Here is a 72,089-nt window from a genome sequence, read left to right on the forward strand (position 1 = left end):
ATGTGTATAGTTTTCAATTAAAAGAATGAAAGGTCATTCCAGGCATTAAGAACTTACCTAATAAAAGAGCAAGATGGATAGATAAGCTTCCTGTGGGGGCCCTATGACTCATAATAATAGGATAAAATGTAAGTGATCAAATGTGGCAGCTATTTTAAATAGATTTCTACTGCATATACTCACAGAAATCCAAAACTTACCCCAAAGCGTTTATTAAGTAAGTTGCTTTTTTATATTTGAAGAATTGGGAGGCAAACAGAAGCTTTAAGTAAATGGGTATAAATGGATAGGCAGAGAGATCATTTTACCTCCTGTTACAGTATTCCTGATATAGTTTGGTTGGCTTGAGTGAACCTAGAGGTGCATGAGCTGGAGATTTGGCCCTAACATGGTTTTGTTGGGAATCCATGAAACTTTTAAAGGATGGGCCTAATGAGAGGTAATTGGGTCACTATACATGTCCTTCTCAGAAGAGAATAATGTGGTTCTTGCAAGACCAGGCTAGTTGCTGTAAATAGAGTTTACTACTTAAAAAAATGCATCTAACCCCACCCCCCTGGTCTCTGGCTTCCTATGACCTCTTGTGATTATGCTACCATCTGAAAGAAAGTCTGAGCCAAGAAAATGCCAGCACCTTGTTCTCAACCCTCTTGTGATTTCAATAAAACTCTTGTCTGTATGAAGAACTCAGCTTCAGATATAAACAATATGATCCCTTTGTATGAAAGAGAGAAAGAGAGACAGAGAAGAGAAAAGACAAAAAGAGAATGAGAGAGAAAAAGGTTACCTTTTAAACCTGCCAGTCAAGGTATAAAAGCTGTCCTACATAACTTGACGGTAGAGATGAGAAGGAGAAAATGGAGGACAACAATGCAAAGGGTGACACTACCGAACTGCACCATACTCACAACCTGACTTGTGGAGTTGTAATCTCTTTGAACAACTTCTTAAATAAATAAACAAATAATGTGTCCCCTTAGGTCCCTGGTATTCTGTAGCATCAAACCTCGTCAACACAAGACACACTGCCTCATATGCTGATCCCCTCCCCATGCTGGGCATCCAGTAACATGATCAGGCCCCTTTCTTCCCATCCTTATGGTCCAGAATTGAGTGCTAACTCATCCATGGAGCCAAACAAGAACTTCATCAATGGATCCCCTTGTGGTTTAGCACAGTCAAGTGGAAAAGTCAGTTTTCTTCTCCTTGGCCTTTCCTTCCTAGAGAGTCAATGAGGTGCATGCTTAACACAAGTCTTAGTGGAACACAAGGGTCATGACAAGTGGCCTCCGACTCGGCCATGAGAATGGAGGTCGTTTGAAGATGGGTTCTCTGGAGCACCAGCAAGAAGGGCAGCTTCCCAGGTGCAAGGCCTAAGCACAGTCCTCACCTTCTCTGATGGGAAGGAGGGCTCGCCGCTCACACCAGAAGCTGTGAGACAGGAGACATAAGCTTTGGAATTAAAGAAAAGACCCAGAGTCCAAAGAGCTCTCAAGGGAAGAGAAAGAACAGGGAGCCCTAGGAGGACAAGCTTTTTCTGCCTCTGAGGCTTTTCAGAAAGCTGACCCAAGGCACAAAAACTAGAGAAGAAACTCTGCATGCCTCAACCTGTGTTCTCTGTGTGAGCTTAGTCTTTTCAGCCAGCCTTTTCAGGTCATGGATCGAGATATGTGATTTGGTTTCTAATGTAACATGTTGGTACTGTTTCTGTTCTGTGCAGGGTCTATACTGTCTCATCACCAGCGTCTCAGGAGCCACCATGGAGAGAAACACATTTTTCCCTGTTGTGCTGCTGCCACCTGCTGGACACTGGGAAACACACATGTGAAGACTGAAACATGGTGCTGGGGTGTTTATATCCACATGCTTTGTCAATGTGCTGAACCTAGTAAGATACCTACCAAAATCAGAACCATATTTGAGGATGATGGGACTATGAATGATATTAATAATGCATATCATCATTAATAAAATGATACTATTTAAACGATGTTTTCTAGTTGTTAATGTTTCCAAATATCAATTTAGAAATTAGCCTTTTCTAAGTGCAGGTGCCATGACATTCTAATCTTTCTTTCAGGTGGCATGGTCCCTCTTTCTAGATCCATAAAGTATCTCAAGCCTCTGCAATCACTCCTTGAACCATATGAATCACAGACAACGCAATAGCTTTGAGCCATCTTGCTCAAAGAGGTAGGTAGCTTCAGAGAAAGTCTTGCTCTGGGGAAATAAGAGACATAGCCATGGTTTGGATTTTTTCCAACTTGCTGGGTGATCTTGGATGGATCCTTTTACCTTTTTGTGACTCATAAAATGGGAATTCAAGTGTCCATCTTATGTGCCTACATGAGTGAGGCAATATCAGTGAGGGAAATGAGCCAGGCATTGGACACAGAGGAATGGTGTGCACTGTGGAGAACTGAGATTCCCCTGGCTTTGTAAAGCGAGTCGCCACTACTCAGTTCATACAGGTTGTGCACAGCAGAAGGGTAACCATTCAGAGAAAATCTCCTTTCCATCAGAGGACAGTCGTTTGTCAGTAACAGCTGGGACACCTTCTAATATGCACCAGTGTGGTATACGACTGTCTTTCAGAAGTCCTGCTTATCATATGTGGTGGTTGTGACTCTATTGTTTCCACATTTTCTGTTTTTTCTGGAAATGTGGTTTGTAATATGCATGACTATTTTGAGAAACCCTTAACATTGTGTGAACTACACAAAGCACTTCCAGGGGTCAGATTCATGCTATGAGGTGGAGATCTCTGAGCTGGATAAATTTGAAGCTACTTACATCTCAGAAACCATCCAATTCTATGTGTGTCACGATGACAAAATGGGTGAATTATATGGATATAATATGGATCATATGGATATAAAATGTAAGAATACGTTCTTTGAATGATGGTGCCTAAATATCCCCAACAACTTTCATGTGACTAACTTTTAATTATTTAATTTGCTCTCTCTCTTTCTCTCTCCCTCCCCCCTCTCTCTTGCTCTGTGTGTGTGTGTGTGTGTGTGTGTGTGTGTGTGTGTGTGTGTGTGTGGTAGTACAGGGGCTTGAACTCAAGGACTTGGCACTGTGTCTGACCTTTAAAGCTTAAAGCTGGTGCTCTGCCACTTGAGCCAGCTCCACTTCTAGCTTTTTGATGATTAATTAGAGATAAGAGTCTCAGACTTTTTCTGCCTGGGCTAGCTTGGAACTGCAATGCTCAGCTCTCATCCTCCTGATCAGCTAGGTGTGAGCCATTCATACCTGGCTCACTTTTTCTTACTATAAATATTGTATCTCCAGAAAAAGACCCTTATGTGTTCTATCTAGATGTGATTCCCTCTCTTATGCTTTCTTACAACACCTTGCTCTTCCTGAGTGACACCTAACATTTGTCTAATGCCTGTTCGCTAACTCACTCATTGGATGTCTGGGACATGAGACACTCAATGTCTGTTCACTGTGACCCTACCAGACAAGCATCTTTTCTTCTTCATATCCACAACTGAACCCGTGCTTCCTGATTTTCAACTTCTAGGCCTTTTATCTTGTATCATCTTTACTGAGAAGGATGCTCTCTGAAATGGTTCCCTCCCCAAGATTACTCTGCAAACCAGAAGAGATTCAGTTCAAACTCAAAGATGTTTAGGTTCCCATATTGAAATCTAAATATTCACATTCTAGGTAATATATACCTGGTCTAACAGAAAAGTCCACTTCATCTTGAATGACAAGGACCAGAGATTTACCAGTGCAGCAGTAAATTTAATTCCTTGTGTATACTTTGCACACTGATTTTATTTCATATGAGAAAATATAATCATGAAGATGACAGTCAATGAGTCAACCCTCCCTCCAGACTTACTGAGGATATCATTTTGCCTTCCAAGATAAATTGCATTTATTGATGTTGAAAAGAAATTCTCTAAGTCCATAAAACATCAGCTAAAGCAGCTTATCCCACAAAGATCCCCATAGGAAGCAGCTCAATGAGAATGAAGCTAATGACTGAAAGCGATGCTTAGAAGGAGAAAAACCACAACCACACAAAGATGACTTCTCAGAAGCCAAGGAGAAAGAAGGGCAAGGTTAAAGAAAAGAAGATTAAAGAGGAAGGAGGAGTGAGTAGAGTTTCTGAAGCTGACATGATATAGGGGAGGGTATCGACCCAAAACTCCACTCTCTCCTCTTTCAGTTCCTGTCCCACGCCCATCTTCAAATCCAGCATCATGTACTGCTCCACGTCATCATAGGCTGGCCAGAGGGGCAAATCGGGGCCGTTAGGATTCCTGGAAGTGAGTGCAGACAGCATGAGATGGTTACCTTTAAACATTTGGTGTGGAAGAGGTCTGCAGGTTCACTTACCCACTCCGAGCAAAGTTAGCCCAGTAGCTCATCATCTGCCTGCTCAGCAACTTTTCTTCCTCGGTGGCTCCATCTGCAGGGACCAAACACAAATCAGTCCACTCACAAGGACTTACTCTTTTGATTAATCTCATTCATACACCCATCTTACAGGATCCTTTCAGGCTTACCAAGCCATATGCAGACACTGAGTGTCCAAGTAACAGCGGTTACTTGGTGGAGGCTGAACACATACGCTCCCTGGTATCTGCTGCCCTTCCAAGCATTCTCATGAGACTGAAGTGTCATTAGAGATACAGATATCCCTTCTTTCTGTGCTTGTCTCTGTCTGTATGTCTCTCCCCATTGTCGAGACTAGTGAAAATTAGCCATTGTATGGAGTTACTGTTATCACTTTTTTCTATTAACAACTTCAATCTAATTGGTTTGTTACTTTAGGCACTAAGCCTGTCACAACCTCATTTGGATCCAGATAGGTAGAGTTAGAATTAATTTTTTGCAGTAGGACTTTGAAAGCCCTGAATGTACCCTCAAGAAATTTCTAGGAAGGACAGGGAGTGAGACCTGTGGTCAGACTAGGAAGAAAATGGTTCTGAGGATTTTCAAAACACTAAATGGCTTAAGTATCCCAAAGTGCCCACTTTCATAGGCTTTAGTAAACAGTAAAGCACTCATTGAGCAGATGTTGGTTGCTGTTTTTTTTTATCAGACCTGGGGCATATTCCAAAGAAAAATTGTATCTGCCTCAAGCACAGAGGTGATTCAATATCAACTTGATAGTCCTGTGCTTTTGCACAGGACTTTTGTAGATGAGCAGGGAATGTTATGATATCAGTTAGTAGTCAATTCTCCCCACCACACCCCACATCCTATGTTCCTGCAAAACCAGGAGCCCATGATCACTTTTCCTTACCAAACATGACAATGTCACCCTTCAGGAAGGCACCACCAAAGACAAAGCGGATTTCATCAGTGTGGTCAGCTTTGACAAAGTCTGGCCTTGAATCTTCAAAGCACTGGGGCCGATGCTGAAACTCATAGAAGTAGACAGGTGCACCGGAATCTGATTTTTAAAAAAGTCAGGAAAATTCAGATATGCAGGAAGCAGATCAGGGGGGCTTGTCTTGCATTGCTACATACAAAGTCTTGGATTTATAGAACCATAAATAGGATAGTGCTGAGACAGGAGACCACCTAAATAAGTCTACCTTCTCTTTTCTAGATTTTTTTGTCAGTCATGGGGCTTGAACTCTGGGCCTGGGCACTGTCCCTCAGCTCTTCAGCTCAAGGCTAGAGCTCTACCACTTGAGCCACAGTGCCACTTCTGGCTTTTTCTGCTTATGTGGTGTTGAGGAATCGAACCCAGGGCCTCGTGCATACAAGGCAAGCACTCTACCACTGAGACACCTTCCCAGCCCCATCTTTACTAGATTTGAGATTGGAATTTCTTGCCATGGCAGTCCTCATAGTCCTAGTGACAAAGATCATAACCGCCCCCTCCCCAGTGTACCCTGGAAAGGCAATAGTTCAGCTCCTCAAAAGAAATTCTTAGTGGAACAAGATTTATCCTTTGTAACCTCCTCTCATTTACCATGGTTCCACTGTCTGAAGATAAACAGAAGGAAGAGGAATCCCCTTCTTCCAAGATAACCCATCCATGTGCACCCTGAATTCCTTTTCTTCTCTTCTAACAAAATCTTCTCTGCTTTTTAATTTTCAGCAAACAAGGGTATACACGCATGCATGCATGGACACATCTGGGTGAGCTTGCTCACATGAACACACACCAACACATACAGCCTTGGTCTCAATTTCTTCTCCAGTTACTGCCTCATTTCTCTGCATCTCTTCCAGCAAGACCCCACAACAGTGTTAATTTCTGCTTTTTATCTCCATTTTCTCTCCTCTTCTACCAAATGGAGGACCCTTCAGAGCACAAAGCCCCATCTCTTAATTCAAATATCATATTTGGACAATAAAAGCATAGGACTTTGATGAATTCTGAAATAAACGTGTTACCAGCACCTGTCAGAACATAGAACTTTCCACCATCTCAGAAGAGTCCATTCTAGTCACTTTCCCCAAAGACAGTGTTCTTATTCCTAGAACCATAGATCAATCACAGATTATGTTCATCTGTTCTTCAACTCTGAATAACTAAAGTAATACAGTATATTCTCTATTGTGTACTCTATACTTTCTTTTGTTTGGCACAAAGGTTTTGAGATTTCATGCAAGTCATGTATGTATCAGTAACTGATTCCTTTCTATCACTAATCACGATGCTATTGTATGAATATACCACAATTTGCTTATGCATTTATCTAGTGAGGGGCACTTGTGTTGTCTCCATTTTCTGGTTACTAGGATTAAAGCAGCTATGAATGTGCATGTAAAAGTGTCTTGTATGGACATAGGCTTTCATCTGTCTGCAGTGAATATGAAGAAACAGAATGTCTGAATCATAGAGTAGGTGTGTTTAACTTTGAGAGAAATTGGTTTTTCAGAATGGCTTTATTTTTTTTTCACCACAATTGTCTGAGAGTTCTAAACATTTCACATCGTTACCTGTTTGTGATCTCAAAGATGCAAATGGTTACTTCATTTGGGGGTTTCTTTTACCATCAGCCTTTAAGGACGACGTCCTTAAAGAATATTCCAGAGACTCACCTCTGTGAAAGCGAGCTGTGACCAATGCAGGAACCACAAAGAACACATCTCCAAACAAGTCCAGTAAAGCATCTCGGATCTCAGCCAAGGAGTTCTTATCCTGGAAGTATTCATTAGCTACAACATGCAAAAACTGAGTGGGGATGTTCTGTAAAACAAATCAATAATAATCATAGGAGTAGAAGACCCAACACAACAATGGCCACCATAGTAACCTTTCATCTGTGCAAGTAAAATTCTTAATGTTTTCTGTTCATTACCTCATTTGATCTACACCATAGTCCTATGATGTAGGTATTTTTTAAAACAAAATAGCTCCATTTCATAGATAGATAAATTGAGACTCCAGGGGATTGAGTGATTGGCCTAAACTTGTTAAAAAAAATAACACGAAGTCTAAAGGCATCCAAACCCCATGTTCCAAACCTCAGTACACTTTCCACTCTGTCATGTGTTAGAATCATTCCAAGGAAGAACTGGCTGCCTCCTTTATGAAATTCAGAGCAAAGTAAAGATGAGGCCCCCCCTTTTTTTGTCGGTCATTAGGCTTGAACTCTGGGCCTGGGCACTGTCCCTCAGCTCTTCAGCTCAAGGCGAGTGCTCTAACACTTGAGTTACAGCGCCACTTCCGGTTTTCTGGTGGTTTATTGGAGATAGGAGTCTCATGGTCTCTCCTGCCCGGGCTGGCTTTGAACCGCGATCCTCAGATCTCAGCATCCTGAGTAGCTAGGATTACAGGCATGAGCCACCAGCGCCCGGCGTATGAGGCCCCCTTTGTTCAAAGGTCATGAAGACTTTTCAGATAGTGACAGTGGAGCACTAAACCAAAGGAAGGACCCTTCAGAGCACAAAGCCTTCTGTGAGTACATGGGCCATATATTATCTGCTCCAGGGGCTAGCACTGCCTTCAAACCTTTGCTAATAACCTAGTTGGTATCTTAAAGCTTCATTCCATTTCTCTACCACAAATGGATTGTTCGAAGCATTCTGTGTGTCAGCATGCTGACTGGCACAGAGCAGGTTTCAGTTCTTCGGCTACTCTGAGACCCATGGTTGAATGCCTTAATATAGGATTCATTGTCCTCTCTGACTCAGCAATATCTTACCTACTGGGCTTCCCTCCTCTTCTTGCCCCAAGAACCAATAGCAAAGGGCAAGAGGTAAACTCCCTGAAAATTCAAGGAATTTGGAATACAGACTCCTTATACCACTTCAAGCCCAAAACAAAGAAGGCGTCTACAGCAGGTGCAAGGTCTGGCCCCTGGAACTATATGGGCAGCAGACGTCATGGTGCTGGAGCTGTCCAAACTATGTAGAACGCTCTATGTAGAACGCCTCTGGCACACCACCAGAAGACAGCCATAAGAGTGAGACCTGGGGTTCTAGAGCCACGTGACGCTTTCTGCATTAGAGAACTACTTCCTATTTGCAAAGTCGTTCCTGACCTGGTACCAGGTATCAAGAAGACCCAGGCTTTTCCCCTCTCACTTTCCCCACCAACCACTTCCATCCCTGGGATTTGGCTCAAAACAACTTTTCCAACTGCTGCATCTGAAATGTCTTTTGCCCCAATGGTCCTCTTTTGCAAGACCTGATCAGTGACCATCTCCTCCACAAGGCAATCCCAATCTAGTCAATAGAGTTTCTACTGTTCAACTTCTCATTTAAGTGTTCCTCAAGCCATAACCTCAATCTCCATTATCAGACAACCAAGACTCAGCAAACATGCTTTCACGAAGCCTTAGGGGCTAAGAGATTACCTGGCCCTGTTGGGCCTACTCTACAGTAATGGCTTGGGAAACTGAATTCTTTCATTCTTCCCAGCCCTTGCGATGAAGCCTACAGTGCTTCTTCTGTAGCTTGCAACAGCGACAGGAGCCTACCTGTTGCAACCTAGTTCCTCAGTTGATCTCCTCACATCTCTCTACTCCAAGTTGGTCCCTGTGCTCCCTTCCAAGCACCCCTCAACTCTACTCCTCTCCCCAGGGAGTTGCCTGCCCCTTCCTGTGGAGATCACAAGACTTCCCTCTATGGCAGCTTTCCAGTACATGCTGCATCCTAGTGCCTAGGGAGTGTGGGACCATGTAGATCTCAACAAACATTTGTCCAAGAAGTCAACAGGGGAAATGAACTTGGCATGCATACAGAATATGTATTTGTGGAGAAGAGGAACAGGGCAGGAAGGAGAGCCAAAATGAAGGAGAGAAATCCATCTCTGAATCCTAGGGTCTAGAGTAAGATCTGCTGCTGCTGTGTTTGTGTACTGACTATGTACTGAATAAATGAATGCGCAACTGGTACTGTTGTAACTTAGTATAGTGTTTGGCTTCTCTTTAATCAACACAAGCCTCTACTTCTATCTGTTTCAGAGTTCAGAAGTTTTCAAATCATAGGTAGATAAGTCAGTACATCTATGCTGCATTATGCAATATGCTTGGGCCAGCAGAACCCAAATTCTAAAAGAAACATGATAGTGAGTACATAAAGTGAATGAATGTGTTGGAACAAAGATGTCTAGTGACCACATATCAGTCTAGATAAGGTTTGTTAAAAATGAAAGGGTTACCCTCCCCCACAGTATAACTCCTGCTTTCACTGTATTTGATGTTGGTATAATTTGTGGAGGGGAAGGGAAAAAATAAATTGTTTAAATAGAGATACAGGTGGACCCATTGCAACAATGAGATGTACAAGATGTTATGTCGAAAAATGAACTTTACAACTTTGGTGGGGGGGGAGGCTTGGGTAGGGGGGCTAGGGGGGGAGATGGGAAGGGATGGGAAGGGGAAACAAAGGAGGAAGCAAAGATGCTTGATAAGAAATGTACTCATTACTTTGCCCATGTAATTATAACCCCTTTGTATGGTATTTTCACAATTAAAAAATAAATAAACTATAAAAGAAAGAGATGGGAAAAAAATGAAAGGGTTAAAAACAAAAACCTTGGGAATTTGGGGAGCTCTTTAGAGTTAAAGATTGTGAATGTAGCATTGTGGGTCTTTACTTTGTAAATGTCTGTTGAATTCATTCATGAGCAATAGCTATACCCCAACATCTAACCCTGAGTGTGGACCAGGCATGTCTATTTAGTGAATGAGAAAAAACCATGACCCAAGCTCACTTACCAGGAACGTATGCAGCAAGCTAAGGGCAACAGACATGTTGGCACCAAGGAGGATCTCGGGATTTGCTTCCTATGAAGACAAAACAGGTTGTCTCTGTGAGTACTCTGGTCATCAGAAAAATAAGCCAGTCCCGCAGGTCCCTGGCAACAGCCTTTCTTAGAGGAGGGTGGAAGGAGCAGGAACTCTCTCAACCCCGGGTGGGCATATGTAATAGCAGCCTATGTAAGTTATCAATGAAGTCTCACATTGGATAAAGGCAGACATTTCCTATCATACCTGTGGCTTTGTGAGTCCCAAATAGCCACTCTGTGAGGGGCGGGGGGGACACTTACTGGCTGAATTGTGCCCTTCTCCCATAATTCCAAATTAAAGTAATAACCACTAGTTCCTAAGAACATGGCCTCTCCACCAATTTGATTGGAAATCTTATCAGAGAAGAAAGTCACACATGCTAGGAATTTGAGCATACATAAGAAATGACAAAAGCTGGGGACTGGTGGCTATAATCCTAGCTACTCAGGAGGCTGAGATCTGAGGATCGAGGTTCAAAGCCAGCCTGGGCAAGGAAAATCCATGAGATTCTTATCTCCAATAAGCCACTAGAAAACCAGAAGTGGTACTGTGGCTCAAGTGGTAGAGCACTAGCCTTGAGCTGAAGAACTCAGAGCCCAGGTCGAGAGTTCAAGCCCCACAATCATAAAAAAAAAGAACAGAAAAAAAGAAATGTCAGGAGGTCACAGAAGAAGATAGCCATTGTAAGACAGAGAGGCTTCAGAAGAAAACATGTGTGTCAACAACTTAATCTTAGACTTCCAGCCTGCAAAACCATGAGATATATTTCTGTTGCTTAAGCCACCAAGTCTATGATTTAATTTGTTGTAGTGGTCTGAGCTGACTCATATGGGCTATAAGTTTGCTTTAACATCACTTTCAAAGAGAAGCTAGAAAATGTCAAAATTGGTGGTTCCTTGTTATTCTTAACAGCACTGTAATCAGGGCCTCTGAGAAGCCAGCAGAGAGAGGATGGTGGCTGAGAACACAGCTATAAGCTATAAGCAGCCAGGCAGCTTAGATTTGAATCCCTGCCCTGCCACTCACCTGTGAAATTGGAAAGTGACTTAATTCATTAAACCTCAAAGTTCTCAGATCTAACATAGAGACCCAACATGGTTGGGATGCTAATGGAAAGTTGATAGTTATAAAGTACTCACAATAATGCTTTGTCCACAGCAAAAGCTTCATTATTATTGGTTATATGACCATTTGCTGGTTGCTTACAACTTAAAATACATATGAGTAGAAATACTATTCACTGGTCTAATGAGTTTTTCTTTTATATATTTTCTGCTGAAGATTAATATTCTGTGTCCCAGAATATTAAGGAAGCTCCTGAATCATTTAAGTTACAAGGGCACTGAAATATAGAGGCATTTTAAGGAATCAATCTGGCTTTGGAGGGTTTTCTGTATTTTTCTATACTCAGGGAGGGAATGGGCTGCGATCAGGTCCCATTTAGTCCACTGAGTTCTGCAGATCTAGATACTGATTTTTATTCCATCTCTGGAGTAATTCCAAGAGGTAGCACTTACAGACCACTTACTCTATGTCTATTTGATGTATAGACCTTTGAGGTGGGTCCTAAAATTAGCCTTATTCCATACACATAGAAGCAAAAGTTCAGACAAGTTAGGAAACTCACCTAACATCACAAAGCAGGTAAGCAGAGAACTCAACATTTAATGGCAGAGACTAAACATATAAAAATTACATATCACTTTCTCCTTACTAACTAGAAAGCTAGTCTTGCCTCTCTGAGCTTTGGTTTGCTTTGCTCTAAAATAAGGCTAATGGTATTTGTGAGTTCTTGCACAGATGGTGTGCTTGGGGAGCAGTCACCGAGGCCGTGGTGTGGCTGTCAGTGGTGGCACCTGCCCTCTCCTTTCAAGCCCGCAGCCAACAAGCAATGAAGGGCCTTACTTGAGCCTAAGCCATTACTCTGTTGTCTCATTTATGGCAGGAGGACAAAAAATCCCCTACTTACCCCAAAACTTCGCTCAGGAGATCAAATTAATAATGGCAGAACATGCTTTAACAACTCAGTGAGCTCAAGATTCTGGTTGTAGACAGCCCCCAAGACCTTTGAAATTTGATAAATCACTATTTCTTAGCCACATTTCCTCCAGTGAGGGTTGATCGATGAAAGCAACCTTTGCAGTATTACAAATTTGATCTCTCCAGTCTTCTAAAGACAGATGAAATCCTCCCAGTGAAGGGATTATTTTTAAACCACAGAATCCAAAAATTATGGCTCTATCTCTACACCAAGCCTTAGATACATGGCCACATCTTAGATGACTTTTTCTGACTGTCTTGCCCTTCGGTCTACTTGTGTTCTTTATAGATCTTATCTTGTTAAAAATTTCCTTAACTAGTACTACAAAGGGGTTTTAATTCAACACATAAAATGCTGAGTACAATACATCTTAATCGTCACCCCTTTTATCATTCTCCCCCATCGCTCCCAACCCTATCCATCCCCTCAATTATCATCTTTTCAACCATGAATTTCCTACGTTTGCTCCTGAGAACATGAATTCACAGAAAGCAAGACCACTGTGACTTGCTTACTACTAAAGACTCAATTTCTGTAACAATACAGTAAATGTTCAATATCTACTTGCCAAATAAATAAAATTGTTCCATAACTGTTCAACTTATATAACCTTAGAGATAGAAATCAAATGCCAGGACCAAGTCTGGATATAAAAAGTTTAAAAAACTGAAAATTTTTAAGCTAATTGTGAAGTAGAAATGGTATTTATTTGAAACGATTGTGTGTAATGATAGATCAAATGGCTTCAACCCTGTCTTTTCCCTTGATATAACTGCCTTGTTTGCTGTACGTCTAGATGAGCAGTAAGGCAAAATGCCTGCTGCAAATTTTCCAGATCCTTGGGTTTGGATATGTCTTGCAAAGGGACCGAATTTTTGGTTCCCAGTAAAGCCATGTTGCAAGGTAATAAGGTGCCTAGTGAAAAGTGACTAAGTCATAAATGCCCTGCTCTCAGAAGAGACTAAAGTAGTTCACAAAGGATGCAGTTAATTCTAAAGAGAGAGAGTTATAAAGCAAGGCTACCCTATATACTCACCTCCTTCTGCCTATGGCTCTTTTCCTTTCTTCTTCTTTACCGTGTTGTAACACAGCCAGGAAAGCTCTAGCACAATTCTGGCACCAGAATCATGAGCCAAATAAACCTCTCTTAATTATATTATCCAGCACCTGGTATTATGTTATAACAACACAAAACAGACTAAGACACATGCTTTCAGACACAGAAACATCAATCATTGATAAGCTCCAGACATAGTCACACAGGTGTCAGGTATGGAAGCCAACAGCTGCATCACAGTTGGGGGGAGTGGTAGATATCACAGCTAGAATTCCTACCATGGGCAACATGAAGCCACACTCCTGGTTATTGACTCCGATGAGAGAAGGCACTACTTCAAGTGTCTTCTGAGACAATAGTTTTAAAGGCTCATCAGGAAAGAAATCTCCATCTATTGCTCGAGTGAAAGATTTTGTGATCTGCAATAGAAGAAAAAGGCAGCAGCCATCAATAGTCATAAATCTCTTGTCCTTAAATTCTGTCAATCTACGTCAATCTAGTTCAACAGTAAGCAGATGTATCCAAAACTAAAGGATAAAGGAAAAATAAAAATAAACCACTACAGGCCCAGCACAAAGCATCAGTCCTTGGCCCTGGCCAGGCCTGCCACTTACTTGGACAAGAAAGTTAAACTTTTTGTGTATTGTTTACTCTCCTGCTGAGTGGAAATATCAATAGTATCTACCTAAGAAAAATGGAGACTTAAGCATAGTAGTTCTCAAAATGTGGTTCTCAGACCAACAACATCTCTTGTGTACTGCTTAGAAGCACACATTCCCCCAAGTACCACTCCATGTCTTCCAAATAAAAAAAATCTCTAGAGGCACAGTTGTAATCTTGAATCTTTCAAGTTTTAGCAAAGATTCTCAAGGCTAGAAGGGACATAAACTATCGCCCAGTGCAATTAGTCACCCAATGATAGAAAGCTGCCAGTGATCAACCAGACCTCACTTGAATACCTGCCAAGTAAGCAGTATTTTAAAAGAGCCCAGCTCTTTGCAGACATGTGTGTTTTTGAAATTTATCAGTTGTTCCAAGCTGAAATGGCTTTATATTAAAATATCCAACTGTTGATCTTGACTTCAGCCTCTAAGGGCATGTGGAATAAGTATGGTCCTTCTTCCCAGGGAGATGCCTAAGGCATCTTACCATCAATCCTTGTATTTTTCTGGATTTTTGCCAGGCTAACTGGCACCCTTATCACATTTTATGGGTGATTACATGTCTATTTACAGCTCTGCCCATCAATCCCCAACCCCTTTCTTTTCTAAGTTCCAAACCATAATAAATAACAGAGGAGTTGGATTGTTCACTATTCCAATTTGGGAACAACCCTGATCCCCAAATTCTCCCCTTCCTCCTTACCTGGTTGAGGCTCAGCAGCTCCTCAGAAGATTTATCCCTTAAGCACGTCAACAGAGCCTCAGAGTCTGTTTCATTGCAACCACAGATTTGTGCAATCATCTGCAACTATTTGCAAGAAGGATCAAGTCAGGACAGTATGGAAAGCATTCAGAGAAATGAAAGCTGGAAAGCACCCTCTGACAAGCCATGGGCTGGTCCTTAGATGTGAAGCCCAGCTACACTTCTCAGTCTCATGCACTTATGTGCAATGTACCCCTTGAGGATAGCTTTGCACACATTATCCTAATCTCTCACCTGTCCTTTCTGTCCTATTTAGAAAATACCAGTGCAGAGGATAAAGATTTGTCTGACTGTTCTGGAATCAAGATTCCTGCACCAAGAAAACACAAATCCTATGTTCTTAGCTTCCTTCACACCATGCCCACAACCTCAGGGTGTCAAATGGAGCTAGGAGCACATAGAATAAGAGGTGATTCTGGAAAGCTCCTTAATCATCCATCAAAGCATCTGCATTTATTGTTCCATTTGTCCTCTCCTCTCAAGGCCTAGTTCCATACCCTGCCCCCAAATCCCTGAAGATCTTTATCTATCTCTACACCATATCAACTTTTTATCTTTCATAATTATAATTTTTATTTGTCTCTATTTATGCTTTGTCTCACTTTAAGCCCCAAGTCCTACCTCCTTTGAGATACCCTTTCAGATCTTTGCAATCCTCATAAGGCTTTTCCTCCCCTAACCTCTTATCGTCCAATGATCCCTCAGCTTCCCCACTCAGCCCATTGCTAAACACTTCTTTTCCCCTTCACTGAATTTTCCGTATTTGTAGAACTTGTCCCTGGTGGTTCTTCATCTTCTGGAAATTACGGATGCTCTGAGACTTCAATGAACACTACAGACCCCAGGAAAATGCAAAGTACTATAGTATATAAAATATACTATAATATTATAGCTTATTTAACATAGCACATAAAAGTCTGCATATAATTGTAAGGCACTGAAGAATCACCTCTATATCTATCCACAGACTACACGTAAAAAGTTCTTCTAATGCAAATTTATATTCTCTCCTGGAGTTATAGCTCAGTGGTAAAACACTTATCTGGTATGTTTAGTTCAATCTCCATTACCATGAGGGAAAAAAATCACAGTCTTTTTGAGCTTAAGATGCACTTTCTTCTTTCATAAACCCAGAGGTCATAACAACACTGGGAAAACTGTAGGTACTCAGTAAATGCTTTGTGGATGAATAAATATATGCAGAAACTAAAAGCTTCTTTATGTATAATGCTACCAGAATCAATGATCTCTGTGTATTAAGGTATTTTCACAATCTTATGACTGTATTTCTGCTTTTGATGCACATTGCTATTCTCTACATAATGTATATAATGTTAGAAGAAATGTACCACATAACCCAGGTATATTGGTTCACAACCTGTAGTCCAAACTACCCAGGAGACAGGGATGGGAGGATTGCTTCAGCCCAGGAGTTTAAGATCAGCCTGGGAAACATAGCAAGACCTTATCCCAGAATCTGAGAAAGAGAAAGAGAGAGGAGAGGAGTGAGAGGAACAGAGAGGAAAAGAGAGAAAGGGAAGATGGAAAGGAGGAAAGGGAAAGAAGGAAATGAATCATTAAAATAACTCATACCTAAGATACAGCTACACAGCCTAGTGCTTAGTTAATATGCATTGAATGATTCCTCATTCATTCAGCAGATATTTTTGGTTGCCTAACATATGACAGATGCTATGCTGAAACATGAAGGACAGAGAAACTTTGGCCCCCAGATCTTCATATTGTAGTATAAAGTTAAGAGAAGGTAGCAAATGACAAATATCTAGGACCTAAGCCCTATCGCTTTCCCTCAATACCGTGCCAGACATCCCATGCCATCCAGAGTTATTGACAAATGAGCTGGAAATATCCTTCAAATCTTTCTTAACACAAGTATAGAAGAAGGGTTGCTCAGAAGAACTGAAACCAAGTTATGTCTCCATGCAAAGAATAACAGGCAACATGTGAGAACTCTAACATAAACACATCTAACTCGAACAAGAAGAGTGCTGCATTGTATGGCTGCACCCATTGCCTGTTGCACAAGTCTTCTATAGAAGGATAATGTTCCCTTTGGACCAGAATGAGTTTCCTTGGGCATGCTCAGTAAGGAAAGCCAAGCACATGATGAAACCACCTGTTGACTCCAGAACATGTTCTCTCTTTGCAAAGGAGAGGTGTTTACAATATACCTACATCCTCTCTCAGTTGCTCCTCAATGGTCTTCAGGCAGGGGATGATGGCCACCCCACTCTCCATGATGGCTCTGTGAAACAAGCCCTTGGCCATAGGTGATAGAATCTGCAAGGAGAACACAGGATAACTATGAAGAACACCCTGGGAACTCTTATCACCATGTATACCACTCATCCCTTTGAAAGACTACTTCTTAGGGGAGAAAGCCTTGGATTGGGGGCAATCCAAGAATTAGATGTGATGGTTTGAGCAAGTTATTTGACCTCTCTGAGATCCCATTGCCTAAATGTGATTCACAGCTCTTCCCTGTCTAGCACATGGCTTAGAAATCAGTGTTTCTAAGCATTAGTTTACTCCTCTGCCAAACTGGAATCAAAATTGAATATCTATCACAGAATTGTTGTGAAAAATAGGGAAAGTAACAGATATAAATTTATCCAAATCTGGTCAAGTCTCATGAAAGGTGGCTGTTACTATATATATAAAATTGGTTCATATATTCCAGTGTAGAGGGTACTCTTGATAGATAAAAATACCTTGACTATTATGAAGGATGAACAGCAGAAGTTCTCTTAATCCATGGACAGGTAACTGATCCCTATAAATCATATGTTCATTTATGCTAAGGAAATGGTGGCCCAATGGGCCATTTTCACAGCCATACACTGCCACATTGTCATTTCCATTGGGTTCTTGCCGAGACAGGCGTGCTGGCTTCCAAATTTGTATCTGTAATTGCACTTGCTATTGTAGTTACATAACCAAGGCAATATTGTGGGAGACAATGGATTATGCATGTAAAAAAAGAAAACAACATTGCAAACAGCTTTAAGGTTTTGCTTCCTGAAAAAATACATTTAAAGTGTAATTTGTAGGATTGAATTCTGCAGGCGATTTTTACAGAAGGATCAGTACTACGCTCTAATCCACAAATCCGTTCTAAAAAGGTAACACACTGTTTATCAATGTACATTTATGTTTTTGTTAAATAGAATGTTTCCATGTGCTGATTGTTATGCCATGCTTTAGTGGAGCTTTTCAAATGAACAATTCTACAGTTTGGAATGATTTGAGTGCTTTTCAGGGCCCCAGTGCTGGAAGCTTGGAAGTATGGAGTAGTGGAAGGTCACTGGGAGCTCTTTCCTTGGGGATAAAACAACAACAAAGGGTTGCTGTAAAAAAGGAAAAACCTGGCCCCATGAGTTCTTTTTGCTTGTTGGTACAAGATATTGAGCTTCTTCCTATACATACCTGCCATACTATGATAACATATACACATATACCACCCTCACCAGACACCCAACCAATAGGGTCATATAATCTTCAGCTTTGAGCTCCTGAAACTGCAAGCTAAATAAACCTCTTACTTTACAAGCTAGCCTATGGCAGATACTTGTTATGGTAACAGAAAGCTGGCTAGAAGTCAGGTGGGTGATGCCTGGATCAGAGTGGAACTGAAACTCCCCAGAAATATAGGGTGCCAATGGGCTTAGCCTCCCTCTTCCAAAAACACTACCTCCATCTGATTAACATAAAAGAAGTATTTACCAACACTGGTAACTGGCTGCTAGAACTTCAACTCTAAAAATACAAATTGTTCATCATTAGTGACCTCCAGTGAACAATCTAAACTCCCAGTAACAACTGTGTTATTCATGAGATGAGAATGCATCTTGACCTCACAACGTGAAGATGGAGGGAGAGAATGTATGTTAAAGAGATTTTTTTAGCACCAAGGCACCAATCAAGTATGAGTGATTCATTGTCCTCGTTTTCATAACCTCTCCACCAAAAGTCATTTAAGTCACAAAGCAGAGAACTCACAAGGCCAGAAGCACTAATGGCTCCTGCTGAACCTCCAGAGATGGTCACAGAGTTGGGGTTGCCACCGAAGAATTGGATGTTCTCCTGGACCCAAGATAAGGCGGCCAACTGGTCTTTGAGGGCCCAGTTTCCTGAGCTGTGTTTGTCGTGTGTTCTGGAGGCAGAAAGCAAGTGAGAATTAATTCTTAGTCAGCTGCTGTCTGTGGCCTACAACCCAGGGAGACCTAGCAGAGCTCATAAGCAGATGTCATCTGGGAAAAGAATGAGAATCCAAGTCTTAAGGGAGCTGGGGAAACTGGATTTAGTATTCAACCTTTGCTGGGATTTGGGTTTCTTGAAGATTCCATGAAATTTCTGCATCCCAGAAAAATTCTTGTGCAATATTGTACATCAATTTTCAGGGCATTCCCAGACCACCTGAAGCATTCTGCTGGTGAAAGTAAATCTGTACTTACTGTACTGAGTAAGTATTTCCCAGACACAGAGATTCCAATTCCAAATATAAAGTTATTAACAATAGCAGGATGTTCCTGACTCTGTTCTAGAGGATTTATGGCTAACACCTACATAATTCTCACCATTTGTCATCCAAGTGGTTCTAGATTGTCTCCCTTTGCCTCTGTGTCTTCTCTCCACCCTCCCCCGACCTGCTTCCAACAGGTTGACCTCCAAGAATTGCCTGGCTCAGGTTTCAGCTGTATTCCTTCAACAGAAGGCATAGGCAGGGGATTGAGAACAAAATAGGAAATACTGAGGTATTCATCCTCTACTTCCTCCATGCTGAGGAATGGGTTGGGCAGGGGTCACATTTCTCCATGGTTACAGCTTATACTAATTCTCTTTGATTATGACATTAAGAGACTAATGGGTATAAAACCTCATTTGAACAGACTATGAAATTTAGGCAAGATTAAATCCTCTTTGTAGAAAGATCTAAAAAGTTACAAATTTGGAATTCAATGAATCTAGTCCTAGAATCCATCCATGATCCTAGTCATACCCCCAACACTGCTGTCTCTATGGAATTTCTAATAGGAAAAAGAGTAAAGATACCATAAAACCAAATAAATGCCTAGATCAAAAGTATCAGTGCAACCAGGTATGGTTGGTACATGCCTATAATCCCAGCACTCATTATGGTAAAGCAGTACTATCTCAAGTGCAAGGCCAGCTTGAGCTATGAAGCAAGACACTGTCTCAAGAAGAAAACAGTAAAAATCCATGTGGCGAACACCATAAAGGATCCAGTATCTACTCCCCACTACCTATCAGCTCCCTCAAATTGTCCCAGCTCTTGGTTCCTTTTCTCTGTCCATGACCCACGATTGATTGACTATATTTCTCACTCTCAGGAATCTTTGAAGTCTTCCTACCTGCATTCCCTGGTGGGTCCCACATTGGTTTCCATTCCTCCCTTACAGTTTAGAAGCAGCACAATTTAGCAATTAAGGTCCCAGCCTCTAGCCCAGAATTTATAGCTTGGCCTTTCACATCTGGTTACTTTGGGCCAGTCATTTAACCAACTTGGACTCCATGTCCTTTAGAAGGAAATGAGAATAAGAATAATAGTATCTTTGCCGGACACTGGTGGCTCACATCTGTAATCCTAGCAGGATTTCAGGATTTTCCGGAGGCTGAAATCTGAGGACCGAGGTTTGAAGCCAGCCTGGGAAGGAAAGTCCATGAGACTCTTATCTCCAATAAACTACTCACAAAAAGCTAGATAAGATGATGCTAAGTGAAATGAACCCCAAGATAGGGACACAAGTGGGTTTTTTTCTTTCTTGCTATTGTTTCTAATGTATTTATAAGGTACCATGTAATTTTTTTGTTGCTTTGTATGTCCCTCCCCCATGGTATAACCCCTGTTTTCACTGTATTTGATGTTGGTATAATTTTGGGAAGGGAAGGGAAAAAATTGTTTAAATAGGGATACAGGTGGACCCATTGCAACAATGAGATGTACAAGATGTTATGTCTAAAAACGAACTTTACAACTTTGGTGGTGGGGGGGTGGTAAGGGAAAACAAAGGAGAAGGCAACAATGCTTGACAAGAAACATACTCATTTTCTTGCTCATGTAATTGTAACCCCTCTGTATGGTATTTTCACAATAAAAACTTATTAATAAAAACAACAAACTTTACAATTGGGGGGGTGGGGAGAGTGTAGTTGAGGAGGTGGGAGGGAAGGGATGGTAGGAGAAAAACAAAGGAGGAGGCGACAATGCTTGATAAGAAATGTACTCATTACCTTGCTCATGTAACTGTAACCCCTCTCTACAGTATTTTCACAATAAAAAAACCTTATTTTTTAAAAAGGTAGAAATTAACGAACTTCAGACAGTTGGGGGGGAGGGAAGGGACAGTGGGACAACAACAAGGAAGGGAAGGGGTAACAATGATCGACAAGTAATGTACTCATTGCCTTACTCATGTAACTGTAACCCCTCTGTACAGCATCTTAACAATAAAAAATTTTAAAAGTCAGAAATGGTGCTATGGCTCAAGTGGTAGAGCACTAGCTTTGAGCAAAAGGAGTTCAGAGACAACACCCTGGCCCTGAGTTCAAGCCCCAGGACCAGCAAAATAAGAAGGAGGAAGAGAAGCAGGAAGGAGGAGGGGGAGGAGGAGAAAGAAGATGGAGGAAGAAAGAGAAGGAGGAGCAGGAGGAGAAAGGAGGAAAAGGAAGAAGGAGGAGGAGGAAGAGGAAGAGGAGGAGAAGAAAAAGGAAAAGGAGAAGAAGAAAAAGGAAAAGGAGGAGGAGGAGGAGGAGACCACTACTACTACCACAGGTTTGACAGGAAGATTGACCATGCCAGACATACAATAAGCATTACATATGTGCTCTCTACATATATGGACACCCCCCCCGACTCAGCTCTCATCCTGCAGGGTCTCCTGGTTCCCTCGGTCTTAAAAGTGAAAGTCCAAACTCCATGGATGGTCTTGCATTGGAGCCCTTGCTTTTCAAATCCATCTCCTACAATGTCCTCCCTGTCTATGCTGAAACCAAGATGATTTTCAGAAATCTTTCTGCCAAAGAATTCCTATGTAGAATCCCAATGTATACAGCTGCTAAAAGTGTAAGTGCCCTCGTCGGAGGACCCTGTTTTCCTGCCCAGCCTGCACAGAAGTAGCAAAGTCACCTCTCAGAGCTGCAGACACAAAGCACCATTTGCAGATCTTGCTCATGAGCTGCTCCATTCCCGTCCAGCCTTCCAGCCACTGCTAGGGCAGCACCCTGTGCTGAACACACTCTCTCCAAACCCCTCCTCCCAAGCCCCACTATATACTTAAGGTATAACTGCAATGCTACTCCTCTTAGGAAGAACTCTGGAATCTCCCTTCCCATTTCCATGTGCATTTGTCTCTCCCTCTTGGAGGTTTTAGCCCCATCCTGCTTGGTGACAGAGATGTATATCCCTGCATTATCTTCCTTACTAGCTTACACACCTCCTTAGGATAGGCTTCCGGTGTACATCATTGCTGCCTTTCCCCATAGCATAGGACAGCAGCCTCCAAGCATGACTCCCCCCTCATTCTTCCATGTTGAAGGCAGGATAATAGAAACTGTTGAGACAGCTAGCCCTTTTCATTGATCTCCAGGAGCCTGTGTAACTTCTTTATGCCAGTTCCCCAAAATGCTCCTCTTCTTGGGTCTCTTTCTTTGCCCATGACCCATGACCATGTAAAATGGAAACAACAATAGAACTTTCTTGTTGTGTTACACTGAAGGTGAGTTGAACTACCATGTGGCAGGCAGACAATGAGGGTCCTGGTTCACAATGAGCACCCAGTTATACCTAGAAGATATTACTGAAAGAAGGGAAGCCAATGTAATTGGGGAATTCTTCTCTGGGGGAGAATTTTGGGAGTTCAGGTGAGAGGTATGAGAGACACTAGCTACTGCTCACACAACCTGTCTCTCTGTCTCAGATGATTTTGGATGTCACCATGTACAAAGCCCTGCCTAATGGACAGACATGAGGAGATACACTTTTAAGTTGATCCCTCTCGTGTGATCCCCTCTGCTCTTTCTCCTTCTCTGTCTGCTGGCCAAATGCTGATGCGGGACCCAAGAGAATCTACCTCATAACCACAAGATGGAAGGAGTCCCTGATAGAACATACAGAAAGATGTCTGTCTATCCATTGGGGATATTCACATGGATTTCATGCAAATGACAAAGGTTTTTTTCATCATGTGAAGCCAGTAAGATTTGGAGAGGCATCTAGGATAGTTGCTAAAATTACCTAATTAGAGCCCGATTTATTCAACACCTCCAAAGGTTCATTCCTGGACACTGCCCATGACTTCTGCACAGCTACCCCCGGGGTTTTAGGATGCCAGTCACCTGAGGAAACTCACTTAAAGAAGCCAAATATTCCTAGCCGGTACTGGATGATCACAACTAGAATATCCTCATAGGCAGCCAGGGCAGAACCATCATAGATGGATGCTGAGCCAGTCTGGAAGCCACCTCCTGGGATCCACACCATGACCTAAGGAGGGGAGAGGAACATTCCAGTCAGTCCACAAGGAACCTATATCCCTTCCCTAGACATGCTGGTGACTTCTTTCTTCTGTGAAATATTCATTTCTAAGTAGGGTCAGATGTTTTGTCTGTTGAAGAAGGGTCCAGGTTAAGTATGCAAGTTATGGTATCTAAGTGAATAGTGCTGAAGTTTAGCTCAGCCACTGATTAGCCGAGTGACCTTGGGCAAATTATTCAATCTCTCTAAGGATCATTTTTCTTACCTGTAATTTGTGAAGAACGAAAGAATCTCAGGAGGTTATCATGAGGTCTACAAAAAAAATGCACATCTAAAACCCATACATCAGTGCTGGCTCACTCCAGGTACTCAGTGTTAACTAAGTATCACTGAGCCTGGGACCCACAAGAAGACGGGAATCACTGTAAGCTGTGGATCAGAGCAAAAGCAGCTTACACTGTTTGAACTTAGGACTTTTTCCTACCTTCAGAGAGAAGAGTAAAATAAGAAATTGAAATACAAAAAATATTATTAGAAAAATTAGGACCGGAGAACACAGAATAGTAATAAATCCATTCCAGTCTCTTGAGTTCATTAGTAGAAACTGTAATCAATGGGGCAGGAATAGAGAGGAAAGTCATGGAAGAAAAAGCAGAGGTGGACAAAACATTGGCTTTGGTGCCTGGACCTAACATGAAACAAGTCCCAAATGCATTCCCTGTGCCTCATCTGACTCATTGGTATTGGGTCCAGTAATCCTTAAATGTCATACTGCATTATGTGCTTAGCATGTCGTAAGTACTCATAGATGCATTGGTCATAATAGACAGGAACACGTCTCCCACTATCCCCAAGCTTTTTTGCTCAAGGCTAGTACTTCACCATTTGAACCACAGTGCCACTTCTGGCATTTGGATGATTAATTGGCAATAAATGTCTCAACGGACTTTCTTAGCTATGCTGACTTTGACATCTTCGGATGTCAGCCTCCTGAGTAGCTAAAATTACAGGTGTGAGCCACTGCACCCTGCTCTATTACACTTTCAAATGGAAAACTTTGTATTATTACCTCACTATCTTGGTTACCTAAGGAAAGTCAGAAGATGCAATTATCCTCTTTGAAAATGGAGTTCCAAGATTTAAAACAAATCAGAGTTCTTTGAAGCTATGTTTTTTCTGAAAGTTTAAAAACTACTCAATACTTAACGGAAATGAGAAAGCAAAGTGAAACTAAAACCAAAGCTCAATAAAAGCTCAGTCAAGAAAGATGGTAAAGGGCTGGAAAGGTGGCTTGCTTTGCATGCACAAGGCCCTGGGTTCGATTCCTCAGGACCACATAAGCAGAAAAAGCCAGAAGTGGCTCTGTGGCTCAAGTGATAGAGTACTAGTCTTGAGCTGAAGAGCTGAGGGACAGCACCCAGACCCAGAGTTCAGGCCCTATGACTGACCAAAAAAAGAAAGAAAGAAAGATGGTAAAGTGAAATCTACCATTATTTTCTTTGAACAAGTTGTTGATATGTTTATATGCCAGTTACCCAATAATCTAAACACCCTTGCTGGATCCCAGGCCAAAGACCAGCTAGCTACAGCCCAATGCCAATGTGTCTTACTGGGAGTTTAGAGCCATCATCCGCATGGGCTGGTGCATAGATGTTAAGGTACAGGCAGTCTTCTGATGTTCTGAATTTGGGGTAGCGCACCTTGAGCCAAGATTGATATGAGCTGATCCACTCCAACTTCTGGGAGCACCTTGGAGAAAAGTAGAAAAAAAAAGCCCATAGAATTACTCTCAGCAAATCAACCTGGAAGAAGCCAGCCCCTTATTGCCAAAACTAGTAAGCAACTAAACTAACACACTATCATACTCTTTGATCTCGTTCCCAGATAAGAAAGCTACATTGTACAAAGTAATTGTATTAGCTCCTGGTACATGCCCAGTCTTACAAACACCCATCACAATATAGATGCACATAAAGATTCAAGATGGCTCAACCATTCTCCACACTGTGGAGGTCAGGATATTGAGCTGAGTATGACATGGTCCTCTCCCACAGTTTCCTTTTCTGCTCCCAGAGAACCAAAGGACCTCTTTAGATCTCCATAACAGGAACCAACTACATTAGATTTTCAAAGAGATTCCTGCATCCAGGCTTTTCTCAAGCTCTATTTGTCTGGATTCCTCTGACCTCTATCTGCTAGCTTATGGTTTTCCTTTGTTTATAAGATTCTGTGCAAGTGTCACTTCCTCCAAGAAGCCTTCTGAGATTTCTCCATCATAGTTCTTTTTTGGAATCATCTTCATAATGTGTGTTGCATCCTAGAACTTGTTTTAGGCTTATCCATGATCATTATCATGTTCTCCAACTCTACTGTGAGTAGCTAATTGACTAAGATTCTATATTAACTACTTCTGTACCTCATATCCCTTAATTGTTTGATACCATAATTGTTTGGTCCGTATCAGTTGTTTTCTTGGCATACTGGTATACATACTGGCAATGGGAAACTATTGCAGCAATCTACTTCCTCCCAGCTATTTTTGCCTCCTGGCCTCTCTGTGTACTGTTTATCACAAATTCAGACTTTATTACATTAAACAAAGCTATCACTAGCCTTTTTCCAAAAACCCCTGATGGCTTCCTTGTCACCTTATATTTTAATTGTCAATGGTTACCCTACATGCTCCTAGATGAAAGTCATGACAATCTCCCCCCTATAATGATCCAATTTGGGATTTTCTATTTTATCAGGATGCAGAAGCATTATACATTTAATACAAACTATACCTCAAATTTTGAATATTGACCTTTTTTCTAAGATAGCATATCCAGGCTGATATTATATTGCTGAGCAGCAATGAGCTGAAGCTCCTGTTGTACTCTTGTGGCTGAGCTATGGTGTGTAGTAGGTTATGTATAGTAAATACATCTTCAACTTACCAGGACATAAGTCCATTGCTAGTAAAGAGCATGGTCAATACTGTGTGCACCCTAACACCCAATGGAAAACTGATTATTGAGTTGGCTGTGAATGAATAATACTTGAAGAATGAATGAATGAATCAGTAAACAAGTTTGGTTTTTGTCCTGTTTTTGTTTTGCCCTGGGTCACCTGAGGGCATATGTCAGAAGATTCTTGGGAATTTGCCAGTCACACTGCCATCCAGAAGTTTCATCTCACCCTTCCTCAATTAATTGAGTCACTGCTTTATCCTCCGAATATGAAAATCTGTAGTGGCTGGGGGGGGAGAGATTCCTCATCTCCCATGACCTCCCTCACCCCATGCCCAGTCACCCACATCACCATTCCACAGGAATTTAGGAAGTTTCCACTGGGAACCAGGCATGGCATTGAATACAATTTTGACTAAAAGAGCTAAAATCCCCTTTCTGTGGTTCTCCCTTCTGAAGCCTAACCCAAACTGAGTATGGGGGCTAAAGACCTGGATAGAGGTCCCATGGAAATATCTGGAGAGTGTCTTCAGGGAGCCCACTGAAGTTCTTCCTAAACCTGGCTGGGGCTCAGGATCCCTAGAGAGCATTCAAATCATTCTGACGGCTTAGGAGATTCTGATTCAGAAAGCGCAGAAGGGAACCCAAGGATTGCTGAAACACTTGCCTCTGTTAATGGCCCCTCCTCCTTAATGTCCGCCCCTTTTCTCTGTTGCCCCTAGGTTTTCATGATCTTTATTCTCCCTCAATGATCTCCCACCAACTCTGGGAGTCATGGGCCACCTGTAGAACAGAGCCTGGTCTTACAATGGCGGGTAGGAGGTGGCATCCCTCACGTCATTCCAGGGCACTGCAGGCTGTGGGTTGGCAAATCGCAGAGGTCCAACAGGGGGTGCAGCAAAGGGGATCCCAAGGAACACATTCACAGACTCAGGACTTCCCAGCACTGTGGTTTGCTGTCCTTGGACCCATCCCAGCTTGGTGTTCCTCTGCGGCACGTCAGTGCCAATACCTGAAGAAACATAGGGGAAGAATAAATAGCTAAGTGCAAAGACACAGGGAATTAGCCAGCTTAGAACTCTCCTGGAGAGCACTCTCTCTACCCAAAGGCCATGCAATGTAAGTAGCCAGATAGCCCATCCTAATCGGCATCCTCTGCTTTCTTCAAGATTTCCATAGAAGGGGAATAACAAAACGCTGAAACCAGGACACAGGATGACCCATGGCAACAATGATACTCACAAGATACTATGTTGGAAATGATCTTTACAACTCCAGCTAAGGCGAGGGGGAGGGGGAGTGGTAGGGAAGGGATAGTAGGAAAAAAAAGAAGGAGGTAACAATGTTGGGCAAGAAATGTACTCATGTAACTGTAAGCCCTCTGTACAGTACCTTTACAATAAAATAAAATTTAAAAAACTGTACTCATGACCTTACTTATGTAACTGTAACCCCCTGTTAAATTTTAAAAAAATAAAAATAATTAAAAGATTAAAAAGTCACACACACAAAAAGATAGCCATAGAAGTTACCACCACCACCACCAGAACACTGACTAGAAAGACTACCACCAAGCCACAGAATTTAGGGAGAGGGCTCACTTGCTTTGGAAACTGACTTTCCAGCACTTCACTAAATTGTCTGCCCCAGGGTTTTCAAAATACTTGTCATTCCCACACCCACCAGCATAACTACTAGTGATTACTTAAGTTTACTCACTGCTTATTTTTCTGAAAATTAAATAACTGTTTAAAGTTGAACCTAGAGGAATCTTAAGCAATAACATCTATAGAGTGGTTCTGGTAAGTTAGGTAGGTGATTTAGATACAAATGGAAATTAATATACAGAAATAAAAATATGAAAAATTCTCATGTGAATGCCAACTGAAATCAGTTCAGACATTTCCAGGAGATGACAAGATGTGCAAATGTCCCAGGTTTTGCAGAAAAAAATAGTCTAGAGAAGGAAATTTCTCAAATTAATATTTGGCAGAATGCAGGTATTCTGATGACATTCAAAGGCCTGTCTCAGAGGCCAAAACTATAAGAGAGGCTCCACATCCCTCCCTACAGCTCAGGAGCCTCTTTTTGCAGGTATATAAGCAACCCAAAGGAAGGACCAGGTCTTTTGTACTGAGAAGGCTCTGGACCCAAGGCTCTCAGCATTATGAGACATTTGAATCTTAAGGGTCTACACAGCTCTCCATGGTCCTCAGAGACTAACAAGAAATAACTTCATTTCCACCTGGAAATCCTCCCCCTTCTCCCACCTTTTCAGATTCCCCCACCCATCTGTCATTGAGCATCTCACCCCGGATGATAGCTGCAAGGGTCCACATGGCCCAGATTAGGGCTTGGCTGTGGTGTACCCAATCCCCAGTCATCTGGCTGGCCTGTCTGAACTTCCTGGATATCCACGGATGATGCTGTTTTCAGGGACAAGAAAAAGCTTCCTGTCGGAAGACAAATGCTGAGCTGCAGGCACAGAATAGCAGAATAGCATCCGATCAAGATTTTCAGAGATATTCACCAAGCAAGCTTTTCCTGTTCTGATTTACATAAGAAGCAGCTGATGATTAACTCTTGTAGTGGAAAAGATAGTTTTGTAGGCTTTAGGTGCATAGAATAGCAAAAGTCAAAAGGATATTCAGGATCAAGTAAGCCATGAATCTCAAGCTCAGACACCTAAAGGACCAGAAAGACAACAAACCAGCAGTGAATGAAGTTGGCTATGAGGGAAGAATAGGAAATGATAGGGACTAATGCAGGCTTAGTCCAAAAAGACAGTGACAACCCAACTCCAACAAACATTTGTCCTAGGACTGTGCAGGTAGACCAATTCAAATATCTCTTCATTTTTAATTTAAAAAAAATCACCAGGTGAGGTCAACATAGCTTTTCTACTGTCTTCGTCCTGGTCCAACTATCATTTAGATTCAGGCCCCCCAATGTAAATGGCAGGAAATAAGCCCTGAGAGAGGAAGTTATGGTGGGTGGTTCCATGGATACTGGTTCTTAACGTGCTGGATGCACCGCAGTGCTCTATCCAACATCCTTGCTCTAGGAAAGGGCTCATGGGTCACAGGAGATCCTGGGCAGGATAATCATCACTGGTCCCCAACAGGCTCCATGATCCATTCATTAAAGGACTAACAGTGAGGGCTTCCCAAACATTGGGAGCTGAATTTCCAGAGTCAGAATGATCAGGTCTATGTATTGAGAAAATAGCCTCTGCCCTAGCCCCATTTGGAGACAGGACCCTAGAATTTAACAACAGCAATATTTGGCTTAGGAATAATGAATCCTCTGAATGGAGGACTTTTCAAAATAGTTACCACATGGGAGATCACAGAGAGAGCCACAAGCTGTATTTATTATGTGTCTTCTGGATGCAGAACTTTGTACAAGTAGGGTCCTTCCTCGACCTCAGAGCCAGAGCTGCTGAGTGCACTTTGCTCAATGCGGGTACTCCATGGGACCATGCAGATGGGAAGTCTTCCGGTAAATAATCTCATTTTCCCCAATTCAACTCCATTTCTGATAGACTGCAGATGTACCATAAATTATAGAAACAAGACTCTATGGAATCTTATATGAGAATTGGGTTCTTATTGCAGCAAAAATAACTTCTGTCCAGGCTGTGAGTGTGGCTCAAGTAGTAGAGCATTTGCCAAACAAGCTTGAAGCATGGAGTTCAAATCCCAGTACCACCAAAAGAAAAAGAAAAACACAAAATCATTTCTATTTTTCTATTTTAAGGTAACCTTTGAAAAGTCTCTCAAATTGTCCCTGAAATCCAGTAACTGAGAATAGAACAGCAGACATTACATAGGATGATGGTTATGATGATTGAAATGGACTGGGGCAAAAAAGAAAGGGTTGTTTATATTATATGTCTAAATGTTCAAAATGTTCACCTTTGAGGTGACCATGAATCTTTGGATATGAATGGGAGATGAGTGAGAATTTCAAAAATGTTTCTAGCTTATCTGTTGGAGCTTACTTGTTTAGGTTTAGCACTGAATTCATAACTTAATAAATGTTTATAAGCATGTTTGCTATAGGAGGATTCAAAGACATTGGATAAATATGTTTAAAATATTTTATACTCTTTTTATTAACACATACTGATTGGATTCTGTTTGGTATCTCAATGCAAACATGTACCATATTGAAATCCAGTTTCCCTTTATAGCTTTATAGACATCAGAGCACTTAGCTCCTGTCCTGACCATATAGCAGGTGGTCAGTAGTGTTTGTAACAATGCAATCTAAATCTTGCCTAAGAACCTGTTACAATGGTGGTAACTGCTAACTGACAGCACAATAACAGAAAGTTCCACCTATGAAACCTGGGGTAAATGCTTTGCATCTGTTTCCTAATTTAACGAAATTATTTCTATTTTGTAGATGAAGCAAACAAGGATTTATAATAAAGGCTGATTTTTCCAACATCACAAGGCTGAGAGGACATCCAACTAAGACTTGAACCCAGTTTTCCTACCTACAAGATGGAAAGGAAAGAAGAGGAAATGATGGATAAAGGAATATTAGGCCACAAAAATATATAAATCTTTTTTTAATCAATTTTCTTTAAAAATCAAATTTGTTTATTTTTAAATTTTTATTAATTATTTTATTGCCTTTAGTTCACTTTAACATGTCCCTTTACATACATAACGCATCTTGATCGTCATTCTTTCCCCTTCCATCTATTCCAACTCCACCCATCCTCTGAAGCTCCCTAGATCCATTTTCACATATGTACATTGAGTATTATGACTGTAGTTGCCCACCATCCCTCTTGGCATTCATCTACCTTCCTCTTAAGACCTGTCTCCTTCAGCCAAGACATAATTCACCTTCCTGGTATTCATTTTGTTAAACTGTTGGTTGATTGTTCAAATGGGTTATACCATGGAAGTCCACTCCTGTGTATACCATACTTTAATCAGTTTGGTTGTTTATTTATGCCTATGGCCCTGTATGTATTTGTATACCATACTTATATTTCAGTATACCTTCCATATATAAGAGAAAATGTATCCTTTGTCTATTTGAGCCTGACTTAGCATAATTTTCCAGATCTATGATTTTCCCTGCAAATGACATAACAAACATATATGTGAATAAACTTCATATCTATGTATGTATATCACATTTTCCAGTTATAAGACATCTGGGCTGTTTACATAACTTGGCTATGGTGAATAATGCAGCAATGAATATGGGTATACAGATGCCTTTATTGTATCCAACCTAACTTTTGAATAAATGCCCAAGACTTGTATCCCTGGATCATAGGGTGTTTCTATTTTTAGTTTTTTTTTGGAATCTCTGTACTGCCTTCCAGAGTGCTTGCACTCATTTATATTCTCACCAACAGGGTACTAGGTTCCTTTTTCCCAGTGTCCTCACCATTATCTGCTGATGTCTGTACATCAACAAATGAGGATGGCCATTCTAAATGGAGTGAGATGCAATCTCAGGATTGTTGCTTTCATTCGATTAATCTGTTAAGAAACTAACTGAGTGATACCACTTCTCTGGACCTTGATGTTCCCATCAGCAGCACACACCAGCGGCCTGGATGACCTTTGAGAGACACAGCTCTATGATCAGATCTCCCTGTTTTCTCACGTTGTTCTATTGAAACCCTGAGGGAGAAAACTAAGATGAGACCTAAGATTTCAGTCTAAGACTTAACTCAAGCATTCAACAATATACCCTTGCTGATTAGCAGCAATATCAGCACTCACTTCTGGTTTCTCGTAAGGACAGGTTAAAGAATGCATGAAAACAATCAGAGCTGACTCAGGGTGGAAGAAGTGAACAAAATGAAGGAACGATGCTCTGGTGATAGATCCACAATGACCCTCTCACCCTACTTGCTCCTGACAAAGATATGGACAGGAAGCAGTCAACTTAAGAGACCAATAAAATAGTCTGTTAAGATATCAGCAAAGGTATGGGAGAAACATCTTACAAAATTGCAATGTCATACAGAAGATATGGTCCAAGACTTCAGTGGATGCCTGAAACCACAGATAGTACTGAACCTTATATGCACTGCTTTTCCTATATACACACACTTCTGCTAAAGTTAAATGAATTAGTCACTGTAATAAATAAACCATGATAACTAATAATGGATTATTTTAAGAAATATTACTTATAACATGATTTTTTCTAGAATTTTCCAAGTAATGTTTCAGACTTTGGTTGACTTTAGCTAACTAAAACATGGAAAAAAGAGATTAAATAAACAGATACGATTCTAGATGTTCTACAATGTCTGAAATATGTTGCTGTACCCCAACAGCTAAAAGAATCCAGTAAGATAATCGGAGGTAGAAGAAATATCAGCCCTTGTCACATCATACCCAGTAACTGACTTGCAGAATTTGTGCTTCATGTTCATAAGGTTTTGGGAAATATTGGGTCCTGATTTCTAGGGATACAAGGATATGTCTACAAGTCACCACAGCTGGGTATTTGACAAAGCAAAAGATTCTGCTGAACTTGAAACTAAAACTAATGCCTAATTACTTGGAGATCCAGTAGCTGTCAATGTCACATCACAAAGACCTTCCAGCAGGCATTGGATCAGAGTTACACTCACTCAAAAAAAATCATCTGGTTGTAGCACAAACTACTGCAGGAATCTTGCAATCATCCAAGCACAGTATGGCCCCTATATATTCCATCAGTCCAAGGAGTGATAAAAGTTATAGAAATGCAAAGGAGAAAAAAATGGCTTTCAATGGTAACCAAGAGAGCCAGGAAAATATCTGAATTATTGATTAGAAGAAAAAAAATGGGTCATCTAATCCCAAATTTCAAAGAGTATTCAAACATTTTTGAGACACCATGCTGGTCTTGACATAGATGTAAATTAAACAATTTATTTAATTTAATTTATTTATTTGTGGAATTTGAGAAGGTAAATGTGGAACAGAATATTGGACTGCTTGGAATTGTGCTGGAACAGTGTTTAAAGATCAATTAATGTCAATCTTGCATAAACTATTTCAGAGACTAAAAAAAATGAACACTTTCCAACTTCTTTAATGGAACTTATATAATTTTCACTCCAAAATCTACCAAGGATAAGAATTAAGAAAAAATTAAATATGGATATCTCTTCAGAACATATGTCAAATCATCCTTTAAAATGTTAGCAATTCAAATCAAGTGGTATCATGTTTTTCCTCATATGTATATGTTAGAGCTACAATACAAACATGTATGTAAGCACATATAGGGTCTTATGCATGTTTACATATGTGTGTATTGTGTGGCCAATGTGACTAAGGTACAGCGTAAGCATGTGTGAGACACCTTGATTAAACTCCTTTGACCAGTTAGCATACACTTTAACAAAAAAGAATGGTAAGGAGTTGAAACATTTCTTGTCTGGGGAGAGAGTCAGACCAATGGAAAGGGAGAAAGAGAGTGAACATATAGAAAATACTTCATATTCATATGTAAAAATGCAACAAGGCAACTTGTTGAGACTGGCTTGAGAAGAGGTAGGGCAGAAGAAGGAAAAATGTAGAAAGGTGATTGTGTTTAAGAAATATTGTATACAGAAATGAACTTGTTAAAATGAAACCACTTGTACATCTAATAGATATCAATCAAATAAACACTATCAATAATTATTATAATTATTATATATAATATAATTATAATCCACATTGCTGGAAGAGTCATAGATCCAATTATACTTATAATGTAAGGGAAGTTATATCTCAGAAAAAATAAAATAAATAAGTATATATGTGTGTGTGTGTGTGTATCTGTGTATGTGTGTGTATAGGGGTAATTGCAAAAGTAGCAGAGTTCACTAGTGGCTTTCATTAGTAGCATTGTCTATAAACCAGGAGAAATTAATAATATATTGCTCAGCCATATGACTTTAAAAATTTTGGGATTTTTAAGTCACCTAGAAGCAAGTGAAACTGTACAGTTAATTTAGATTGCTCTGGGTTTCACTGATATACAGGCTTTTTTAGCATTTAAAAATAAAATCAATATTGTTTACCATACTATAAGACAGCTTATCAAAAATGCAAGCAGTCTTAATTTTGGCTTTCCTAAGATTGGGGCAAAAGAATCCTGTTTTTGAAATATAGTTCTGCTTATAAAAGCACTCATGGAGTCTTTCTTCCTGTTACGACATAGCAGATTGTTGTCACACCTGCTGTAACAAGAAGTGAGCATGGATAAACTTGCAAAATTATACATTTTTTTCTTAAAACCATCAAAGAACTGTGGTTCCAGTGAAGCCTGATTAAACTGAACCCTACCGAGGGTACCAGCTGTTCCTACGTGAGTGCAGATGAACAGAGATGAGGACAGTTCTATCTTTAGGAGACACTGCCAAGTCAAGGTCACAAATGGGTAAAAGACTGAGTCTACCAAGACAGAGAGGTTTTCAGGGACAAATGACAAACCATCTCAGTTTCTAAAGCCAAACATGATTTATTCCAGCATGGGAAAGTCTGGAAAAATGTCAAACGCAGGCTCTCTGCTCCCTGACTGCCAATTCTTCTCCAAGGGAATTTTGCTGAGTAGGCAGGCACACTGTGATGCTGAGAGAAATGCTGGAGAATGTAGAAGCCTCACATCAAAGCCCCACCAAAGGGGCGGGGGGCTCTGAAGTCCAGCCTCCCGGAATTTCAAACCAGAGGTTAACTATAACTTCAAAGTCCCAACTCTTGTTTAGACCAATTTCTTTTTACTTTTCACTTGTTTCCATTTCTTAGAGTTCATTTTTAAAATATCATTTTACATAGCCATATGAACATAACTACTGAACTTTTGTGATCCGTTCCTATGTATATCCTCCTTTGATCTCATTGTGAGATCAATTTCTTTTTTTTTCTTTTTAAAAAAATTTTAGATAACATGTTCACATTTAGGTCTTTTTGACTCAGCTCAACTTTTGATAAACTTGACAAGATCAGTTCTATTGACAATATCTGGCACAAAGTAGAAAAATACATGAACCAGGAAGAATAAAAAACAAAATATGACCTATTACCAAAGGACAAGAAGGTCAATAGGAGAAAGTCCCATAAATGACAAAAATATAGATAAGAACTTTAACATTACTGTTATAAGCACACAAAAGAATTTAGATGGTAAATCAGTGAAATGAAAATTCTAAACCTGTATAATGTATGAAATAAAGAGTTGGCAGAATTATTTTAATACTAAGTAGACTAGACTAACAACGCTCAATAGGAAATGTATTCATTACTCATGTAACTCTGTACAGTATTTTTACAATAAAAATATATACAAAAAGAAAGTATTAGGAAATTTGAAAAATGAGTAATCTCAAGTATGAAAATTATAGTACAAGGAAAAAAGAGAGGAAGGGAAACAAAAGAATTAATATATAAGGTACAATATATAATGGTCTAACAAATATGTTATTACAGTCTAAAAGAAGCCAGGTCTAGTGAGGCATGATGGTAATCCCAGCACTTGAATGCAGTAGCAGGAGGATCACAAATTTGAGGTTACCTCACACTACATAGTGAGACTTGGTTTAAAAAGAAAAGTCTAGAAGAAACTGTAGTAATAACTGAAAAATACTGGCTGGAAAAGTAATAAAAGACATCCATTCAGGATCAAGAAAATGTGGTATATATACACAATGGAATTCTATGTCTGTCAGAAAGAATGATATTGCCTCATTTGTTAGGAAATGGAAAGACTTGGAAAAAATCATATTGAGTGAAGTAAGCCAGGCCAAAGAAACATAGGTCCCATGGTTTCCCTTGTTTGCAATGACTAGTACATGTCTAGGACAAGCAGAGAAAATCAAAGGCTATGTACATACAACTACATGAGATAATGTTAAGCAAAATGTACCCCAAGACAGGGATACAAGTGTTTTTTTTTCTTCTTTCTTGCTAGTGTTTTTAATGTACTTACAATGCACTATGTGATTTTTTTGTTTCTTTTGTATGTTCTTCCCCTACAGTATAATCACTGTTCTCACTGGATTTGGTGCCGATATTCTGCAACTTATAAGAACCTCGTGCTAACTGATTGCGCCACTGGAGCTCCTGTTCTGCACCTTGTATATACATTTTTATAATTTGGGGAGGGGAAGGAATCTGGGGAATGCTTAAATGGGGATGCAGGCTGACCCAGTGTGACGACAAGATGAACAGGACACTATGTTGAAAACGAACTTTATAATGTGGGGTAGGGGATGGGAGGAATTGGGGAGGTGGGGAGGGAAGTGATGTAGGGGGAAAACAAAGGAGGAGGTAACAATGCTCACTATGAAATGTACTCATTACCTTACTCATGTAACTGTAAACCCTCTATACAACATTTTTACAATAAATAAATATATATATATAAAGACATCCATTCATATATCTAAGAATCTCAAAAATGCAATACAAACTTTATTCAAAAAATGTTACATCTTAGTACATATTAGGCAATATCTGAAAGCCAGAGCTAAATATCTATCTATAAATTTATATCTTTTATATACATACATAAATTTTTATATTTATTAGATAGATAGACAGACAGGCAGGCAGGCAGACACGTGGGCAGGCAGACAGGCAGACAGACAGATCCCACAATCCTGGCCTACAGCTATCCAACCTACATGTGTGGTCTTCAGCTGAGTATCAGCTAACTACAGATGCATGCAAGAGCCTGGATGAAAATGACAGAGTTACCTGGGTCATCCTAGTCAAACTATTGATGGACTATTGATGAGCTATTGATGAGCTATGTCTTAGGGTATAGCCTGTTACAACTGTAGATCATTGACACAGAAATTTGTGGGTAGACAGATATGCAATGTGTCAATAATTTGTTTCCAGCTGACAAGACAGAGGAGGGACATGGCAGGACAGAATAAGAGGTACAGCCACTAAAAGTTTTCTTTTCAGACTACTGATTCCTGAAAGCAGGTCCCAGAACAGGAAAGAAGAGGAGAGGAGAGCAGACAGAAGGAAAGACTTGTGGATCTTGAGCTAAGAGGATTCTGCTTCCTGGATTGAAATGAGGAGCTAAAGTTTGAATATGTCCCTCAGAAATCCATGTGCTTGGAAATGTAATCCCTACACACACACATACATGATGTTTGGAGATGGGATTCAACAAGAAGTATTTAGATAGATCAGGAATTCCTTGAAGGTCACTGGGATTAGATGTGATCATAAGGACAGGGCTCCTGCGATGGCATTAGTAGTTTTATAAGAAGAGGATAGGAGACCTAAGCTAGCTCACTTGCTGGGCTACCCAGCCACATTGTGTGTTACAATGCTACATGAAGCCCTCATGAGAGGCCAATAGATATTAGTATTGTACTCTCAGACTTCCCAGCCTCCAAATCATTAAGAAAATAAAACTCCAATTGCCCAGCCTCAGGTATTTTGTTATAGCAAAAGAAAATGAACTAAAAGGGGGGTGTGACTTGAACCCAGTGGTGGGGTAGTAACATGTAGCCAGGCAAACATCTCAGTAGTGGCCACCTGCTACAAATGTAACCCACTAAGGACATGACTCTTCTGGTCCTCTAAGGTACCAGGAAGGTTAATGAATATTGAACCTTATGTAGATTAATGATTGAGACATAGGCTGCCCTGAGAGTACCTGACCCACCCTATGTCTTAGCACTAAAACTTAGGGACCATGACCCAGTTTCAAGAACAAGGGAGCAGGTAAAGAAACCTAGAAAAGTTCAAGTTCAATTTTCCCACCACAACAAGGATTCTGCACCATAGCTTAACATTATCAACAATAAAGAATATCCTATTTTTTGTACTAAATTTGTGAATAGTTACTTACCATGATTGTCTTTAGTGTCAAATTTTAACTGTTCAGCTCCTTTCAACTAAAGGACATTGTTTAAATTATTTATGAGTGTTCATGTCAGGTGTGGTGGCATACACCTATACAGCTACACAGGAGGTTCTGGGATACAGCAAGTAGCAGACTCCTGGTTGACCCAGGTGGAAATGTGAAACCCTATTGGAAAAATAACTAGAGCATAAAAACAATAGATCTGTAGGTGTGGCTCAAGCAGCAGAACACCTGTCTAGCAAACATCACACCCTCAGGTCAAACTCCAGTATCACCAAAATAATTATTTATGAGTGCTCATATCACTATTATATAACCATTATGCAAGGCTTACTGTTTCACAATAATTATCATGGCTTCCACCGGGCCATGTGGTTCACCAACTTTTATTTACTCTTTCTACAACTGGATAAAGTAGCTAGGGTAACTGTCACCTTGTAAGAAGAAGGAGTGAAGGCTCAGGAGAATTAAGTCTAGGCTATGACTCACTATTATACATTACAAATTTGTCTTGGAGGCAAAAAGTACAGCTGTACAGATTCTAGAGTTATAACTAGGGAGACTTAGGTATGACCAAAACCAGGCTCCTCAGTTTAGCATGGGGATACTGTTAGAAGTAGGTTGGGCTGGGACTAGAACTCAGGCTACCAGGCTTTGAGCAAAGTCTTCTCTATACAGGTGGTAGAACCTTAGTTTTTCCTGTGAGGTACAACCCTTTCAGTCTTCCAGGCACTGTGGGCTAAACAGGGCTATGCATTGACTCCTTCCATCATCAAGACCACCCTGGTAAATGAGGTTTACCCTCACTTCAAATATAAAAAGTCTGTGGTTCAGGAAAGCTACTGTCTTATCCAGGTCTATGTCAGCATTAAAACTCCATTAGGAGACCGTGTTTTTAGCATTTACTTTTTCCACCAGAGAAAGTTGAGCTTGTACTGAAAATGTACACAGAAGGGCAGTTTGCTGTCAGCTGAGGGCCATGGCAGCGTCCCTATACTCCTAAGCTAGCTGCTGCTGCTTCGCCACACTCCAGTTTTGGAAGCATTCTTACTCTGTTCTCTGGCTTGGATCCTCATGAGACTGCTAAGTGCTCTACCTGCCCAAGGTACAAGCCAAGTGAATCTAATACCATGGGACCTCTCTCTGCAGTTCTCTGAAAAACAAAGCTCTTTGCCTGGAAGATGGAGACCAGCAGGAAGCCAAGGAGGTATTCTGTTCATTAGTCTCTCCAAAAGACCAAGACACCATCAGGGCTGGGATAGTATTTCTTAGAGAAGGGAAGAAATGGTCCAAGGACGCTCTAAGGAACCCAGGTTGCAGATGAAAGTTTGCCTTGCCTTTCTTAGGACATATTTTATCTTCCTTATCATCAACACACAAACAGAAGAACCAGTTTGTAGAAGTCTTCCCTGGACTACAGAGGGCCAGGATCCAGACAGAGCCTCTCTTCTGAGCCTCTCCAGGTACAATGGGAAAACAAAGATCTGACATAGTCCAGAGACTTCTGTATTTTTGTTGTTGTTGTTGATTAACATACACTTATAGATAGCACATGTCATCAGGCTTTAAAGCTAATGGTAGCTTATGACTGTAATCTCGGTTCCCAGGAGGCTGAGGTGGGAGGATCATGGGTTCAAGGCCAGCCTGGGCTACATAGTAAGACCTTGTCTCAAAAACAAACACAAAAGGGGTCTGTAGGGAAGAGAAGGAAGGGATGGGAGAGAAAGTTGAAAGAGATGACATTGATCAAGACAGATTGTATTCTTAAACTGGTCTATTAAATGGCAATTCTTTTGCACAACTACTTAAATATGATAATAATTACAAAAACAAAAATAGCCAGGTACTGGAGATGGCTAATGCCCATAATCTTAACTACCCAATAGCCTGCGATCAGAAGATTGGGGTTCAAAGCCAGCCCAGTCAGGGAAGTTCCTGAGACTCTTATCTCCAATTAACCACCAAAAAGCCTGAAGAATGGTGTGGCTGTGTCTCAAGTGATAGAGCTGTAATCTTGAGCAGAAAAGCTCAGGAACATTTCCCAGGCCCTGAGTTCAAGCCTCAATATTGGCACTGAAAAAAAACATATACAAAACAATCACATTAGTTTGCATGTTTAATTCCAGCTACTCAGGAGGCAAAGACAGGAGAATCACAAGTTCAGGCCAGCCTCAGCAAAGTTAACAAGACCCTATCTAAAAAACAAAATATAAAACAAAAGGCCTGGGGATATGGCTCAAATGATAGAGCATCTGCCTTGCAAGCACAAAGCCCTGAGTTCAAGCCCAAGTGCCACCAAAATAAAAAAAGAAAGAGTCAATCAGATCAAGTACTCATTATTGGTATAATAAATAATTTTATTTGTAGGATAAAGTAGGGTATATCCATGCAATGAAACACAATACAACAGTGAAAAAGAATGAATCACTACAATATCATGAATTAAACAAATTACCCAGACTGTCAAATTAATCAAGCCATATAAAAAAGCATAGATAGATACATTAAACAAGTTCCATAATATAGAGTTCAAAAGCAGCAGAACTAGCCTAGGACACCAGAAGTCGGAAGAGTGATTTTCCTGGCAGGAATGATAATTCTGTGTGGCATCCAAGGTGTGGGCAAATGCTCTGTTTTGATGTGTGTAGTATAGCAAAGAGAATAAAAATTCATAAAAAATGATCTGTACACTGAGCACTCACGTTATTTTCAATACACATGTTACACACTGTACATACAAATTGAAAAGGCAAAAGCAAATCTTTAGTATTCTTTGAGTTCACACACCCTAAATCACCAGTAGGCACATCTAGAAACTCAAAGCAGAAAAAGTTGGACCAGATAGGTGTTAAAGTAGCTTTTACTTTTTTGCATACTTTTTGTGTATTGTTTGAAACATTCTTTATAATGAGTCTAAACCATGTTTATAACCAGAAAAAATGTTATTTTTATTTGGGTGAAAGACAACTTTTAGTTGGAGGAAAACAAAAAGCAAATCACCCTTTAAGATACCTTAAAAAAGGAAGACTTCAAATGAAGTATCATGACACACAGATACTCTCAACACTTAACCAGGAAATGAATGAATACCCCCAAGCCCTGTGAGCTGAAGTTCCATTGACTGTTACACAAGAAAAGTTCTGTGCTCATGGGGGCCAGGGACTCCTGTCCTAGTCTAGCTAAGTTTCCATGACTGTGAGTGGGCAGCGACTTGCTTGGAAGATAGTATGACCAGAAAGATGGGAACATGGAAATGCCAACACTGTGGTTGTCACAGGCCTGGAGGTGCCAACCCTGGGGTCATTATAGGCCTTGCCACTCACATGACTGCCCTCCAAGAGAACACTGTGTACAAGGTCAGAGAAGTCATGGGAGTTACTCCTCGCTGCAACCCCATAAGGAAGCCCAAGCAGTTGCATTATATAGACGAAGAAAAGGAGCTCTAAGGGGTACTGAGCTGGAGGCTATGAGATAGGAGTCTTCTATCCAAATAGACTCTCCGATTTATTTTGCTATTTATTTATTTATTTTCTGGGACAGAGTTATATGCCTGACCAGTCTTTCCAGAGACCCTCTGCCTCCATCTCCTGTCCTAGGTCTTAATGCCAGCACCTCAAAGAATGAGAGAGGCTGAGATTACCCAGGAAGGGAGAGGGCAGTTCTGTTTTAGTGGCACAGAATAGAAATAGGAGTCACAATTGTGGTTTCTCATTGTTGCTATAATGGAGAACTTCCTAGAGAAGGTTTCTAAGTCAGAAACCTAAGAAAATGAGAATAGGCATTTTGGACTATTTCATGTCCTTTAGAGCTGGGAGTTAAGAACACCAGGGAAAATTCTCAGGTTATTTCAAGAGCCCGTAGTTAAATATCAACTTGGAAAGAGAATTCTGGGTTCCAATGTGAGTTTTGAGACATCAAGCTCAGTGACTCCATTTGTAAATTCTGAGACAGTGGTTTGTCAAAAGAGGCTCAGAGGACACAGAAAATGGATCAAAGGAAACTCCTTCCATCTCCCCTCAAGAATCTAGTTACAGAAACTCTGGCTACTTTATAAGTAAGGATACCAAGGGTTAGGAGGAAAAGGAAATTAGGGCTTTTAACTTGTCAGGCAAAATGAGAAGGACTTTCTAGAAAAAGTCTCTCATTCTGGTCCTAGGAGAAAACATGAAGCTCTTAAGAGATGCTGTTGCAAGGGCTGGCTCCAGATACTAGGCGGAGGGCAGAGGGGCACATGGCCACAAAAGAGGTGGTACCTTTGGTTCTTCTTACCTCTGGTTTACCAGCTCCACATCTCCCAAGTCATAAAGTCTTATTTTACAGAGATCCTGCCTGTGGTCTGAGAGACAGAAGAAAGGCGGCCCCATTTAACTGAAAGTGTTCATCTTTTGTTCCCCAGCATGGAGGAGAAAAAGAAAAGGAGACAACATGACAGTTACAATGCGTGTGTTAAGTTGTATAGCATCCTGGGCAGTGAACACACTGACCACAATCCAAAGTTTCTTGTGAGTCCCATTTGTCCCCCCTTTTAGTATGATTAGGCTAGAGTCACTGTTCCCCTTAGGAGATGTTTAGCAAAGTCTGAAGGTATTTGGGGTCATTATAAGTACAAGCATGTACTGGCTACAGGCCCCTGGCAGCCTCTGGCAATTACCTGCCCCATAGTTCATAAAGATAAGGGTCTCTTGCCATTATCTGCTCCACAGTTCCACAGTGCTAAGGCTCAGAGACATTGGACTAGATGTGGGATATTGCCTATTTCAACCTACTAACGCAGAAACTTCACAGGATTTATTTTGGATTTCAGTAGGTTTCAATGGAAAACAGGGCTCAGAAGTATTTTTTTAATTGCAAACCATTAATCAAACTAAAATTCCACAATGTGGCTCATAAAGTGTAAGGGATTTCCCAAGGTCACACAGCAGTGAGTATGAATCCAGACTCAAATGCAGGCTTCCTTTACCCTATTATTTCCTTTTCTAGAAGCCTGACTTTTCATTGTAGGCTGTTTCTACAGCTTCTTCCCTCCTTGCTGCTCCAGTATTTTGCCCCAGAAGTTTCAAAGAGAGTTGTTTTGCATCCAAATCTTGGTACAAAACATTTATCCAAAATGCAAAAGAAAATCTGTTTGCTCAAATGCAAAAAAAAAGAGGAAAACAAAAGAACCTATTCCCAGACAGACATAGAGAGGCCAGCTGTGGGGAATTAAACAAGATTAACACCGGCTCATGTTGATCAAGAGAAGAAGCATTTGAGATGCTCATTGGGATGACTAGGCTTCCCTCTCTGGGAATAATAGGTCTGCCTCAGATAAACCAGGAGCCTTTCTCGCTGTAGAATGAGCCTAGTGCCACCCCATAATAAAACCTGTGCAGAGGCATACCCGAAAAGAATGAAAGTGGTCTTCTAGGAAATGTGCAATGTTACAGGATATGCTCAGGGCCTGAGGACCCGCAGCCTACCACAAAACCTGCTTGTCAGAGCAATGAAGGACCTTGGAAATTATCCACAGGCAACATGGTACTCAAGATAAAAAGATGTGGGGTGAGGAGCAAGAAGCAAACCTGCCTTCACTCTGCAGCCAAAACCCAGGGGGCTGTTCAGCTGTTCACCTTCCAAATTGGATTTAATTTGCATCTACTAGTTTTAAATCCTAGGTAGCAACACGGCCTTGCTTAAGTTTTCAAACATTTTCCCCAAAACTGCATTCAGACATATACCCTGCATTCTGATTTTATGATGGTAAAATTAAGATAAAAAGAGAGGAAAAGGTTTGCTTGAAGCAAGGGAGGAGATTCTCACCTTTTCCTTCCCTAGGTCAGGGTTCTTTCTCAAACAGAAAGTAAAGGAACAGAAAGAAAGTACTTCTTTATTGGCACACTGTTGAAAGCTTGTCATGGTTTGTTTTCAACGCTTCACAAAAAATGAAATAAGCCCCACAGACAAAAAGCACACAAAGCTGCTCGGCTATAGAGCTTGCTAAGCAGATTCCCCATTCTCAAGTGATGAAGCTACAAAATATATTTGTTGGAAAGAGGATATAGCTCAGTGGTGAAATGCTTGCCTGGCATGCTCAAGTCCGTGGGTTCAATTCCCATCAATAAAAGAAAGAAAATTGCACCTGTGCATTTTGGCCTCCTGACCTTGTGCTCATGGAGACATCATTTATCTTCCTTGTGCATTAGGTACCAGAAGTCCTGGAGAGCTAGACTCACCTTCCAAGACCTGAAAGCCCTCGTGTCAATTTCCATGGCAAACACTTACACCTCCAGTGTTATTTCTAGGATACAGGCTGACCTAAAAGCTAGAGCTTTTACAAATGGTTTTTCTGATCCCACTGGAGTTGTTTCTCTTTTGCTTTTCCTCTTATATATCAATGGATTTTACTTCAGTTTTGAAGTTGACAATTAGATGCTGGCTGTTCTGGGATTGTCTATGTGTCAGTACGTGGCAGCCAGCTTCAGGAAAAATTCCCTGGCCTTGTTCCTTTCAACAGGGAACGACAGAGGGCTGTAATGAGGAACTGTAGAATTGACCCTCAAATAGAACCTGACTCCTTTGATCTGAACCTTCCTCACTGTGCATTTGGATGCTGAGCATAGCTTTGATCATTTACCTGCCAAAAGCCACTGCCAGTTTTCTGCGCTTTCTTCTTCACTTAAAATGAGCAGAAACTTCATCACCTGGAAAGCCAGGGCAGATGAAGAAAAGTAGGAACATCCACTCCCCAACAGCGATTGTGTACTTTAGGAGGTTAGAATTAGGGGACATGGAATGAGCAGGAGGAAGTTGCTTACATGATGCTTTTTGTGCACTTTGGTCAAGACCAAGCATGATTCTCTCTTATCCTCAGGTTGGAAGAGATGGTATGATGTCTTCATCGTGTGCCACTGCCAGGTCTCCAGAACTGGCATCCGAATGACCTGCATAAGGGAGACATGGAGGATTTTGAGAGAAGAGACCACTCTAATTTCTTCACACAGGACTGTATAGTTTGGATCTCAGATGCCCCTCAAAGGTCCATGTGTTAAAAATTTGGGGAAAGTTCATGTTGCCAGCATGGCACAATAGGGAGGTAGTGAAACTCTTGGGGTGTAGCCTAACAAGAGGCCCTTGGGCTACGATGGCTGCCCCTGAAAAGAACTGGACACTGGCCCCTTCCTCTTTCTCTTCATGTGCCCCAGGTTATGATGTAACTGGCTTTTCTCCACCACACACTCCTGCCATGCCCCACACCCAAAGCAATGAGGTCAGCCAATCATAGACTAGAAACTCTGAGCCAATAAAAACATTCTCTATTTACAAGTTATTTATCTCAGGTATATTTTCTATAGTGACAGAAAACTTACTAACACACCACACCAGCATCCTGCAAAATCATTGTTTATTCCTAAGAAGGGATTCATGCGGGTTCAGGGCTATCAGGGCCTGTCAAGTCCTGGTTCCCAGGGAAGCTTGAAGAGGACTAATTAGACACAAAAGTGTAGTACCTGTCAAATACAGTCTCATGCCCCTTGATTTGTAGGACCATGTGGAAAGCACAGTCCAAATGTCCATGTCTCATCTGTTGTTGGAAATGCCAACTTTAGTGAGTTCTATTTTGTAATGCGAGTGCCATAATGAAAGTTGGAGCTCAGGGGAGGAGATTATTGTACCAAATCAGAGGAGTTCAGATTAACATGGGAGACATGGAGGTTAGGGGGATGGGGACAAGAGAAATGAAACAAAAATACCTAAAGAAGTAGAGGCAACAAAGAAACCTACCTCCTTCACAGTTCTAACAAAGGGTCAGCTTGGAGAAAAGTAATTCAGAGATCTCTTTGGTCACAGAGCCCCAGACCAGGACTTATTTGAAAGGAATACAGAGAAAACAAAGACACAGCGTCTATATTCAAAACCACTGTCATTGAGCTGCAGGGAAATAGACACACGCTGTATGAAAACTCAAGTGTACCTGTCTGTAGGTATAAATATGCTCTCTACACTAGGTGACGTATACCTGCCTTCGAAATTGACAGGCAAATTGGTATGCCTAACTCACTGTTTGGAACTAGAATAGAAACTTAATCTACATTTGCTAAATTATCAAACTAGCCTACCAAAAGAGAGAAACAAAGTATCTGAGTAGAAGCAATTGTACTATGCAGTAGTTTAGTGCCAAGAGATCCTAATTCCAGACGTAGGCAAGGCACATCAGTTTCTCTGCTTTTCAGTTTACTCATTTATAAAAGAGAGATTATAATTTTTAATCTACTGGGAAGAAATTCAAGAGAGAAACAGGCAGGAGAAACAATAGAGCAGAGTCATCAAGCCAGTTTCTCATCAGTCTCGCTCTTGCAGTACTCTGAGATTTTATGGGGGGGGAGAGGAGTCTTTCCAGCTCTGAACTTCCTGACAGACCTTTTATATCATCATCTTTACAAAATGAATAATTAACCGACTTCATAGGACCATAAAAGAAGTTGTCTAACTAGCGGAAATTTTTTAATATGATTGCAATTCTTCCCCATAGTGCCAGGCCTTGTGATATAAATGAGATAGAAGGAAAATATGCACAATTAGATGGAAAAAAATGCAAGAAGTTATTACAATTGTGAACATGTAGGCATCAAATAACATGGCTAAAATATAGAAATGAGCCTATCAGAAAAAAATAAAGAGAAATAGAATAATCTATGCTCATAGTGAAATGATTTGAACAGCAGAGCTTCTGCCAAATAAGGCATTCAGGATATATTGGACTTCTGTCATTTCTGATATTGAAAGGGATGGTAAGGGGAAACAAAGGAGGAGGCAACAATGCTTGATAAGAAATGTACTCATTACTTTGTTCATGTAATTGTAACCCCTCTGTACAGTATTTTCACAATAAAAAAAAGAAAGAAAATGAGGTAAAGGCATCTGGAGACTAATTTTTCTATGGAGATAAAAGATTAACATGATCATGAAAGAGATTCAGTCCAACTCACTGTGATTTCATTAGAATTTGGCTAAAACCTAACAGCAATGCAATATGGCTGTGCTTTTGTTTGTTCTCTGGGAATCTCTTTCTCTCTGCACTTGTCAGGATGAGAGTAGAACTAAATTTAAGTGTGGTAGAGCAGTACTTGATGATGGACAGAAAAGAAAACTTATGAACTTCATAGAAAGTATGAGATGGCCAAGAGAAAGCAGATGATTAATGTACCAACTACAGCTTCATTCTGAAATTCTTACCCCTTTCTGCCCCTGGACCTCAGGATAAAATCATAACGAATACCACAACTACCATCTATTTTCTAGGTGATTACACAGGCACTTATATAAATGCTGTATGTGTTTTCTCTACCAATCTTCACCAATCTCTACCAGTCTTCAAATGAATATTTCAAGTAGTTTTAACCATTATTTCTATGATACAGAAGACAAATAATCTAAGGCTTAGACAAGAAAATCAGTGACTTCTGTATGGTAACACAGCTAATAAGTGACAGAGTCTGGATTGAATCCAGACTTTTTCAGCTGCTCTTTACATGCTACACAGGCTTAAAGTGAAAAGTGTTCACCTGGCACAGTACATTGGCAACAAATTCCCTCATCCTTTAAATTTAGGTCAGGTCCACCTTTCCTCCAAAGTAGGGGTCAGTATCCATGTTTCTAGTCCTTACCTTGCCGTATATTATCCTAATGACCCTGATTAACACAAGACCAGCAATTTCTCTTTCCTGGATGCCTGAATCCCAATGTTATGTATCATTCAAGAGGGTATCAGGATGTTTTATTAAATCAAATTGAGCAGCTAGACAAAGATAATCCCAAGCCCTCTGAAGTCCAGACTCTGTTCAGACAAACAGAAGCACTTGGCCTCTTACACCTCCAGTTTCAGAAATATTCCTTCCAGACAGTTTGCCACATGTGCCAGGGGCTCAGGCAAGAATCACTTTTCCCTCAAACTTGCTAAGGCAACAAACACTTGCTCTTGGCACCCATGATGTTTACCAAGGTGGAGTTAGTTACAAAGTTAGAGACGTTTTGCGATTTCTCTGAGAGGGCTTCCCTATACCAGTTGTTCTGCATTCTCCAAGAAGCCTAAGAATGTGGACAAGAATGAGACTTAGCATCTAGCTGTTGTTGCAAAACCCTCCCGATGATAGAACCATGCCCCCAATAGAGAACAAAGAAGCCAATGATTAATTCATGAATGAGTGGGAAAGGAAGTTTTTATTTATTAATCACCTAGGAACTCTTTTGACACTTCACATGTACTATCTCATTTAATCAATGCACCAATACTCCCAGGGAATATAATAGCAGCTACCCCTACCCCCCCCCATTATCTCTGAGAACATCCAGACTCAGAGAAGTTAACTCCTATGTCTAAGTTCACTCAGGAGAAAGTGATGGAAGGATCTGAATTCAGATCTTCCAGCTGCCAGAAAGCTGTGCTCTCAGACTGTACAGGCACTGTATTCTAGAGATTCAGCTATAGGTAGTCAATGTGGAATCCCTCTAGGTAGCATGTGTCCTGCTCACCAAAAAGACACTTGGTCTCAAATAAAATGGCATCTTCCTGAGATCATCCCTGTGAGATGCCTTTGGTGAGAGCATTTGAGGAGTGGGAAGCTGATTGATGTGGGTTGTAGTAGCATTCATTTGTCTATAATTACTCCTTGAATTCCAGCCAAAATAGGCTACACTGAACTGCAGTCATACAAGATGTCTGGATTCTCCCAACCAGTAAAGAGTCAGGAACAGAACTGCAGTGAGTGAGCCAAGCAAGGGCAGAGAGATGTCCCATTCAGTGTATATTGGTTGCATCCTTGGTCCGCACCAGATCACATGTTGAGGGAGAAAAAAGACTTGAGGTTGAAATGTAGTCTCTTTATGTCAATTAAATGTTTTCCAAATGGGAAAACTGAAGGGAAATGGGATTCTTTGGAGTAGCTTGTAGTTCTATGAAGGAAAACTAGTAACGGGATATGATGGACACTATGATTAAGGTGTGCTAGGTGAGCTAGGACAGCGCCAGAAGTTGTGCCTTGCAAGGGAGTTCTTATAGATGTTCTTTAGGTGGATGAGATGTCAAGGTAGACCAACAATCCAAGCCTGAGTACAGCCCGGGTAAAGGCTAAGACACATGAGCCTCCATAGTATGCTGAAGGCTAAGCAAGAAGTTCCATGTTAGATATAGCCACTGTCCTGCCTTCTTCTTGTTGACGCCCTGGATAAGTTGGTGCCCCTGTGCCTTAGTTTCTTTTTCCACAAATTGGAGAGAAAAATAATCTCCATAAAGTCTGCCAATGGAGACCTCATCCAAAGATTGTTATGCACACATACTGCTTAAAAGAATTCCTGTTACGTATAAGAAAACTCATTCATAATAATTTGGTGACGGTTGTGATGGTAAAGATGATGATGAGCCTAGGACAGGAATATGAAATGAGGAAAGAATTCAGGCCAAGACCAAGTTATTGAGAAGTCCATACACTGTGGGACTAAAGGGAGAATTTCATCCTATGGGCAGTAAAGCCTCTTCTATTTGAGAACAGAATTCCAGTAGACAGAGCACCCTGAGCTTAGTACAAAGTGCTTTCATCCCCTTTGCTCTCTGATGGGCCCCCAAGGATGCAGCTCAGCCAGTTCCCTCATTGCAGAACTTTCTGGGGGCTAGAGGGGCTGAACTCAACCTGACAAGCCAAAGGTCCTCACCACCTAGCTCTGGAAATCCCCAGGAAAGACTTAATCCAAAAGAAACTCCTCACCTTCCCTCTCTCTGCCCTATCTCCTGGGTCCTTCATCTGTAGCCTTCCAAGCCAATCAAAGAGTAGTTCTGACTTACAGGTCTCATGTGTGGATTGACATTGGATAACTATCTGTTCCTTCCTCTGCTCTAATTGGTTCGTTTCTCCTCCCATGGTCCCTATTCACTCACCACTGAAATAGGCCTGGCTCTATCTTTAGCTTCATCCTTGCCACTTGCCAACAGGGCCCTTTTCCTTCTTCATAATGTCCCTGAACACTGGACTCTGCTGTCCAACTCCTTTTCTCACCTGCCCAGTACCACCTACTGCAATCCTCACTGACCTATTCCTTCTCGCTGCTTGTATGCAAAGGGCAAGCCTCTGACTGAGAAATTTAGTCCATAATCACTTTAACTTTTGGCTTGGATTTCCTCAAACAGAGGATGTGGTCTGTATGGAGGTGTCTGGGTGTCAGGTAGAATTGCTCTCGTTCTCTCACCCGTTGGCTAGCAAAGAAGGCCAGATTTATCCTTATTCCCAGAGCTTCCCTGTGCAATGAAGATCTGGTTAGCCATTGTAATGAACAGCTTGATAATACATCTCCCCTTCCTTTTGATATCTCCCCAACTCACCTGCCAGTACTCAGACCTTTCTAAGCAGGTTCATTCTATCCTCTTCCAGGTCCAGGAAAAAAGTATACTAAACTGGTTCAGCCCAGGTGTCTTTCATCTTCTTGCTTTGCCACCCCCACCACACCCACAGGATGTCTTCCTACACTGCTTGGCCATAGTTGTATCCCAGGCTAGCCATGTCCTGCAGAAAAAGAGAGGTAGCCCCAAGGAGGCAATTTTCCTGCAAGTGACTAAGCTAGAAAGTGTACTCCCCCCCCCCTCTCTTTTCTGTGTCTTCAGTAAGAACTTGGCTGCAAAGGAGGCTGGACACATTCCCAGCTTCAAGTCTTAAAAAGAACAAGGAGGGATGATTGTGATGGATGATACAGCCTCTGCTACAGAATTGAAATCAGACCTCCCCATTTTCAGCTCTCCAACATGTGCTAAAATAAAGGTGCTGCTTTGTTGACTTCTCCTGGCACCAAGAGAGTGACACTATCATTCTTCACAGGTAACGAGTCTGAAATACTGTCTTCTTTGAATTTACAAATCTGGCTCATGGATTTTTCTCTGTTCTATGGTTGTTCATCCTTTTTTAGCCCCATGAGTATATTTTATCTGATTTGATATCCTAATTTTGAAGAAAATAAAAGAAGGTGGGAAAGAAGAGCAGATATAACTCACAGAGAGAACAAAAGGCTGGATTGGGCCAGAGCCCAGATACCCTGGCTACCTGCCTGCTGTGGTTTACCCATGACACCTCCTCTAGACATACTGCCTCCAAATAAATCCATCCCAATGAGACCACTGTCTTCCATGGGCTATGGGAGAGGGATGTATACTATTTGGATTCACTGAATGCGGAGACCAGCCTTAAACCACAACAGCATCAGACATTTTAAACAGAAAACTCCACTAATCAAGGGGGGTAGTACTACTTCTTACTGCGTAGGCCATCTCCTCCAAGCTCAGCTCCCAAGGCCTTAAGTCAACTCTCCAGCCTCTAAGGAAAAGAACAGCTATTCTCTTGGGCCTGGCTGTTGTCGTGCAGGAACTAGACAGTGGAGAGGGATTGGGCCACCAGGGTCCCCAGATCCTCCGTGAAGCCATCCCCTTGCTGTCGTCAGTGTCAGTTGCCTAGCAACTGCCTTTGGCAGATGGTGGCACGGAGAGCATGCCAATCTCTCCCACAGCTAAAAATACATTCCGACGACAACAGGTCTATTTTAAAAGATACAATGCGCTCCCAACGTCTTCCCTTGTCTGCAAGGAACTGTGCTGTGCTGGGTCTCTCTGGGCTTCTGATTCCATCTGACAGGGTGGAGAGGAGCATTCGAGGAAAAAAACCCATAAGGGCAAGAACCAAGGGGGTTCTCAGACATTCTTATAGATGAGAGAGTGGGGAGAGAGAAGAAAGAAATAGAGGAGTGGGAAGAAATAGCTGGCAGTAAACATTCTCAGCTGGTCATATTTTTTTTTTACCTAAGAACAACCATAAAACCACAGAAGTCTAGAGCTGGAAGAAACACAATCCTGTCACATAGCTAGTAAAGCAGAGGCCTTGAGCGTTAAGAGAGAAGAACTAGCTCTTTTCCCATGTTCACTGTGCAAGGGCTGAAGCACACAGATCTTGAGCACCTGGTCCATTTAGCTGCTCTGTTAAGTCATCATCATCTGCAACCTTCCACCCACCCACTGCCACTGCAAAGAGAGTAGTGAGTCTGTTCAAATATGTGTGTGGCCATTCATCTACACAATAAATACTTATTAGGCAACCCTAGCTCCAATGCACTAAGTCCTAGAGATATATCAGTACATTTGGTCCCCACCTCCTATGGCTTGTGGCCTCCTAAATGATAAGACATTGATCACCAAAGCACAAGGGTGTCTTGTAGTATAGGGCACCAGAGTCAAACCCTCACCCCCATGCAGGCTGACATGCAAGCTTTGCATCCCAAGGCCATCATTAATTAGGACTGCAATATCAAACCTAGTTAAATTTGAATTTTCTACAGATTATAAAATTTTCAAATAGATGCATGCCTTAGTATTGCATTAGCTGAAGTTCAAATTTAGCCATTTTTTATTTGCTTAATATACCTACCCTATGTTTTACCTCATATTTTGTTGTGCTTTCTGTTTGGTTTTGTTTGGGACACAATCTCACTATGAAGTCCAGGATGGCCTTGAACTCACAATACTCCTACTGGGGTTATAGAAGTGTATCACTACATCCAGCTTATCTTATAAAATGGAAGAATGGTGTCATATATATATATATACATATGAGCCAGCCACTAACCAGCCCCCAGCCCAGTGGTGACAGGAGAGATATACATGCAGCCCCTCCCTGCAGGATCTACAATGGATGATGACAAGTGTCTTGCCAAAGGAACGAAGAATCAATGAGCCTTCACTTGGAGTGCTGGTCATGGGGCCAGCAGCTCTGTTGGTTGAGCTATTTGTTAAAAAATATAAATGCTAGGGCTCTACCCAAGACTACTGAATGTGATTATTTAGAGGAAGACCATGGCCTTTAGCCCAAATCCCAGTTAACTCTTTGGCCTCTAAAATGTGAGAATCTGAGGTGTGGAGAAGATTCACTGTCCCTGGGGAGGCACGACACAAAAGGCTGCTTTGGGATGTTAGATTCTGGCCGGAACCTGGCACACAAAAGGACATTAGTGGGAAACTGGGGGAATCTCAAAAAAACGTCAGTAGTGTTTTTTAATGGGATTGTACTGATGTTAATTGCTTTGCTTTGATCATTGTACCATGGTTATATAAGATGTTAACATCAGGGAAAGCTCAGTGAAGGGAAGGGTATATGGGAACTCTATGTACTATGATTGCTACTCTGGTGTAAATCTCAAATTATTTTTTTTTAAGTCTTTTAAAAAAAATGCCTGCTTTGGCTTAAAGCCTGCTTTGGGCCTTTCCCCAGTCTCTTCATGCATCCGAAGCCTCGTCTGCAGGCTGATTACTTCAAGCTGGTATAATTAAGCAAGCACAGGTAGCTAAGAGCCCCCCACAACACACACACACACACACACACACACACACACACACACACACACACACACACACACACACACACAGTACCCGAGAGCTTTGCTTCTCTTCTGTGCCATTCACACTGGGGCTTAAATGTCAACCCCAATGAAATACATTTTAATCTGTCAGTGTTATCAACCTGGCAAAGGCCCTAATTGGATGCCAGGCACACCCGCTGGAGGCCATGCATAATTCATCAGTCGGGTGGCTAGGGAAGGCCTTTCATCCTGGGCCAGGGAAAAGAGAAGGGGAGAAGGAGGGAAATGAGAGAAAGAACATGGGGAGGAGGAAGGACAAGGAGAAGAAAGAAATGGGAGGGGTAAGGATACAGCATAGGATGAAAAAGAAGAGAAGGTAGGGAAGAGGAGAGACTGGGGGAGGGAAAGGGGAAAGGAAGGGGAGGGCTGGAAAAATTGCCAGGGAAGGAGAGTGAGTGAGGTCAGCAGGGAGGGGTGAAAAGGGACCTGAAATAACCTTCCCTAAATAGCACCAGCCACTCAGTCTTCAGTGCTGCTCAGGAGTCCCCATCACACCCCCTGCCCAGGCAAACTCAGGCCCTCTGTCCTTAGTTGTGCTGTCATGCACCAGGAACCTCAGTTACATGTTGACTACTGACAAGAGTGTCCTATAATGTTTATCAGAACATCCACTTCCCCAGGACATGAATCCTCTCCCTATAGAATAATATAGTACTCAGTGACAGGTCACCAATGCTTAGCAGGGTCCCTATCATTGAATGGCTGAAGGGTAGATTTCTAGTTCTAGCCATATAAAGAAACTACTTTAATCAATTAACAGAAATAGGGTTTGAAACCCTGCCAGTTGAGCTCCCTGGCTCTGTGTCCAAGCTTGCTCCCAACTATGCTATTCCACAATGCCACTCTCTGCTAATCCAAGCTCCCCATCTCTTTCTCTACCTCCCTTCTCCCAAGGCCAAGTACCACCCAGGAAAGCCCAATTATCCTGGAATTGGAAAGGAAAGTCCCTGTTTCATTCATTATGCATGCTGCCACATAGGCACACAATCAATTCCTGCTCTCTGCTTTCCTCAGTCCTGGCCAGCTGAGCTTCCACTGCACTTAAACTGCTCTGGTTCTGGTTATCAACTGACTCCATGTGGTCAAAGCCAACAAACACTTCTCTGACTCTACCTCTGACCTCACAGCAGCACTGACTTCTCTCCCCTTGGCACATGGTCTTGAGTCCTGATTCCACAGCCTTCTGTTTTCCTTCCTGACTCAGCCACTGCATGCTGAATCCTTCCCTTGGACCAACCCCTGACTTCTGAGAACCCCAACTCACTTTTCTGTTTTAAACAACTATGCTGCTGTTTAAATATTTGCTATGGTGTAATGAATAATGAATATGAGCATTCAAGAGGGTATTTAGAGCTTGGCAAAGAGGTCAAGAGCAGAGGTATATGCTTAAAGCTGTTTAAAACAATCAAGATGTATTTATTGTTTTCACATTTGCTGTAAGACAGGAATCTGGCTGCCAATGCCTAGGTCCCTCTGGCTCAGGTTCTCTCTCCAGGTTGTAATCAAGCCATTGACTTGGGCTGTAATCTCATCTGAAAGTCAGGTAGAGGACTATTTGCTTTCACACTCATCTATGAGGTTGATGGCAGGCTCCGTTCTTGGCAGGCCTTTGAATGAAGGGTCTCAGTTCCTCACTGGGCACTGGCCTTAGGTCTCCCTTGGTTCTCTGTCATTTGGGCCTCTTGACATATAACACAGGGAAAGCTGGCTTGTCTCAGAGCAAAGGAAGAAGAAGGAAAGAACACTCAAGAAAGAAGCTAGATCTTTATAACATGATCTCAGAAGTGACATTCATTGCCTCTCTGGAATTCTATTTGATGGAAGTGAGTCTCTAAACCCAGCCCACATTGAGGGAAGAGAATCACATAGGGCAGCATGAACAGCAAGACTTGGGATCACTGGGGGTATCTCAAATTAAACATGTCCATAACAAAATATTTGACTTTTCCTATCCCAACCTTGCTCCTGTCCAACTTTTCTCTATTCACTTTAGGAAATAAGTTACCAGCATTCTAATAACTGCTGTCAACTTAGATAAGCTGTAATTGCAGATCCCAAAGTCCCCTTATTGCACAGTTCTGCAACAGCTGTCCAAAATGGGAATTTGCAGATTTGGATGATAAGCAGTGAAGGAGCAATCATCATCCATGGAATATCCTCACGATCAGGTACAGACACAGAGGGGCTTGGAGTCTCTCAGCTTGTCCTCACTCTCATCTGCTTTATGTCTACTGTGTCTTTCCAAATGAGAGTCTTGCTAACTATCAATCACCCAAAGCCCACCTCCAACGTGTGGCTGTGGTAAAAAGGAAGGCATCCTCATCGTCTGCCTCTCACCAAGCTCCCCTTATATCCTTGCCTTGGTGGCTAAGTCTGCTACCATTTCAGCTATGTGAATCCGCTGTTCCCTTAGGGTCATGATGTGGGCTCCTTCTCATCCTATTTAAACTGTGTTTCCCAGAAAGGCTTTTCCTGAATTTACCAGTCCAATTAGGTCCTAATCCCCCTATCCCATTAGAAACTGAAAGAGCTAAATAAGGAGCTGTCTTTGCCTACTTCTTACTCTGTCTCACATAGTGTACCCTGAACTGTATTTTGCTACAGTAATCACTTTAGTGTCACCCGTATAAGAAGAGAAATTGAGACACAAACATGCAGAGATTGTCTGGATCTTATAGATAGTAAGAGACTAAACAGTAAGAAGGGACTGTGAATCCAGATTTGCCCAGCATCCAGTCTATTCTTTTCACATCGCAACGCCTCCTCATGCCTGACGTTGGAGTTTGGAATTTTTCTACCTCCCAGGCACAGCATTTACATTTGCAGAACACGGGTAGCTCAGAGATTCTCTGGAGCATTGAGGGTTCTTTTAATATACCTTTATCCCTTCCCACTTTCTCACATCTATAAATCTCAAAAGCCAGGCTCAGTATCTCTACCAGAATTGGTCCTAAAGCGAATCAAGGACTGAGCAGAGGACCCATGGACCTTCTCTAAGACTACATTAAAGACCTCATTCTGGAGCCATGGCAGTGCCCAGAAGGTGCCCTTCCTTCCCCCACTCCCTCTTCACTGGTGGTCTCAGGTAGACTGAAACCCAAGGCTCAACCACATATGGAATCAATCACATATGGAATCAACCACAGAAAGCCCAGGATGGACACCCACCCTCCTACAAGGTACCATTTTCTCTGCCAAGGCTCCTCCCTTATATCCTTCCCAGGCTTCCCGTACTGTACCCTTTGCCCCTTTCCCACTCCCTCCATTAGGACTGGTGTGGCCTTCAAGGCCATGTTGGAGCTCCTCTGAGATTTGTACAATGTGGGAAGCCATTTCTTAAAGGAGATAGCAAGGCAGAAGTGTGACTATGATCAGTTTCATCTCCAGTGCTTGCTAGTTAAAGCCTAACTTCCTTGATTCAGAGCTCTCTGGGTCTGTCTTCATCCAGAACTCCCTTCCCAAATGTTCTGATCTAGTCTTTCTCTAGAAGAAATAGATTCTCTGTCTTTAAGCCTCAGTTCAGGGCCGGTGACCTCTCCTCGTGTCATTGCCCACTTGCTACCCTTGTCCAAAGGTGCATGCCAGAAACAACCACCTACTGATCACATACATAGGAACAACCCTTGTGAATGATTTTTTTCTTTTAAGATTTAGCAAAAAAAAATCACTCCTCTTTTTCATCAATTTACACATTCCAAAAATGTTTTCCCATCTGTTCTCTCATTTGATCTACCAAAAGTTATTAGGTAGGTTGAATATAAAGCAACCCCACTGTAGAGTTGTGGAAATAATCAAGCGGGTATATTTTTGAGCTCTTCCTCTATGCCCAATCATGTGCCAAGTACTTTCCATGAGGAAAATAACACTGAATTATTACAAAGCCCCTAGCAGTAGCTGTCATTACCCGCATTGTTCAGAAAGGAAAACTAAAGCTCACATATACTTACAAACAAACCTGTTGTCCATGAGCTACTAAGTAGTTAAAGACATGATTTGAACATTGATCCTAAACTCCAATTAACTTTTAAGCTATACCCAATGACTAAGGAAGGTCCAAGGAGGTAGGGACACAAGGCTTAATTCTCAACACACATACTTTCTGCATGAATTCATTTTATATTGCTATGACACTATTCTTGAGGATGGGTTTTTTTATAAGAAAGAGTAGCTGTTTATCTTTAAGATTTGGAGACAGAAATCTAAGCTAGGGAAGCCATGAGGGTTCAGCCTCTGGTAAGAGCTTTATGATGCATGGCATCACAATGATTACTAGCGTATGTACAAGAGGGATCATCTGGTGAGATAGGAAGCCAAGCCAAGAGATTCAGGGCTTGGCTTTGTTTTAGTCATTCATGGGGTTTGATGTTGGGGCCTAAGCACTACCCCTGAGCTTTTGAACTCAAGGCTAATCACCTACTACTTTGAGCCACAGTACCAGTTATGTATTTTTAGTTGGTTAACTGGAGATAAGAGTCTCATGGACTTTCTTGCCTAGTCTAGCTTTGAACTGCAATCCTCAGATCTCAGCCTCCTGAGTAACTAAGATTCCAGGCATGAGCCACCAGTGCCCAGCTTCAGGCTTGTTCTTTTTATGTCAACCTGTTCTCACAAAAACTAACCACGATCATGAGAAAACTACATTAATTTCTTCCAAAGTTAGTACCTCAAGTTACTTAATTGCTTTCTACTCTACCTCTTAAAGGTTGCTGTTTCTTAACACTACCACAGTGAAAACCAAGACTCTAGAACATGTGGTTTTAGGGGGACACACTCAAGCTGTACCTAAACTATAGCAAACCTCAAGTTACTGTTTTCCTTTCTTTAACTGTTATTATAAAGGTGTTGTACAGAGGGGTTATGGTTATGTGAATCACCCAATCCCTCACTCTCTCCCAGTTTTTCCCTCCAATTCTCCAGTTTTAATGTGTACTTTCATCACCTGGGGCTTTTGCTAAAATGAATTAGAATAAAGATTTTGAATCTGCAAATCTGGAGAAAGGCCCAAGGTTCTGCATCATCACCAGGCCCCATATACCGCAGCCCCTGACAAGTACCCACTCCCCTCCTTCCCAGAATCTTCATACCTCTTACCCACTTATTTAAGCAATTAAGCATAACATACTCTTGCTGCTGCAAGTAACAGAAACTCCAATTTAAATTTTGGTTTGAGTCAAAAAAAAAAGGAATTTACATGTAATCGACACATCCTGGCTTCAGGCATGGCTGCGTCTAAGGTTTCCACTGCTACAACTTGGCCTGCTCTCTTATGGCTGCTCAGCTGTGTGCATATTGGCTCTGCTCCTAGGCTCAGCACAGTGATGTAAAGGCTGCTGGGAGACAGAGATACAATGAGGTGATGTGGACCTACTGAAGCCCCAGTGGGTAAACAGACATCCAGGCTGGAAAAGACTAGTAGAGTCTACTAGGAATGGTGGTTGAGCCTCTCCCAGTGCTTTCTCCAACCTGGAGATTTTAGGTGTTCCCATAGCCTGATCAACATGTCTGAATTGGCCAGCAATGATAATACTACAGGCAGGTTAAGGAGCAGGTGGGTAGAAGCACATAGCTGGCAGGATCCACATAGACCCCACAGAGTAGAACTAAGGCTCACCTGAGCTACAACTGAGGACGTAAGTAGATAAAACAGGAACCAGATGAGAACAAAGAGGAGCCCACTGACTCCTGAGGGGTAGCTAGAATGGACCCCAAAGCATGATGGATTAAGACCATGAAGCATATCCTCTTCCTCTTGGGAAAAATGGTTCCTCATCAGCATCACTGAGGAAAGAGACTCTTGGCTTACAAGCCTGGTTGGCACGCACATCGCACAGATGGGCTGCTGACAGCATCCCCCACCAACCCCCTCCTCAGAATCCTCAGACGGGGGAGCGAGCAGCAGGTCTCCCGCACATCCCCTCCTCCCGCGCCACCCACATGCTGACAATCTGGCTACACCGTGTGTGTGCACCCACCCACCCACACCAGTCTCTATACCTACACTACATCTAGACTAGTCTCCCTGGGCCTCCAGCGCCCCCAAACCTGGTTATAGCCTACTGACAATAGTGCAGCCCAAAAAGTACAGAGACATGCAAAATCCTCAGCAACCAAGATAAAGTACTATTTTCATGAGATATATTTTAATCAAAATTGACACAAAGAATATATACTATGTACCAATTTATATCCAAAGTTGATGCAATGTCAGTGTCCCACAGGGCAGGGACTCGGTTGAGGTAAGCAAGGCCATCACAGTTAGTATTTTGTTCACAGTGGATTGTTTTGATCACTCTAGGTTGCTTTTGTTTGTTTGTTTTTACATAGCATATACAAATATTACTTGGGTATTTAATATTCTTGGTTCCCAAGATGCAGTGATCACCTCACTCTCCTTGGCTTAGTCTCAAGAATAATAAATGCAACTCCCTTCTCAGCCAGCAGTGGATCCCAATGTTGTCAGGATATAAATAAATTCTTCTATGTGCTCCCAAGTCCTCCTAGTCAGATGGCTCTGTCCTAACTATCAGTGGCCCTTGGGAACATGCCCAAATAAAGAGGTGAATTATATCAAAATTCCTGATTATTGAAAGTAGAAAGTGCTCAGTGGATATTTGTTATTTAAATATCAGTACACCAGTGATCCACAGGTTAGATTCAGAAGTATGTGCTACTGCCTGAGCCTAGGGATTTGGAGATTAAATGAGATCATGAAGAAAGCACCATGCATTTGAAGGGAGTGGGGGAAGGGAAGGAGACAAAGACAAAGACAGAAATAGACAAAAAGAGACATAGAGAGACAGAGAGAGAGGAGTATTTGTTCACACTATTATGAAAGCTGAGAAGCCCCAAGATCTGCAGTGGACAAGCTTGAGATCCAGAGTTATTGATGTGTAGTTTAGTCCAAATCTAAAGACCTGAGAAATGGAAGAGTTGATGAAGAAAGTTCCAGTCTGAAAGCAGACTGGAGACCTTAGAAAAACTACTGTTTTATTGAGTTCAAAAAATAAAAACCAAGCAAATAAACACAAAATAAAAATAAGAAAACTACAGTGTCCCAAATCCATATAGTCAGCCAGAGGGCTTCCTTGGCATTTGTAGGAGGATCAGGGTGTTTATTTTTTGTTCTATTTAGACTTTATCTAATTGGTCTACCCACATGAGGGAGGGCAATCTGTGTTTTAGCCTGAGAAAATGGCTCAAACCTTACCTCAAATGTTAATCTCATCTGAACACTCTTTTCAAGTACACTCTGAATAATATTTAACTATTTGGGTTCCCAGCAGCCCAGTCTGGTTGACATATGAAAGTGACCATCACATCCATCTTAGAATACCATCTTTTTCCTTCCAAATAGCTAAAGTCTAAACATCCTTCAAGACTTAGCCAAGAACTGCTTCTCCCTAGAAGTCTTTCCACTCAAATCTCCTGACTCTGATTTTCATTTTCAGAATGTATTTATTTTTATATTTTAACATGATTAATTTGGGATTCTCTCTGGACAGATGTCTGAGTATAACTTCCTTGTCTGCATTTCGCCATGAACTCTCCTGGTGATGTTGCACTGATTTATCTCCCAACCCTTATTTGGCATGTCTTCCCATCCATTCACAGTCCACCTGTTCATCCTGGGGACCATACAAAATACGAGACAGGCTTGCCTGCCAACCATCTCAAAATGATCAAGAATAGAATTTAATAAACAGGAAGCAACACACAAAACATTGAGTCAGAGATGGCACACAAAAGCTGAAATCATTACTGCTGCCAAAACTCCAGTCTTTAGATGGGTCCTTCACAGTTGCTAGAGCAGAGAGCCCAAGCCTTGGGTCTTGTGTCCTCCAGACATGCACTTCATTCTGCTTCCTCCTTTGGGCTTCTCTTCAGCATCTTAGCAACATGCCAATCTTTTTGTGATATCTGAGAACCTACCTTCCAATCCTCAAAGCATTGATGGGAAAAAGGAAGAAGAAAGGAGATACCTTGCATTTTCTTTGCAAGATGCAGCCTTTTCAGATCTATAAGCTACCAGTTTCCCTTTTTAGTGTGTTTCTTGGAGAACCTGCTGGAATATCCATTTGGGAGTCTTTTTGGACCTCTCTGCCAACCATCCTCCTAGCAATGATGTACACTCCCAGTCAAAGCACCTGTATGCTGGAAAGACAACTGGTCTTGTGGTGTCTATACACGGTTACATCCAGTTATATCCAAGCATACAGTCTATTTCCCCAAGTGGCCGCTAAGTTTTAAGAACAGTCATGAGTCATTGCCTTTTGTGTCTCTTTGACATTTAGTAGTAGATTCTCCTGCTACTAATGGATTTGGAGGTAGGGCATATGGCAAATAATTAGAATTACATGAGGTCATGAGGGTAGAGCCCTCATTAGTGGCTTTATAGAACGAGAAAGAAGCAGTCAAGTTAGTAATCTTGTTATATCTCTATGTGATGCCCTAAACTACCTCTGAATAAAGCAGTCATCCTTGCCAGCAATCAGGAGCTCACCAGATTCTGACACTCTCCTTGGATCTCCAGACCTCTAGAATCATAAGCTGAATAAAGGTTTCTTCTTTATAAATTACACAGGATGTGGGATTCAGCTGTAGCAATAGAAGAGCAAGTAATACACTCTCTTTGAGAGGAGGCGTGAGTCTGCTAGAGACTTCTCATAGCAAGAATGACCTTTTTATTTTAGATAACAGGGGTCACTTAGAGTTTATGGGTACCTTAATAAAATGTGGTTTGACCACCTATTATATGTAAGGAGTTGTATTTTGTACCTCTACTGGGTGTTTGCTGTACATACAGCATTGTCCTGTTTGTTTCATACACATTCATATCTATCAAATAATTTCATCCTCCATGTGACTCTAATGAGAGAGTGTTATAGTGACACATGTTTGACAGTTGAAGGAACTGAGGCACAATTATATTCAGAGGGAATATAGATGACCAAGCAAATCCATGGTATTATCAGCAACAGCGAGTGAAATAAACATCACAAGAGGAGAAAGCAGAAATTCCCTTAAATGCCTTTCCACTGAAGAACTTGACCTGACCTTCAAGATCAAACTCTGGGCCTGTGTTCTTTTGCAGAAATCTTCTCTAAGGATTTCTGAACACTCAGTAAAGCTGAACACTCTCTTCTTTGACATAGCACTGATCCAGCCCCATCACCTTGTGTGATAATCACTTCCATTTCTGTCTCTTTCTTTGGAATGAAGGCTCCTGGAAGGCCCAGACAGGCTGGACTCCCAGGGCCTTGCCAGCCCTGAGTGGGAAACAAAACAGGTACTCAATAAATCCTGCTGATGGGGCAGCCTGTTTACTAGGCCTCCATCCCAAAGGGATCCAATCACATTCCACTACCCAGAGCAAATGGCTTGCTTCTGGTTGTATACTTTGTTCTTTCTCTTTCTGACCTTGCCTGGTAAAACACAGCTATATAAAACATACACACACACACACACACACACACACACACACACACACACAGCCAGATGGGTAAGTGGCAAAGAAAGGTAAGGAGTAGGTGGTGGTCAAGCCAAGTGTGCATCCTCATACCAAGAGATCCCCAACACATGAAAGGTGTAAATGATGTGTGAATGTTCTGGGCTATGCAGGAAGGGCTTTTGGACACAAATGGAAAACTACTCCTGGGCATAATTCTTGTTTTGCTGCAGCTAATTCTTCATGTGACCTCAGACTAAGCCCTGTCTCTCAAGGGTCATCCTCTTCATTAATCACATCATGACTACAAGCTCACTGTCTCCACGATTCAATGGGTTCCTGTACCCATGCTGAGCATATGCCTTACCAACATGCCAACAGTATTGTCTACCCCATAATTTGGGATCCTGATGAATTTAACAGAAGGAGCAAAATACTACAGAGAAGCAGATAATCTTCTTTTCCCATTTCTGAAAAGCCTATCTTTTTTTCCCCACCCCTGTTCATTTAATTCCTTCCTGACTATTGAGTCCCAGTGGGAAAGCCACTATGTCATCTTCGAGTCTCCAGAAATGCAGACGCCATCAGGTGAGACAAAAAGAGCTATCTTTTCTCTTTCGTCACTGGAGGCTGTAGCACATTTCAAAAGTAAGATGGGCTCTGATTATTAAAAATAAACCCTGGCACACAGCCTGCCTTTCACATTAATCTTGCCAGCAGATGCAGACTTGCAAACACACTCTCCGGCTCTGTGCTGAGACCCAGCCTCTCTGCCCAGTATCCATGCTGAGATTCTCTAAGGACAGCCATTTCTGTTTAGAGAACCATGAAATCAGCTATTTTCTCTTTAAAAGAAGGGGAGGCTAGCCTAGAGCTTAGGGAGCAAAGAGAGTCCCTAGAATCCTGACTGAGAAATGTAAGGAGATAGAAAGGTAACAATATAAAGAGATATGTAATAAGTGTCCTTTAATCTAAGTGATAGAAATGTCAAATAATACTGACAAGTGCAGAGAAGGTATGTTTGTTGCTGTTTTGTTTGGGTTCATTTTGTTTTAGTTGAGAAGTTTAGAACATGAAATATGCCTACAAGCTTCAGGAATGGCTGGATCTAGGTGCTTAAGTATGCTCACTAGGAATTTGTATGGCTTCTCTAGCTCATATTTCTCAATGTGTCTTTTCACTCTCAGGCAAACATTCCCAGGCTGTTAAAAGACATGTGTGCGTGTGTGTGTGTGTGTGTGTGTGTGTGTGTGTGTGTGTGTGTATGTGTGAGAGAGAGAGAGAGAGTACTACTACAGGGAATTGAACTCAGGGCCTTGTGATTTCATTCACCTTTCTTGTTCATGGCTGGTGCTTTACCATTTGAGCCATACTACCAAGATCCATCATCCCAGCAATTAAATAACCCTGGTGACAAAAGATTCTGCTTTTATTAGGTCCCACAAAAGTCCCAGAAATGGTTCTTTTTCTTGGGGGGAGGGTCCAGTCGTGGGCCTGAACTCTGAGCCTGGGCACTGTCCCTCAGCTCAAGGCTAGCACTCTACCACTTGAGCCACAGTGCCACTTCCGGCTTTTTTTTTCTGCTTATGTGGTGCTGAGGAGTCAAACCCAGGGCCTCAGGCATGCAAGGCAAGCGCTCTACCATTGAGCCACCTTCCCAGCCCCATCAGAAATGGTTCTTGTTGTACAGCTCATCAACCTATTACTGTAGCCTTGGATAAAGTGCACTAGATTCCACCCTATACACATCCTCAAAAACAAGACTATGAGGAGAGTTTCCTAATAAAAACAATGTTAAAAACTAGATGGAATGTGCAATTCATTCTGAGAAGTCTGCAAAGTAAATAATAACAGAGAGATTTTAAAAAAATACAACTGATACCAGAACTGAAATTAGGACCTTTTTTCTTTCTCAGTTATCTGCAGATCCAAACATGACTGATCCTCAAGACCTTCATGGGCGTTATCATGAATAGGGAGCTGTAGGAGAGGCTTGCAGTAATGGTTCAAGATATAGAAAAGGAAATTCATACTCTTTGGTATACTGAACATGATCAATAAATTGGATCTTATTAATATTTATGGAATAATTTCCTCCCCAAAAATAACCTGCACATTATTTTTAATTGAAGATAGATATGCATTGAGTTATATCATTTTCAAAGCCCATAAAACAACCCTAACCAATTTAAAATAATTTAAAACATGCAAGGTATATTCAAACCATAATAGAATTTAAATAGAAATCAATAAGAAAAAAGAGAAGGAAGAAATCTCCAAACACTAGCAAACTAAACAGCACACTTCTAAGTAATTTCTGGGTCAAAACAAAAGGTCTCAAAGGATATTAGAAAATATTTTACCTGAATTTAAATAAGAATGCAATGACCTGCCAAAATTTCTGGGATGCACTAACACTGTGCTTAGAGAGAAAATTACAATATTAAGTTCATATAATAGTAAAAGAAAAAAGTTTCAAATTAGTAGTCTGAGCTTCTACAAGATGGAAAAACAGGAGAGAAAAATTAAACCATAACACCAAAGAGAAAGAAAATAGAATCAAAGAAATAAAAAAACAGAATGACAATATAAAAATTAATCAAACCATATATTGTTCATTTTTTTAAAATTTTGGTTCCTTTGGAATTTTATTTTATTGTAAAGATGCTGTACAGAGGATATTGTTCATTTTTAATGACTACAAAACTCTGAAATATCTATCAAGATGATTAAGAGAAGAGACAAAATTATATCAAAATTGAAAAAGAGCTGGGTATGGTGGCCTACAATACTAGAACTTGGAAGCCTTAGACAGAAAGATTGTGAGTGAGGCCAACCTCACTACATGATAAGACCCTGTCTCAAAAAAAACAAAAAAGGGGGCTGAGACTGTGGCTTAGTGGCAGAGTAAAGCCCTGGGTTCAATTCCTCAGTACCACATAAACAAAAAAAAAGCCGAAGTGGAGCTGTGGCTCAAGTGGTAGAGTGTTAGCCTTGAGAAAAAGAAGCTCAGGGACAGTACCCAGCCCTGAGTTCAAGGTCCAGGAGTGGCAAAAATAACTAGCTAACTAACTAACTAACTAAATAAATAAATAAACAAATAAATAAGAAGGAAGAGAATAGAAAAAGGGAAAGTAATTCACGAAACTAAAACTTTATAATGAAAAATGCATGATCATATTAATTATTAATCAAAATACAGTTGATAAAATTTAATACCAATTCCTAATAAAATATTTTAATAAGAAACTGAAGTATGTTTAGCAAGGTAAATTGTTCCCTGAAATTGAAAACACTTCCTCAGGATGATAAAAGATATCTACTATAAAACCTATAGCCGCGGGGTGTTCAAGTGGTAGAGCCCTTGTCTTGAGCTGAAGAACTGTAACTAGCCAATATTATTTTGAAAATGAAGTACAAAGTTGGAGCAGTGACATAATCTGATTTTCGAAGTCAGTGGAAATCTTCAGTTATCTAGGCAATGTAGTGTAATCCTAGCTACTAAGGAGGCTGAGATCTGAGGATCACAGTTTAAAGCCAGCCCAGGCAGGAATGACTGTGAGACTCTTATCTCCAATAAACCACCAGAAAACCAGAAGTGGTGCTGTGGCTCAAGTGGTAGAGCGCTCGCCTTGAGCTGAAGAGCTGAGGAACAGCACCCAGGCCCAGAGTTCAAGTCCTAGGACTGACAAAAAAAAAAAAAACAGCCAACAGCTATAACATGATCTGATTCAAAGTCACTAGAAATCTTATGTCTATGAGTCTTAGCTCATGTAGATTCATTTAGCCATCGACACAATCAGCTGTAGAACAATTTGATCATCCCAAGAAACTCCTTCATACTATGCGTATATTTTTGTTAACACTATACTGTCTAGATAACTGAAGGTTTCCAGTGACTCTGAAAATCAGATTATGTCACTGCTCCAACTTTGTACTTCATTTTCAAAATAATATTGGCTAAGGGGCTGGGAAGGTGGCTCAGTGGTTAAAGCGCTTGCCTTGCATGCCTGAGGCCCTGGGTTCGATTCCTCAGCACCACATAAGCAAAAACAAAAAAACCGGAAGTGGCGCTGTGGCTCAAGTGGTAGAGTGCTAGCCTTCAGCTGAAGAGCTGAGGGACAGTGCCCAGGCCCAGAGTTCAGGCACCATGACGGACCCCCCCAAAAAAAACAGTCTCAAAATAATATTGGCTAGTTACAGAAGATATACAGTCAATAAACCATTGAAGATTTCTCAACACTAGTGCAAAGTCTAACTACAGTGAGATATCATTTCATACCAACCAGAATGTTGATGACCCAAAAGACATACAAAATGTGGATTCTGCCGGACCAAATGGAATTATGTGCATTGCTTCTGAGCATGTAAAATGGTGTTTGAGTTTCCTCTAAAATTAAATATGTGTCTAGCACATGCTCCACTATTCCACTCCCATTTCAATAGAAATTAGGTTCATATGTGCACCTAAAATGTACACTCATTACAACCTTGCTCACAGTATCCAAATAAGGGAAATATCTCAAATATTTTCAACAAGAAAATAAACAGGTAATGATGTGTCAACAATTAGGATGCATTTTCAAAAGCATTATGATGGACAAAGAAAAGCACATATCATATGACCTTCTTCATATACAGTTGCAGAACAGGGACAAAATCACAAAGCTAAATGATAGGAAACAGAACAGTGGTGGTCTTGAGCCTGGTGAGGATGAATAGAAAGGAGCTCAGCTTTCTATTGGGTAATAATTTTAATCTGATAGAATTCTCTAACTTCATGGATTTGACCATTTAATAGTCATCTATTATAATTTTTATAATTATATTATAATTATGCATATAATTTTTACTTTAATTTAGCAAAAATAAAAAGGTTTTTTTTTTACAAATATAACACTTTCCTTTCTACAAATGATTTTTATATTCTTCCCCCATTCCTCCATTTGATCTGTTTTTTGAGCATGTGGAAGATCAGGATGATTTTATGAATGAAGAAACTAGGAAACGATTTGAATGACGGGATAACCTCCAAGACCACAATGCAAACTCCTGGACAGGGCCTGAGGCTCAAGTGTTAGGACTCTATTTTCAGTGCTCCTTAAATAATACCTTGATTTCTAATCTGTGCTCCCTCTAGTTCTCAGACATGGCAAGCATGCCCAGGGGACATAGTCAATGTCAGCCTTCTCAGTTTTTACTGCTTTTATCTCTTCCACAAACTCAAATTCTGGGGTTTTTTTTGTTCATTGTGGGGCTTGAACTCAGGGCCTTGGTGCTGTCCCTGAGCTTTTCTGCTCAAGGCTAGTGCTCTACCACTTTAAGCCACAGCTCCACTTCCAGTTTTCTGATGGTTAATTGGAGACAAGAGTCTCACAAACTTTCCTACCTGGGCTGGTTTCAAATTGCAATAATCAAATCTCAGCCTTGGAGTAGCTAAGATTATAGGCATGAGCCACCAGCACCCTGTAAGTTCTGCCTAAGATTTCATTGTACTTTGAGGCTGAGAGAAAAGGAGAATGATATTAAAAAAAAGGGGGGGTGACATTGGTCAGGATGTATTGTACTCACAAACTGACATGTTGGATTTGAAACCTCTTTGTATAACTACTTAATAAAAAATATTTATCTGAAAGATTTGAGATTATCTGTTGTTATAGATGCTAAAAAAATAAAAGTATCCATTCGCTCCTTTCTTCATTTGCCTTTTTGTGGCATGCCTTACAGGACATTAGAGACTGATATTCATTCCTGCCCAAGATGTGGCAAGAGTCAGATCTGCTTGAAATAATGTAACCTCCCATTATAATATCTGAATATGCTCAGCAGAAAGACAGACTGGGGAGAGGAGAGGTTTTATCCATGTGTGATGTCAGCCCAGCATTCTCCCTTTGAACTTTGGTTACCTAGCTTGACGACAAGGGATCTGGACCAGAAAACTTCACTAAGCATCCTGTGGTGTCTCTTTACCTTCTTCTGCAACCACCTAGAGGGCATTGATGGCCCACATATCCCACCTGAGGATTCTCATCCTAGAGAAAATCTCTCACTCCTCGGTGGTGACCCACCACCATGTAGTGACGTACACAAGACCTTCAGGAGACCCTATCTTCTATTCTCTTGTCTAAGGAGACTTAAGGAACCCTCACAGCCTCTGAATCGTTTCTAGGCACAGAATCAGTTTTGTGAACACTTGGGTCCTAGTGTTGACAATGCAACTGACACTTTTCCTTTGGGGACTTGTTGCCTCACCCATAAAAGGCAGTTGGAGGCCCCTGACTGCCAATTGCGGACAAGTCCTAATGAAGTGAAAGTGGCCATGCTTCCAACAGAATAAACTCCCAACTAACATCGGAGCTCATATCTCTGGGGGGGAAGGAGGCCAACGCCATCTCCTCCTCTGAGGAATCCAGGACCGACTTTTTTCCCCCTCCATTCCTGTACAGTGTGGCTCAGACCACTAGATGGCAATAGCTGTCACTTGACAACTAGAAAAGGGTGTGGGAAGAGGCAAGGGATCTGCCTGCTTTAAGAAAACTAGGCCAAAGCCGGCTTGTTACATCACTTCTAACAGAAGCAGCCAGTTCAGTCTGGATTTTTCTTTATTGCAGGCAACAATGCAAGGAAATCTCCTGGCTGCTATGCATTTCAATGCTAATTGTTCAGCTTGAAATCAGTTTTTTTAACTCCCAGGAACTGGTCCTGAGGCCCTGCCTACCTTCCCTGGTATAGGCCTCTCTCTCCAAGGCTTTCTACCACCTTTTTCCAACCTGCCTGTCCTAATGCCTCATTCTCAGCCACATTTGGAGTATATTTCTTGTCGTGGCTTTGAATCTCAATTTTCTTCTGTAAGCACTATTAATGTCTAAGTCTGTACAAAGGCCTAAACCACCACCATGCTGGAGTAAGTAGGATACAAGGCTTGAAGCTAAGGGAAAGAGGGAGCTACAGTTTGAGCCACAAATCTGCTTTAGCTGTATGAACAATATTAAGGAAGTCATTTGAATATTTTCTTCTTCACTTTCCTTAATTTTTCAATGAGATTAATGATTTGCTTATTTTGTTTATTAAATATGTTCATACTAGCACTAATACATTCAAGGCTAGCACTTCATGAACAATAACTATTGACTGAATACCAACTAGATGTAGATAAAATGATTTGATACCTCTATCAATTGTTTGGGGTAAACAGTTTGTTTATAGTTGTACAAGGTATCAGAAGCCAAGGTAAGACTTGCACCTGACTTCAGAAATTCTGCCTCTAGCTATTTTTACAAAGAAAAAAATGAGTCACCAAAAGCAGACTACCAAAGTATCAGAAAACCTTGCAGAACATCCTGTCTGTCCCAGGATGGCTGCGAAGCAGTCATCCCAAGTATCCATGCCATTCTCATATAAATGATTTGCCCTGGATTTATCTCAAGGGCTTGTCACAGACCTGGGGCAAGACCCCTCCTTATACCTCATTTATTTTGCTTATGAAGTATAGCAGTTTGATAGAGCAGTATTTCCCATATACACCTACTTATCAAAATAACTTGGGGTCTTTCTTAAAAGTGTGAATCTTTGGACCCCACGTCAGACCTACTAAAATAACATCTGCAGGGTAGTGCCCAGAGACCTATTTTTAACAAGTGAGTCAGTTGATTCTCAGGACCAGGAAAGTTAAGAAAATATCCTAGATGATCTTAATCATGTTCCCAGCTCTATCACTACTGATCTCATGACCACTCAGTAGGTCCTTGGCTCACCTTCCTACAGACTCTTCATAAAAACCACAGACCCTATTCCTCTAGGACCCAAACACCAGCACCTTCCTACCCTTCATGTATTTGATAGTTCCTTCCTTTCTGGAAGGCACTTGAGCTCTCCAGGGAGCTGAAGCTGTTTAAATAATGAATGGAATTTACAGTAGCATTTGGAATTCACTTAAGCAATAGAAACATGACTGCAGTAAAGCCTCCTTAAGAATTTTCCCCACCCCCCCACCCTCAATTGAGTAAGAAAGAAGACAAAATTGCTTCTCCTTGCCTTTCCCAATATGCAAATAAGGTGGTTTTTTTCTTAATAAAGCTTGATTCTCTATTTCTACATTGTCCATTTGAAATATATAATTCTCATTCCCAGGACAGCAATACTTCTTGGTATATCATACTAAGGCATATTTCAGGCCCAGGGCAAGGTTACTGGCCCCTATATCTTAATGAAAGATCTCATGGGGGGAAAATAGAGAAGAAGCTCAAGGCACACTGCCAGCCCCAGACCTAGTCTATTGCTCCTGCTAAAAAATCTTCCAATCCTTGCTCTTTGTATTTGCAGAGTCATCAAACAGCATCATTGAGCAATATTAGCTGCCTGGGGAATTTTTTCTTCTTTTCTTTCTGCTGCAGCTTCTATCACAGACCCAGCAAAGCACTGACCTCACTAGCTTCAAACAGAGCTGACATTGTACTGTTAGGCCATGCCTTTAGGTTAAGGGGGTTGCTGGTTGAAAGAGTGAGTATTGGATTCCAAATACGGGTTGGGTTCTAGAAAGTGATATATCAGTCAATATTGCCATAATAACACCAGGAAACAAACCACCCCCAATACTCAGTGACTTGCAACATGCATTTATTCTCATTTATGTATATGTGGCTTGCTGAGACAGCTCTGCTGATCTCATCTGAGTTAGTTGAGTTTGGCTCCGGCCTTGGGATTAGGTCAAGTTAGCTCCAGCTATCCCTCAACCCTGCTTGGACCAGTAGGCAGGCCCAGGGCACCTTTCTTTTATGATAATGGCAGAAGCCCAAGAGGGTAAGTTTATTCTAAGGTACCATTGACCTCATACTTGTTCATATTCCAATGACAATAGCAGGGAAAAACATTCTGCCTAAGCATTACATAGAATAGAGAATAGGAGTATGCAGGTTAAAAAATGGAGACATTCAAGCACCTGAGGGCCACTCCCGGCAGATGTGCACACGAGGCAGGGAGAAATCATGTAGCTTCTGGAGCAGGGCTTTATTTGGAACTCACTCAAACAATAGAAATATGGTTACAGTAATGTCTCTATGAGGAGGAAAGTGTAGGGAGGAAGAAAGATATGGAACAAGAATCTCAAACTACATAGCACAGCTCTTACTGAACCTCAACTTTCTCCCCATTTCTAAG

The 72,089-nt window shown here is 41.3% G+C and overlaps 1 protein-coding gene across 1 annotated transcript; it reads right to left on the bottom strand.

Moving 5' to 3' along the window:
• Positions 1–4,054: 4,054 nt before the first annotated feature.
• Ces5a (carboxylesterase 5A) lies at positions 4,055–28,599 on the bottom strand. Its single transcript, XM_013027890.1, has 13 exons — positions 28,527–28,599; positions 27,023–27,227; positions 24,875–25,013; positions 23,140–23,273; positions 18,770–18,923; positions 16,946–17,050; positions 14,690–14,794; positions 13,603–13,743; positions 10,155–10,223; positions 7,030–7,177; positions 5,273–5,422; positions 4,360–4,432; positions 4,055–4,283 (listed from the first exon to the last, which is right to left on the bottom strand). The coding sequence occupies exons 1-13, from the start codon at positions 28,597–28,599 to the stop codon at positions 4,055–4,057; spliced, it is 1,725 nt and encodes a 574-aa protein (XP_012883344.1).
• Positions 28,600–72,089: the final 43,490 nt, after the last annotated feature.

The sequence above is a fragment of the Dipodomys ordii genome, unplaced genomic scaffold (assembly GCF_000151885.1).
Source record: "Dipodomys ordii isolate 6190 unplaced genomic scaffold, Dord_2.0 Scaffold106, whole genome shotgun sequence".
Lineage (NCBI taxonomy): Eukaryota > Metazoa > Chordata > Mammalia > Rodentia > Heteromyidae > Dipodomys > Dipodomys ordii.

Excerpts from the sequence above, each read along its gene's own strand:
- Ces5a (XM_013027890.1), bottom strand. The coding sequence starts at position 28,599 with ATGACTGGGGATTGGGTACACCACAGCCAAGCCCTAATCTGGGCCATG. Across the intron at positions 14,795-16,945 it reads AGGAGCAACTGAGAGAGGAT|TTGCAGATGATTGCACAAAT; the intron begins GTAGGTATATTG and ends TCTTGCAAATAG. Across the intron at positions 4,284-4,359 it reads GCTAACTTTGCTCGGAGTGG|GAATCCTAACGGCCCCGATT; the intron begins GTAAGTGAACCT and ends ACTCACTTCCAG.